At 40.2% G+C, this 72,089-nt stretch overlaps 1 protein-coding gene across 1 annotated transcript; it reads right to left on the bottom strand.

The window, feature by feature from the left end:
• Positions 1 to 17,625: 17,625 nt before the first annotated feature.
• GHITM (growth hormone inducible transmembrane protein) lies at positions 17,626 to 28,394 on the bottom strand. The gene is made up of 9 exons (XM_009901722.2): positions 28,314 to 28,394; positions 26,769 to 26,918; positions 25,116 to 25,215; positions 23,770 to 23,881; positions 22,386 to 22,527; positions 21,700 to 21,808; positions 20,792 to 20,980; positions 19,472 to 19,643; positions 17,626 to 18,795 (listed from the first exon to the last, which is right to left on the bottom strand). The coding sequence occupies exons 2-9, from the start codon at positions 26,895 to 26,897 to the stop codon at positions 18,708 to 18,710; spliced, it is 1,041 nt and encodes a 346-aa protein (XP_009900024.2). The 5' UTR covers positions 26,898 to 26,918; positions 28,314 to 28,394; the 3' UTR covers positions 17,626 to 18,707.
• Positions 28,395 to 72,089: the final 43,695 nt, after the last annotated feature.

Raw genomic sequence — 72,089 nt, 5'->3', positions numbered from 1 at the left:
GAGACAGGAGATAATTACAGTTAGCAGACTGGAACGCTCAGAGAAACTGGAAAAAGTCTAACAAGGGACAACAACATCAACTATTATTGGGTCTGCAACAGAGGATGGCATTTCAGATTGCCTTTGCAGGTCATTGTGGTGAATTTACAGGTTTTAATGGACTGCTTCCTTTGTACTTTTTTCTTCTCTCTTCATACAGTGCTTTCCATTACTCTGCAAGACCCGTATCATTGTATCTTACCCATGGGGAAACAGCAGCATGCTTTCAAAGGAACATACTCTTTGGAAGCACTTGTTATCAGAGACATGTCACACCTGTTGCATGAAAAAAAATCCTGAAATAGTTGCTGTTTTGTGAGGTAACTGCAAATACCTCAGACTGAAAAATAATAGCCATGCTCATTTCATGAAATGTCAGCTCTTTGGAAAGGTTATAGGTTCAGCGAGGTAAGACCCTGATATGTCTCAGGCCAAGACAGATAAAAGGCACCTCTGTGCATTCAGCATTGTATTGTCCAATCCTTCAGGATAGGCTGGAATCCACCATTACTGCTGTAGATCATTTACAGCTGAAGTCCTCAGTTGCTGTTACATCTGCCAATTGAACAAGGAGCCCCAAACAGCTATAAACCCCAGGCATAAATCTGAATGTGTTCACTGCACCTGAAACCAATGGGATTTTGCCTATAAAACAAAGTCCATGATACAGCACTGGAGACTGGAAAGGAAGGAAGGGGACCAGCTAGAGAAAAACTACAGAGAAACACCCAAGTTACATAAAACCAAAAGGGAATAATGCACTTAAGCTACTTTTATCAGCTGGAATGAATTTGCTGCGAACTTCTTATCATAAAATTACTAATTTGAAGATTACAAGAGGCTAAATTAGTATGAAATAGATAAATATAGATCAATTTTTCTACATTTAAAGTTTACTGAAATTTATCAGCTAGCCATTTAAAACAATTCAGAAACTTTAGATTTAAAATATTATTGTGAAGAGCATACCTAATTCTATTCTAGACTTTTTTCATGGTTCAGCTTTTTTTACTGGGGTGTCACTGAAACCAGGGGTACTACAGACACAGAGGAAGATGGACTAGTGGTGCCAAATCACCACAGTAAAGATGTATGAAAGTGGACAAGATTGGAAAAACTATCATATTTATACAGTGAAAGCAGTGATAAGATGTCAGAAGTTGCCATAACTTCTTAAACCTCCCTGATTCTTCCTGCAGGGTATCTTCATTTTGCTATAAAAGGTAGCTCTAACTAGAATTTTAAAACCAGATTTAATTCTTCCATTGTGCAAGAAAAAAAACTGGTGAAAATGCTGTCTTGAAAGGACAATTATACCATTTGAAACACTCCTTCAGTATGTGGCTACTTTAAAAAGCAGCAAAGTTTGTTGTTGCCACTTTGAAGGCTAGAGGTCTTTTGTATTGACCCTTAAAACAAATGGTCTGAAAAGGCTACAGGGTGGCCTTTCCCTTCCATTTGCTCTAGGCAGGGAATGCATTTGGCTGGAAAAAGCTTCCAGGTACTTCAACATAAGTCCACTTGTGTGGTCAGTAGACACCCATATTTAGAATAAATTCCATCTCAGGTAATTCTTGTTTCTATTGTGCTGAGAGTTTAAAATTTTAATATTTTTGAATTTACAGAATCACACTTTGGTTGGTTTCCCAAAGCATGGACACTAATGCAGACACAGGTAAATGGTGATAGAATATGGTGGGCAAAGCTAACACAGAACTTCACTATTGCAGCCTGTGTTCTTATCAGTGAGGAACTATGCTATGATCCTATTCTTTCTCCTCTTAAGACAGGAGGAAGACCTTCCACAAAGCTGGAACTGATACAAACACTTTATGCTTTCATTAGACTAGCTTATATTTATTGTCATCATTTTACACTGGGAGCATTAAATGGATTATTTTTTACTCTTATTTATTCCCAAGCCAAACACAATAATGTGACTGAGAAAAAAAGAACAGTGGTACAGTGCAGATAATACTCACCTGCATGAAAGATTCTGTAGCTTGCAGATGGAAAAAATGGGACTTATCTATAACAATTACCTAATTAATGTAGTGAAACTGTAAATCTTATTACCTTTGCGAGTGTTTTTGTTGAGTTTTGGTGGCTTGGAGCAGCAGACTCTTTTACTTTTCCGACCTAGGAGTAAAAAAATCCCAATACATTACCAGTGGAATCACGTAAAGCAAGCAGTCGTACATATACTCCAACTGGGTTAGAGTTCACAGACATATTAATTACTGTATTTACTGTTGAAATCCTTGACAGAGAGATCTGTGAAATAAAGGATTATCAGGACTGATTTTTACATTTCTGCATAGTTTTGTCCCTAGCATAAACCAAGAATTGTTCTTTTCCATACTTCTCCACATACATTGTGAAGATTTCAACCCTTTAAAACGTCGCATGTTGGCAGGCATTACAAATAAGCAAATTCCAGCTGCCTCAACCTATGAGAGAGGCTCTGCACTCTTTCTACAAGTACATCACTTAATGAAAAATATAAAAGATTAGCAAGAGGGAAAAAAAGAGTATCTCTGTGTCTGTATGCAAAGGAGTGTAGAATAAGTTGCTTTGGACATGTAAAGCCATTTTATTATTCCCTCCCTACTAGACCTAAATAAGTGAGCTGTTGGTTGAACTTGGCATGTGTGATGGATGTGTTAAAGGGAGAAGAAAGGTTTGCACTGGAGCAGAAATGAAACAGAACAGAGATAAGATAGGTAAGATCTTATCTAACTCTTACATAGGCTAAATTTTCTGGAAATCCTGGTGGCACAGTTCTACAATCAAGACTAGTGATGGTGGCTGCTCTAGCAGCCAAGAGGTATAAGATGCCAATACCCACATTCCATTCATATGTAACAGGTTCTACATAAAAAATTACATTCGCCTTGCACACCCAGACACTTCCTACTTTCCCACCAGTATGTTTATGAATGAGAGACAGTATATTTTGCACACTTCCTTCCCACCTTCTCAAGCAGTGAAGCACCAAACCACTAAGAAGCACATTAACATTATTACAGGATTTCATTTGTATTTGTTTGGGTTCTACTTGGTGCTGCTGGCTCCTGCACTTCCTGGACAGGCTTCTGCTATGCTCCTGAAGACACATCCAGGTATTCTCCAACTTTCCCTGCACTGTTCCTCAAGTTCCCCTGAAAGGGTCTGGGAATCCTGAATAAATAAAAATAGAAAATGCAAAAGGACCAGAAGGACTTCAGGTACATTGCATGATGACATTCCCACTGACCAGAACTTTGGCAAAGAGCTCTCCCACTCAGACAAGACTCTGGTACAATAGGAATAGAGTATAGGTAGAATTAATGAGGTTGGAAAAGACCTTCAAGATCATCAAGTCCAACCTATCACCCAACACCATCTAATCAACTAAATCATGGCACTAAGTACCCCATGAGTCTCTTCCTAAACACTTTTAGTGATGGTGACTCCACCACCTCCTTGGACAGCCCATTCTAGGAAATAAGAAGCATGGCAAACCTACTGCTTCTGACCTTTGGACATTCAGCTTGTTTTTCCTTATTGCATATTCATTCTCTACATCTTGTATAAAATATGCACCACGGAACAATCATGGTGGGTCCCTGAGATTTACAATACAAAACATTAATTTCAAACAAGTAACTCTAAAAGTGACATCTTTCAAATTTAAAATCCTACTAAAGCACAACCCTCCAAACTCAGAATGCTATCTTCAGAGATGTGTCTACAGACAGATGGAAAAATCTGTATTTTAAGATTTAAACTCTTCTGTGCAATTCTGCACTTTGGAACACTGCAAAACAGTAACTGGGTACTATGAGATAACACAGTAATGATAGCTATGAGTGGTTAAAAAACCCTCACAAAACCAAACAAAAAAGTCAAGACCAATTGAAAGTCAAAAGAACTGCTTTGACCTGTTTACTATTCTATAAAGAGTTTGCCATTTACTCTATTTCTCTTAATCTCCTCCATATTCCCTTGTTCCATAAGGGTAGAAACTCTCTCCATTAATGTGTTTCTCACTACTCAGAAAATATAGTGGTTTTATATTGGTAGATTTTTATCTACTGGAAAAATCTAACAGGACTTTTTTCAGAGGAACAGGTTTCCAAGCACAGATTAAGAAAAAAAAATTTGATCATTCTATACTATGTGCAACAGGTAGTAACAGAGAGGAAACAACTGTATAAAACAAAGTACTGGTATGCAATCACATTCTGAAGTTTAGTTCCATTCCCAAATTCTCTCTTTTCCAGTTGTCAAGCTATGTTTGTTTTCTTTAATTAAAATCAACATAGCCAAAGAAGAGAAAAAGAAAGGATTTGCATTAGAAAGATATACTGTACCTTCTGCAGTAAAGGCATTAAGACACAAAAGAAAGATGAACAAAAAGCCACACAGCACCAGGAGCTTCATCCTTCCAACTAGATACAAGATGTCTTCAAGGAGGCTGAAAGAGTATTCTGGTTTGCTTCCAGTGCAATCTTACCTTTTTATAAGGAATGTTGTGCTCAGAATGGGTGGAGATTTGGCCTTTGTGTTGCACTTCAATGGGTGAAAAGAAACAGCCTTTCCTATTCAGAGAAGCAGTTTACTCTAAATCAGGCAGCAGCTAATTGCAGAAGAGTGTATTACCAGCTAAAACAGAGCACCTGTCTTGGAGTTTTAGAGTGCACAGAGATCCTCCAATGCAGAGTACATGTCCTGCGGGTCACAGCAACCTCCTTAGGTGAACTTGTGTGCTCTTCTGGGTGCTTGGAAAGGCAGAGAGCACAGCTGAAATGAAGCTGTGTGAATAGTGAACTGAAACTGACAGGGCAAATCAAGCCCAGAGAGTTTAAATCAAGGTAAATGCCAATGTGTTGTTAACATAATTTATAAGACAGGTGGTTAAGCAGACTTCTGAGTTTATTATTAACTTCTCAGTATCTGTTTTAGCTTGATAATTGAGTTTGTTGCAGAGATTCCAGGTAACAATCAAGATTAAGAAGTCCATCAAATTCAACACAGTATCAAGGTTCAGAAAGCATGTATTAAAATAAATTTTTTAAAAAGTCCTTTAAGCAGGGTCAGAGTTGAATCTGTTCAAGTAAAAATTTAGGTTTGCAGCATCTAATTCTCACAGCTTATTCTGGTAAGATTTACTTCTGGAATACTAAAATTTGCTGGGAATTTCGTAGCCATGAGAGATGGGAGCAGCACCTGGAAACCACTCAGACTTGGAATTAGCAGCAGGACACAAGGCTTCACTCTGGTGCATGTACATTGTCCTCTCACCCTAGCCCCAAATTTCAAACTTTCATATTATAGGTTTTGGATTTGGCTTCTTTCTTACTGGATCAGCGGTCTTCAAAACTGGTTCACCCCTTTATCTACCAATTTTAGCGTCAAAAATGTAGTTGTACATTCCAATCAAGCAATATCTAAATATAGCATAGACTGCTACCACCCAGACATCTTTTCATGCCAAGGCTGACATTAGTAAGAATCCAAGAACAAATCACTAGCCACACTTGCTACAGAAAGCATTATGTTCAAAGTGCTGTATGAGGCCTCCATTCTTGAGAAGCGGTGGCTTCTGCTTCTGTTTAAGTGCACAGTAACTGGTGAGTCCACATCTGGAGAAGAGAGAAGATGTTCTGTAGATATTTGTGAGGAGTAATCCTTCAACATCCTGGAGATCATCTGGTTTTCTGCATCTAGAACATAACCCAGAGTCCTAGATTGCAGCATCACAGAACATTGTGACATGGTGGTGTTCGGTTGATGGCTGAATTTGATCTTAGAGGTCTTCTCCAATTAAAACTATTCTATGGTTCTGGAATTCCATGAACAGGCCTCCATCACCAGTAGCACGCCTCCATTCTTCAGCCTGCAGTATGGTTTTGAATTCACATCACTGTTAAGCTTCTCAGAAAGTACTGAACTACAGTTCAGTCAGTTACACACAGGGAAAAAACCAATAATTAATGGGACACCAGGGTGTAAAGTTTAATTTTATAAACTCAGACTTCTTTTGAATAGTTTAAACATACAGATGTAAACCCTCATCTTGTTGTTTTAAAAATAATAAAGCACATGAAGAAACAGGTAGAAGTCATTTTTCTGCAACATTCAGTCAGGCTGTCTGAATAGTGATAACACTGAATCAAGCACGTATCTCACTTAGTGACTACAGTGGTTTATCTCCATTGCACTTTTTAAGAAGGTTTCTAGCCAAACTCATGTATACATGACATTGCAAATGATAGGATAATAATTATCATTGCAATGGGATAATAATTATCATTGCAAAGGAGGTCTAGATAGAAGCAGTTAATTGATTGCCAGTATGGCCCCCAAAAGTAAATAAAAAAACAATATATTCCTAATTCCACAGAATTCAATCCACTGCACTTCTAAATTAAGATTTATGTGATATTTGATTCAAGTCTTTACTTGTTCTACTTATTTTAATTTCATTGATTTTTCACAGGCTTAAATATCTTAAATTTTGGTCTTGTTACAGTCAGTGAGGCTTTTTGTATCAAATTTACTCCAAGTCAACTTCTCCACTGTGCTTTTTGGATTTTTTGGTGTTTTTTTTTTGCATTTGGTTTGTTGGGCTTTTTGCTTGCTTGGTTTTGTTTTGCTCATTGTGTGCGTGATTGGTTTTATTTAGTTGTTTGATTTGTTGTTTGTTTGGAGGGTTTGGGTTTTTTTAGGTTCTATTGAAGTGTCTGGGCAAAACGGGGCAACAAGAAATGCATGCATGTGTGGAGTTTGAAAGCAGGAAAGGAGACAACACATTTTTTTCATAATGTGTCATAAGACATACCACTACATATGCTTCTAGATGAATTAATGCTGGTTTGGGGGCTTTGTGTTGGTTTTTTGGTTGGTTGGTTTGTTTGTGGGTTTTGTTGTTGTCCTGTTTTTTTGGTTGGTTGGTTTGTGGTTGTTTTTTTTTTTGTGAACTAGATGTGAGAATAATTCCCATAAAAAGCACATATGAACTCAAATTATTAGTAATAATTTTTCATGTCTTTTTTAGCATTGGCTTTTTCTATATGCATGGTAAGAAATAAAAAAATGAATACAGAAGAGAAAGGTAACCAGGTAGGATGAGAAATGGGTTGCGTAAGAGTAGCCATCATGTGATGGTTATTTCCATGTATATTTACTTAATTAAACTGGAAAATTGTTGGAATGTTACATGCAGTACAGCTGCTGCCAATGCCAACCTCAACAATGGCAACATTCTGATTCTTGAATATTCACAACAGAACATTGGCAACAGAAGTGTTTACAAAGATTTACTTTCCTAAGTAGAGATAACTGCATTGTAACTTTACATCCACCCCAAGCAGGAAAGCAGCATGTACTACTTGGATGCCCCATTTGTTTTCTGCTTGGAACAGGCAGGCTGCTACTTGGTGTTCTCTGTTGCAACAATCCAAGCATTCCAGCTACTGTGATGGGAAATTAGGCAAACCTGTGTGCTTATCACTGCATGCCAAAGTACTCCACAGAGTGGGAATGGAGCAGGTGATGGGAAGCTCTGCTATCTGCCCTGGGGAGCAATGTTAAATGGTTCACACTTCTGCCTTTCAGCCTGCTCTTGTATTTCTCATTCTGAGCTTGTAGAAGCCAAACCAACCACTTGCTTAAAACCTATTGTGTGAAAAACTGTGCAGAGGACTTCGCCAGATGAGTGTGAAGTGTTGCCTGCAAACCTCAAGATCTACCAAGGAGGCCACCATTATCTCCACAGCCTTGGCTGAGCAAACAGATACTACCTGCAAAGTGGTTTTGGCCCTCAGACCAGAGAAGATCAGTGATTACTACTCTGGAGCATGGGAAAACACCCAGTTTCTCTATTTTCTCTTTTCCAATGTGTACAGTGCCTGCAGCCTAGACACGCTCATCCCTTATGGTAAAGACACATCATCTTCTATATGATAAGCAATCCTTATGTTCTTTGATTCTTAATCTTTATGTCGCATAATTGACCTATAACCTTTGCCATTGCTGGCTCCCCATGTCCCCTGCTCAGCATGTCATGGCAGTAATTATACTCACTTATGTTAGCTTTTAAAATATCTTCTCACCCGGCATTTTATAGTCATCTCCAGTTTCTGCTCTTGAGTCTGTTCTCTTTTCATAGTACTTTCTTCTTTTCTGCCACTCCCGTGCCTTTTACTCTGACATCCAGCTCTGTCCCAGTTTCTTTTTCCTTTATTATGACCTGGTAATAGGTGGACAAAGTTTTTCAACTGTTTAAACCACGTACACTGCCTTTTTTTTTTTTTGTTTTTTTTTTTTTTTTTTTTTTTTATTTTTTTTTTTTTTTTTTTTTTTTTTTTTACTTCCCCAAGACTGTCTGCTTTTTGGCAAAAATATTTTGACTTTTCAATAAAATACAATTGTATGAAAACTTAAATGACCTTTTCTTGTGAAGTAATCTCAAATAACATGCTTCGACTCGACTATTGTTCCTCATGGGCAAGAAAGTTCAAACATAGTATTTCTCATTGTTGTGTGGGCTAAATTATTCAGGATAATTTCATATATGTTGTGTCTCAAAACCTGCTGATGCACCAATCTGAAACAAGTTTGCTTTGGTAATCTCATGAGAAGTTGAAGCTCTCCACTGAGATACAGATTTGTCTCTTCATTATCAGCCTCCCTACCAAGTCAGTCACTCTTGCCCGCTGACAAAAGCCCACCCCTGCCCCAGCCACAGCAGCAGCAGCAGCTCTGTTGTGGTTTCACAGGGCACCCTTGCTCTCTGGACTATTCATCACAACACTCACCTTGACGTAGCCATGACAACACTCAAACTGCCTACCTGAAACCCACGTATCCCAATACTACTTTCTTGCCCCTTCCCATGACTGTGGTTTTCCTTTCCCTTCTTTTTTTTTGGTATAAGTAAGCCTTGTGACCTGTACATACCAAGTTATATCCATGTACTTCTGAGTATCTAAATATGGCTGAAAGGACAAGAATGGCTTGAGTTAATGTGGGGTTTGGTTGGTTTTATTTTATTTTTTTTATTTGGTTGTTTTGTTGTTGTTACTGCTATCTACTCAAGTGTTTGTCAAAGCTTTTCAAGGGGACTTTTGGTATGACAAATACATGAAGGAAGGCTACAGCTATGGCATAATTTGAGCCTGTAATAAAGTTAGCATTTCATATACTGGGGCTACACTGTAGTACACCCCCATGCACTAGGGAAGACATTGATTTAAAGTGCTTCAAACAATCAGATTTAAATTATGATTAAAAAGGAAGATCCACTCAATCATTTCACATTTGTACACGTTCATTATTTCCTTAAGTAAGGGTTCAAAGTCAGTTCATATAACCATAACCATCATACTCATTCTTACAAAATATGCCCTTTGCATACAAGGCACCACTACTTTTTGAATACCTGAATGAGGTACACCAAAACACTTCTTTTTGCATTCACAGAGCTCAGTACATGCTTATTCTACTTTCAGTATTTGTAGTTTTAATTCATTAGATTCACCTATAAGAGAATTAGGCATGTTTTTAGTGTTTTTTTTTTGCCTGGGTCTGTTCACTTAATTCCTGCTTACACAGCTGACAATCTCCCCATTTCTCCAGCCTTTATGAATTCCTCTCTTTTGTGCTAGGATGAGTTATTCTTTGATATCACCAGATCTGCCCTTCCTCCCTCCACTGCTAAGATCCTGTGCAGGTGTTCATTATCCGTTACTTAGGCTAGGACAAATGGCTGTCTTTACCACAAGGGCTGATTTTATTTCCTTCCAATATTTATCCCAGCTCCTCGGTAAGTCACAGAAAGGTGGTAGAACAGGGGTTCCTAACTCAGTCCTTGTCAGAGCTCTTCCTCATGCCCTTGAATATGTTCTTTTTTTCCCCAAAGGGCACACATTTAGCTGGCTACCAAACATGCTCAACCTATTCCTGTAAATGCTCCACCTGTTCCAGCACACTTACAGGAATAGGTAGAATGAAAGCACATTTAGCCCATTTCTCATGTCTACTGATTTTCCATTTCCTTCCTCTTCAGCACTACAGCCAGTGCCGCTGTGTTGTTACTTATATATATCTATCTATATAAAAGACACACCTAAAGTATGACCATAAAACTCTGGGGGTTTTTGCAGTTTCAAGCCTGACTCATTGATACGCAAACAGAGTATGGCTAAAATCTCCCCACCTTTTACCAGAATTCTTTAATGATTTGTTGGGACACAAAACAAAGACAAGACCTATGTTTACCCTGCAATTAAATTATGATCTTAAATATTCACTACAGCTCATATTTCTAAGGATTGCCATGATGTTTCACTTAATTCTACTTTAAATCATAACCTGGGATGGATGCCTCCTCCCTGGGGGTGTTCAAGGTCAGGTTGGATGAGAGTTGTCCTTCCCCATGATAGGGAGGTTGGAGTAGGTGATCTCTAAGGTCCCTTCCAACCTAAGGCTTTCTAGGATTCTGTGAATAGGCAGCCACATAATTTAGTATTTGCCTGAACTTTTTAAAACTGTGCTCTTCACAGTCAGCTGGTATAAGCAAAAAGACCAGACTCATGTATATACTTTTTGTCTGCAGAACAGAAGAGAAGATTAAATTTGTATCTTACCTTATGAAAATATTTAGTTTTCAGCCATTTTGCCCCACCTCTAACACTGCTGGAAGTGGTAAGGTAATATGCACTGACCTTGACAAAATCTATATGACAATAACGCTGGGAATGCCTGGTCTCTTTATACAACTTGAATTGCTCTTCAAAAGACGTAGACAAATCATCCAGATCTATGCTGACATTAAAGAGCAGGACTTTTTTTTTTTTTCCCCTTTACTCTTCGACGTTTGAAAACAATTCGGTAAGGCAGCTTATTGTCTTTGATAAATGATCTTTGGTTTATGGCAGTGTTCAAATTAAAAAACCAAAACAACAAGTTGCCATAAGTTCACTTCAAATTTTTAAATGGAAAAAAATAAAATTAAAAAAAAAAAATCCCAAAGCATTTAAATACCCTTCCTACAAAGTATTTAAATAAGAACTGGATTTTTATTTCAACATTCAACTGTCTCAGTGGCCTTTAGTCTTTGTAATGAAAGAGAAATGGGCTCTTGCAACACAGGAAATGGAGGCCATCAATCTGTGGCAACCCTCAGTTAGAATGGGTGTTCAGACTTGTTACCTGGCACAGGAAGGCTAGATGCTACAAAGGCACATCCTGTTTTCCCAAGGAAGAACAGCCTGTGAACACAACACAGAACTGTCACACTCCAGAATACATAAATGTCTCATTCACACACATCCAAGACACCCAAGTGACGATTTTTATACCAACCTCTTTTTGCCAAGCATGAATGTGAGTAGGTTCAGGAAGACATGCTATCTTTGTCAATTCCTTCGCTCACTTTGGATACCATTTGTTTTGCTCTTGCAGACATGATCATCAAGCTCTGATCAAATCTTTAGCACTACTACAAGGCATTTCTTTTTACTAACTTGTGCACAGGAGATAAGCCTTTTTAGTATGAATGAGCAATCTTGGAATGTATAATGTATTCCCATTTTCTCCTAGTGGTCCTAACCCCCAAAAAGAATTACTGGAAATCTGTTTTTTTAATTACCACAGGTTGCACAGTGGTTAGATACCCACTGAAGTACTGGACTTCCAAACACTAACCCACAATCACTGTAATGGTAAGACAGCAGAGACATTGTAATTTACTTGTTTCGAGGTAATGTCTTTTGACATACAGGTCTTCATTTACTGAGTGCAAGCCTAAAATCACTGTGCCTTATTCCTGACTGAAGTGATCATCCACTTACAGATGAAGATGACTTTTCCCACATAATTACAAGAAATACAAGCTGTGCTGAAATGCAAAACCTCACTCTCTTATCATTTATTTCTCTCATGAAAATGGATTCCTACAAATATTGGGTTCTCAATAAAAGCTTCATCAGAGTTCACCTAGCCCATCAAATTTCCAGCAAAAAGTAAAACCATTGTTGATGAAATACATGTTTTTTCTTTCACTTCTTCCTAGTCACATAAACACAACTGAACTGGCTAGAAGTGCTTTGGGGGACAGACTGTTCACTGCATTGGAATGGTGCCCAGTGAACTGGATCATGGGATTTTAGCACATACAAGCTGACACAAGGAGTTGACACTGAATCAAATGATGGAATATTCTCCTCAGACAAATGTCTCTCTGTAGGAGCTGTCAGGAAGAATTTGAAACTCATACCATTATAGAAATACAGACAGCCTTAGCCTCTAACATCTTATTCAAATTTTGGACTCCAAGTTACCAGCTTCTTTTGGTTGTGTTAAATGATCAGCCTATCCACAAAGTACGGAATAATGAGGCAGAGGCCACAGTGGCTGAATGACAGCATTTACACCCACTCAGGACAAACTCCCTTTGCTGCCCCTGAAAATACCTCCTGTCAGATCAGGACAGGCAAGGTTTATTTATGCTTTTAAGAAGGAGATCAATATTCAGATCCATGACAAAAATCTTTCCAGAAGCCCTAGAGGCTGACAGCTGCACTGTATTTTCTGCTTTGGGAGCTTGCCAGTTGAATTAAATACCGTATCTGTTCAGGAAAAAGAAGTGAGATGCCTGCCCAGACATTTGTCATTATACCACTTCATTTCCTCATACCAAGTTTTCTGGAATGAAGTGTTGGGCAACCAGACCAGTTGTTTTGTGTGAAAGAACTGATAGTCCTGCTATTCTTCTACCCTTTTTCTAAATGAAGAGGAGAAAAAAATAATCCAAAAAACAAAGAAAAAGTGCTTTCTCAAGAAGCAGTTGAGAATGAAGGAAGGATGAATCTCTTAGAGTCACTGTAAATAGCAAGGGGGATTAACCCACCCTCTTTAGGTGCCTGTGTTTTTCCCCACTCCGGGAGAGGTGACACACAGCAGGAACAGATCTGCTTCCATAAGGAGAAGTTACACAGGTCTTCTCATCACCCTGTTGCAGAAGTGTGAACTCTAGCAGATTAGCTGTCAAAACCAGTTTCCTAAATCACATCTTGCTTGACCTAGAGGAACGACTACCACAAGAAAACATTTCCCTCATGCACAGAACTTGTAGCACTGCATCCAATGTAAATGTGTTTCTTTGAAGCCTTGCCTTGTTTCAGTACATGCTGTTTAGAAGCCTGCAGCTACCAGATAAACTGGCCTTCATCAAATATAAAGCCTTGAGAGATGATGTAAGAAAGCAGAGGGGAAAGGGACACATTTGTTATTCTACCTTCACCACATTGCCCCCAGGAAGAAAGTGAAAACCAAGCAAAATAAATGCACCATCTGAAAGGAACAAAGCTATCCAGAAGAGTGACCTGCGAAGACAGAAGAGCGAGCACGGAGCTTGAAGACCAAGAATACAATGCAAGAGATTCACAGGCACGTCAGCTGCCAGCTCTGCAGGGGCTTTACTTGCAGAGCACAAACTGAGGAGTGGGGGACACTTGCTGAAAAAGCTCTGTGAAAGATGTTTTAAACTCTGCCCCAGGACAGTTTCCTGAGCAGTTATGAACGTACCATGCACTGCTAGAAGAAATTATAATCTGCTTTGCTCTTCCCCCTGGTCTTTCCTAGTTACTGTATCTCAGAGGCTGTCATTACTGCCTCTGACAGAGTGAATACAAGTACAGCCTGCAGTTTCTATACTATATATCCTTCCCCTTTGAAAGCAGACACCAGTAAATACTCCCAGAGAACTACAGTGGTTCACAAGTAGCCTAGGTTGAATTAAATTAACTTTTTATCCTGAGAGCCTTCTCATAGTTCAAATGTAGTTTCATTTATCTCTAAATTTAACAAGACCCATTTGGCTCCAACTGTTTTACTCTATACCACAAACAGCTGCCTCAATCTGGTTAGAAATCATCATATACAAAATGCAGATTCTTCTTAGAACAGCATGAGCTTCTTGCAAACTATTAATGAATCTTAAAATACATTAGCATACCATCTCCAGTAACAATGACTGTGAAGACTGAAATTTATGTAGTTTCTAAATAAACTGCAAGTCCAAAAAGACACTCCAGAGCATGCCTTAATCTAATGGCAACGACTCAGAGTACTAGTCTCAAGATCAAGAGACATCCTAGATGGCTTTTGAACATGAAGTATTACTAATGTGAATCTAAGGATGCATCCCTTATGCCCCATGGGGGATGCCCCAATTCACCTTGCCAAAGAAGCAACAGCCTTTTTCAACTGCAATGATATAATGCAACATTTGCTGCTCCTTTCATAAAATTAGTGCCTTAAAGCCTATTTTACAAATGCCTCAAACCTCCAGCTGACAGCCTCTAACGCCACAGGTTAGCAGCCATGTAGTACTCTCTTTTCATTCCATCTTCCCCCTCGCCCAGTCACTCCCCAGACACACTTCCATATTACATCTTTATATGTTCTTCAGTCTTACTTATTAAATACTTTTCCTTACCGTGGCTGTTTCTGATGACCCCAGTTCACTGCTTGTCTTCCATTTCCAATCTGCTTAAGAACATGTTCTGTCTTCCCACTTCACCCACTGTATCTTAGGTGGCATTTACAATGAAGAGTAGCGAATTCCATGAACTATATGTAGAACCTGAGTAGGAAGGAACTCTTTGCCTTTTAATCCCCATTTCCTGAAAATATTACTTTCAGCTGTTTTTTTGTGTTTGGGTTTTTCTTTTTTTTTTTTGGTCAAGCTTTGTCTCTGTTGTACTTTATTCCCCATGAGCCCCAGTTAGGTGCCACCAACACACTGTAATGTCAAAGGGCATCCTAGTAAGTTCTGTTCATCAGTCTAGATGATCTTTTTAGTTAAAAAATGTTCTCAAATTGTCTGTTTGCATTCCAAGAGTAGCCTGACAGTAAGCCAGCACAAGCTCTCAGATGCTCTCTCTGAGGAAATAAGCACCTGTTCTCCACATTCTAGATTTTCATCCCTCCCCAAATTTGAGCTGTCTTAATTAAAGTGAAGAATTAAGATTTCTCTAAGAGTCACTCTTAAACTGATCTTTCCCTTTTTAGAGATCCATAGTAGATACCCCCAGTAGTATTTTCAAGCCACATCCTCTCAGCTCATGCTTCCTCAGGTGTCGTCCAGTGTGTTTTTCTCAGAAGGTTGTTAGATCTTGTTGGTCTCCTTCCAGGCAGAGGACTCTTTAAAAAAAAAGGGTGTTGTGTTCTATACCTTACTGTTCAAAACAATCCAGGATCCCTCTCTGTTGCTTCATAGACAACTTCTAAAACTTTGTCCTCAAATGTTAAGATGAAAGTTTTGTCAGTTTTCCTTTGTTACACACACAAATAACAGAATCTTTTACAGCTCCTTGTAGATTTCGGAATTGGAAGACAAGCTGTGGTAGGTGCACTTGACATCTTTAACCAAACTTGCAGCAGTTTGGTACACACTCGCTTTATTTTACTGCGGAGAGCATGGGTTGGCCCCTAAACGGGGAATCTTGAAGCTATTCTCACAGAAGGTGTTTAATGTAGATTAAATTGACAGACCAAACTCTATCCCTAGATATCACTCAAGGAGAATCTTAGTGGTCTACATGGCCATTCTAAATCTCCTGCAGAGCATCAATATATCCTCACAGGAGTGGAAGTAGTCTTTGGATAACACGGCAACTAAATGACAAAAGGGCCTAAGGATTAAAGACAGTACAAGGACTGTCTTGGTTCTCAAGCCTACATACTCCTGATACCATCCAAAGTGATAAGGGCTCATATTTCTCATGCAATAAAATACAATAAAATCAAACCAAGAAATTCAATGACCCTTCTACTCCTCATGTTATCCTCAGTTAAATGGGATGGTATAAAGAGCCAACAGCTTACTGAAGTAGTCTTAAGCCACAGGAAGCCCAGTGAGATACCTGACTTTCGAAAGTCCTCTGTCAAATGAATAATCTCTATGCGCCAATTGGGAGCTGAGTATACTTTGCAAAAGCTGGGTCTAAAGCTCCACCTTCTGATGAAAGAACATAACCAGGACATCTTGTGACAGCTTCATTTTACCACAAACTGGAACTGTACCTCTGACCAAACCTTGTAGCCCACTTACCTAGGAAGCTACAGATGGTGATGCAAAACACAATAGTGCACAGCAGACTTTTCCTTCCAAGAGGGTAGCTAACCTCTCCTGAAAACCCAAGTGAGCCCAGTCAATGTTACAATTTGGTCTTGCAGCCTCCGCCAAACTGAGAGTAAGACACATCATCCTGCTGCATTTTATTTCAGTACCACACGCTTCCACACCAATACACATTTGCCTCCATTTCTTAACTGCGGATACCACCTACTGTGGCAGACAGGGCAATGGAAAGTGCAAGGGGCACCTTACCCACTGAAATGTGAAAAGTAATCTAGGGTAATGATTTTCCAAATAATTTGAAAGAGAATTCCAATCTTGGTGGCATCTAATTGATTTCACTTATGACCCCCTAGACAGTAAAGCCATCACTTTTGTTTTGACAACACACAATACTCTGGGGCACAATCGTTGTGCTGGGATTGATCACTATGGAACTGTACTGTGTTAGAACACAAGAGTATGGGCCCAACAAAACAGGAACATGTAGCAACCTGTTGATGCCAACACACGTCATATGGGAACAAGAATGATTTGTTACAGTAGAAACAGCAGGGCCCAAAATGTGCAGCCCATAAGGCAAATCATATCCTAGGCTGCACCAAGAGGAGTGTGGCCACTAGGGCAAGAGAGGTAATTCCCCTTCACTCTGCTCTTGTGAGACCCCACCTTGAATACTGCATCCAGTTCTAGTCTCCCCATCATACAGACACAAGAGCTGTTTGAGTGAGTCCAGAGAAGGACCACAAAGATGATCCACGGGCTGCAAAACCTCAACAGGCGCATGTCCTCTATGTGTTTGTCTCTCTGGCGCCTGGGCAAGTAATTCTAAATTAATTCTATTTTCCTTTGTATGTTTTTTTCCTGTAGCAAGAGTGAACCTTGCCACTGAAGTAACACTCCACATTAAAGTAACTTTGATCGTGACTAAGTGATCTAAATCATTCATCCAAAACAATACTGATGCAGTCAGCAGGAAACTGAATCAGGATCCATGCAAACACTGCTGTGCTCAGCTACAGCAACAGCAGAGATAGATTAAGCATGAAATTGCTTGCAAGATATAACCCTCTAAACAGGCTACTTACAGTTGACAAGATTAAGATTTCTTCATCTGTAATAGTGCCAAAAAACAGATTGTGCTGAATAATCTTTGGCAACAAAGCAGTTGCAAAAAGGTTCTTCATAATTTACCGCTTCTTCCCTATGACTAGAGACACTAAAAATACTACATAAAGACTACATATATAAAAAAGCAGCACTGACTTTAATCAGTAACCAACTGGTTACACTATCAGAAGAGGGCAGCCAATGACATTTTCCCTTTTTTTTTTTTTTTGGTTAACAAAGGTATGCAGTCTCAAAGGAAACTGCAGCCAAAAACATTTATAGTACCCTCCACCAAGTTATTAGTGCACAAGTACTAGAATATTTCTATTAACACAGGGAAAGTGAGAACAGTCAACTTGTGAGACTAGAATTTTATTGTTCCATAAGCCAATACATAAACATAGACTTGACTTCTGGTAAATATGCTGAATTGTTGATATTAGCTCAAAACTTTCTTGTGCCCAAGAACTCACCTCTTATTTGAGCTTACAGCAATAAAGCTTGTTGAATATTAATTTCTTAATCTTAAATTACTTCCACTGACAGGGAATATTTCTTTTAGACTGAGCTAAACACACTAATTTGGAGAAAAGCTAGAAAGATTAAAGCATAAAACAGCATGGTAAATTTATATTTGGATTTACAGCAAGTCATCCTCAGTTCCTTCTTTCTGTGCCATATGTACAGGCTTGCTACAGATAAGCACTAGCAGCTCTTCTGAAGGATGCAGTTTCATCCACAATACTGGAATTTATTCATGGGGAAAAAAAGACATGCCTCTTGCTATTCAACAGCTTGATAAATCTATTATCAGAACACAGCTATTATATCCAGTCAGCATTTAAGTAAGGAGTTCTCACATGTACTCCTGAATGCTGCAGTTTCCTCACCTTGTCTCCTTCACCTGTCAAACCCAATGCATTTCTGACAACTGCTTAAACCTTTCTGAAACTTCTGCCCAGACAGGAGTCATTACTGCATTTAGTGCTGTACCCCAATTTCTTCAGTTCTTCTTTGTCTCACTAAAATACAATTTTTGCAATCTTAATTGAATCTGATGCATCTCAACAGCATTCAATGAAGTAGCTTGTGTCTCCATCTGCATATGGGATAACGGTTTACAACTTACTTCCTTTGCTATGCAGGAACAGTAAAAAAATAGAGTTGAACTGCTGTCAAACCCATTGAAAAGCAGATACATTATTTTACTCATATATTAAAAAATATTTCCTTTCCCAAAATAATGTACAATTAGAAGCATTTTAAACACAGGGCTGGAAAATATTGACTCTGGATCACATTGCACTGAAACAATACTCTGAAATGCTTTAATCTTCTGACTTGCAGCAAAACTGCTTGAAGCCATGAATTTTTATTTATTATGTGCACTAGGTGGGCTGCCATAGTGGCAAAGACAAGTCTCAGTTTACTTTCTCTTGACACCTCCACCGCCTGCAAGCATGGTGGCCACTCGAATGAAGATGTTCAGTGTATCTGTGTAGATGCCCATGCACCTAGGAAAACAGAAACTGAAGTCAGTGTTGTCGACCAGTACTATTTGGCACTACACACCACACCTTATTTTCAAAAGCCTTCATTATGCACTTGTAACAAAACCCAACTCTGTTTGTCCCCACTGTTCAGTGTCAAAAAGAATGTCTTTTACTCTACCATCTCTGCCAGCAGGTCATAGTTATAGAAACCTTAGGACAGTATACTGTTCACGTGATGTTAAGACATGATCTTCACTGAGTGAATTAACCCCAATCTCCCCATCTTACACTGTTGAAGCTTTTTTATTTGGTGAGAAAGTAGTGAATATTACGTGATCATGAAAGAGTTCATGGTTTTTACCTTCACTCATATTGACAGGTATTTTCAGAAAGCAGCTATAAATTCTCCCAGAAACACTTCAGAAAACAAAAGTACTGTTAAGAAAATAGTGCTGGAAGCATGTGACATCACACATTCAATCCTGATTTTTTCCTCACTTCAGGCAGACTATTTCAGTTTTGAACTCCACTAGCTGTTTTTGCAATTTTAAACACTGTGATTCTTCACATTTAACACCAATGAACTTTTTGAACAGTAAACTGAAGGTCTAGCTGGTTTTAAAACATATTCTGTTACAGATGGAAGCAAATTCTTACAGAGACTTTGAAATCAGCTGTATTAAGACAGAATACTCACGCATTGATTGGATCATATTTTGTTACTCCGTAATATGGAATAGTTTCTGCACGCTTGATAACATGCTGGGTATCGTAGAGCAGGAACATGCCAAAAAGGACCAATCCACCATAAACAGCTACTGAATACAAGCCAGCACCAAAGGCAGAAGTAGGAGGCAAGAACATGGATCCTGGAGAAGAATGAAGAGTAGTTTCAAAGAAAGCTATTGTGTGTATCTGCTACTCTGAGTTGGGTCAAACTTTAGTTACTGCGGCACATGTTCTGAGTATTCGGAATTTTATTCATGGGGATTTTTTGACACCAAGAGGTTAAATACACAAGCTGAAGATGTTACTTGAGGTAACTTGATCCAGTAACTTTGAATGCCCTAGGGAACCATAGAACGTTAGGGGCTGGAAGGGACCTTGAAAGATCAGCTAGTCCAACCCAGTGCCAGAGCAGGTCTCACAGGAATGCATCCAGGTGGGTTTTGAATGTCTCAGAGATTCTGCAACCTCTCCAAGCAGCCTGTTCCAGGGCTCTGTCACCCTCACAGTTAAAAGGTTTTTCCCTATGTTCACATGGAACCTCCTCTGCTCCAGCTTGCACCCATTCCCCCTTGTCCTATCACTGGACATCACTAAGAACCTGGCTCTGTCCTCCTGACACTCACCCTTCACATATTTACAAACATTAATGAGGTCACACCCCAGCCTCCTCTTCTCCAATCTAAAAAGACCCATCTCCCTCAGCCTTTCCTCAAAAGGGAGATGTTCCACTTCATCATTGTTGTGTCTCTGCCTGGACTCTTCCAAGCAGTTCCCTGAGGTCATTCTTGAACTGGACAGTGTTCCAGATGCAGTTTTATCAAGGCAGAGTAGAGGGGCAGGAGAACCTCTCTTGACCTACTAGCCACACTCCTTCTAATACACCCCAGGATGTCATTGGCCACTTCTTGGCCACTGGCTGGCTCATGGTCATCCTGTGTACCTTTTTCTTCATGTGACAGTACTTCTGTCCCTAGGACTAAACAACGCCTAGAAACATATAAGAGAACAAGCAGATCAAGGTCTAAGACCGTATTTACTGTCTTCCCTAGTCACTGGCAGTAACTAAAAATATGAGCCACCACTACCAGCTGTCTGTCAGAACTGTAACTTCATGTTTGTTTTCAAGAACTAATTTAATGGAGTATTTTCTACAGAGCTAGAGTTGCAAGGGAGGGCTACTTAAGGTGAATCTTAATTGGACAGACCAGTTTGCAATTAAACATGAGCTGCATCTTAGCAGCCAAAGTATATAACCCACTTTATCTGACAGTATTAGAAGAGTATTTACCAATTGAAGAAGCAAAAACAAAGCCTAAGCCTATTCCAAGCGGTCCTCCCATGTTCAGAAATTTTTCACTTGGAGCACACATGGCAACAGTTGAGAGCCCTCCAACGATTCCAGCAGTATACCAAGCAGCTCTGACCAGCAAAGGACCACCCAAGAAGGTTAGAGGAGCCACCACTGCACCCATGACACCTAGCCAAAGGCAAACAAAACAGCATGTGTAAGATTTGGAAAAAAGTTCTGGCAAAAATACCACCTGCTAAAACAATTTTATTTTTTTCCAGTCAGGTAACATGGCTCAAACTCACCTATTCACATGATAAAATACCAACACACTTGATTGTGGACCTATCTAGAAAGGAGCACAACAAATTGGCAACCTTAAATTCCACAACCTTCTTTTATCTAGTTCTGTAGAATACTTCAGGGAGCTGGTCTTTGGAAGAAAGCTGAGTAAAAGTAAACATATTGATCTGCTCAAAACAGAGCTGGTAAGAGACACTTAGCATGGACTTATAAACTACCTAATAGCCACAGGAGTGCTTGACACTGAAAAGTAAACCAGATTTCTGCTACAGTAATTAGTTAGGCAAGTAAGCCAGATTTTTTGCTGAGTCTTGTATGAAACCTCTGCCCAGAGTCCAGCATCATCACATTAGGTTAACTTAACAACAATCAGTTTATGTAGCTGATGGGAATGTGCCTATGAAGCTTCAGTTTAATATTAAAATTCCACTTTTCTCAAGTAAAGTTGCCAAATACTTATCTATCCTGTATAGCTCAAGTACAGACAATAGAGCTTACAGAAGCTGTCCTTTACCTTAAAGGTGCCTTTACCGTAAAGTTGAAGTCAGAATCTAGTCATACAGACGCACCGACAGGTCTATATTCTAAACATTAAAATCACATACCTGAATGCATCATCCAAGCCAGATGTTTAGCTGCTGGACTATTTTCATAGGATATGGACCTGACCAACATGCCAGCACCAATCATAGCTGCAAAAGTTGCACCTATTGCCTGTAAAAACAGCATTGCAGAGCTCAGGCTCACATTAGGACATACAGCCTAATCTAAGTCAATGCACAATTCTGGAAAAAGAAAGCAACCTAATTCATAACTAGAGTGTTTTGACAAATTTCCTCCTGTAAAGTTACACATCTTACCTTGCAGTAATTCCCACTTTACTTTTACTCCATCTTCCAAGAATTACAGTTGGTGTTAAGATTGCAACAATCTCTTAGTTATGTAAACTGTGTAAGGCTTCTGCCCCTTACTCTAATCCTCATTAAAAGTACCTGAAAGGTTAGCCTTACTTTTTTCAATACTCCGCTCACTTGCATAAGACTTTTTTTGCTCATGTAGTCATCTTTGACAAACTGTCCAAGTACAGAAGATGCATGTCAGCATGTAATTAGAATCACCCAATCTTAAATCACTATTTATGTAGTCTTTCTGGATAGGGACACTGGTGTAAGTAAAGGTTTGCCTTACTTCCTACCGAGCAATTTACACATCACATTTGGGGGCTTCTCTCAGGATTTTGTTTTATTTTCTTTTCTTTTGGTTTTAATTTTTGTTTTTGTAATGGACTTACCAGCCAGGAGCCTTTGGTCATAAGACTCATGAGTGCTGGAGATCTGCTTACTGCCACAGCAGAGAGTGCTGTCAAGCCAATGCTTCCAGCGAAGTACATGTAAGTAGTGTGGATCCTGTCCTTCACATACTGTGGCCAAATACTGAAAAATAAGCAGTCATACACAGCCGTGCAGTCACCAGTATCAGAGTGAAGACCAACTGAAAACACAGTCAAGCTGTCAAATATTTTAATAGCTACAGGTATTAGGGAGGTTTCATAACAAAGGTGTGGGCTAGTAACTTCTGCCATGAGTCTATCCTACAACAGCAGGCTGAACTTTTACATCTTGCTGGTCTGATGCAACATAGCTGCAAATTACAAAAAATGCTAGTCATAGTTCAACTCTAAGGATAAAGCATAAGGAAAATGGAATAAAAAATGCTTTTTAACTATTGAAGAATAGAGAATGGTTTATATCTAACAAGGTGGTTTAAGGAAAAACATCTAGGAAGTGTGTACTGGACACCAAGTAGCCTGCTGAGCAGCCCACAAATTGCTGAGTCATACTGCAAATTATTACCTGGCATCACAAGACACAAATGTCATTTTAAGAGTTCTAACAATAGCAACAGACCTAGACACAAGTGTGAGCTTCTGCAGTATGATTTGTCCATACTATAGACAGGAAGCTTTCCCTGCTAACATTAAATAAACACAGCGCACATGTTTTCTCGGTTTACTCTTTTGACCCATTACTTCAAGGCTTGTGGATTAAGAAAAATTAGATAGCTCTATCAACCAGCAAGTATTCACTATGAATGCAGACAGTCACTCCCACATATAAATGCCAAGTAAAGCAAAATGTCTCCAGCAATCATTTCTCCCAAGCCCATGTTAATCACTAAGCACCTTTTAAGTCTAATTAACTACATAATTTTGCCACCACATTCTGGATTTTATTGGCCAAAAAGCAACACACCAAAGGTTTAAGCAAATTATATTCCTTAGAGCTAGGCTTATGCCAAGGTAAGTAGCATGCTCGAAGGAGACTGTCTTTCCAACATGCTGCATAAAAGTTTAATACACAGTCTCATAGGAACAGCAGGCAAGGTGGTCTTAACAAATAGGTCTTACAGAAGATTACCCTTCATAAATTATCTGTGGTGCACCTAAGTTTTTATATCCCCTTCACAAATATATTTCAAATTTAGCAAACCCAAGGAACTAACTTAAGTCAACAATCAGTTAAACCTGGACAACTGAAATTTTGCTTTTAGCTAAATGCTTTAAAATCCTGCACAGAGCTGAGGATTTTTCTGCTCAGTGCTTGGAAAAATGTATCTGTACATACAGTTTACAAAGAAAGAGATTCAATTAACACAGAGTAAGTCATCTCACTTACACAGCTCTTTCAATAGCTCCAATCTCACTGGACATGCCCAATCCATAGTAACAGAGAGCACCCAGGCCAACAGCAGCACCTCCAGCAACAATAAATTTTCCCAGGCGATCAGCTGTATAAAGAAAAAGAAAATAAAAATCCACTATCTACTCTCATGAATGCCTTTTCTTGGATATTTAGTAACATCCTCATGAGTTTCACTATATGTGCAATAACTGATCAATGGTAGCCTTTATAAAGCCTCATCTCAAGTCACCGTGTCACCAATTCTTTATAGCTAAGTGTGAAAAACTCTAGATTTGGCTTAGCAACACAACATAGCTTCATGAAAGAAAGCAAGTTAAGAGACCAGATAGTAACATGCCCACGTCAGGCTTACTGGCCTTCCTTGTAGTGACAGGAATTCCAGCACAAAACTTGTTAACAGGTACACCAATAAAAAGGGTTCACCTATCACTTGATTTAATGTAACATTTCACTATACAATTTGCTACAAAACAGAAGGAACACTAGACTTCGTGTCCTTCCCTCTCCGTGATCTGCCCCCAATGCCTGCTCCTTCAAAAAGTCTTTGGTAGCAACAAAATCGGACACCCCTAACAGTTTAAAAAGGATTTACAAAGCTCATGAGCAAAACCACAGGATTTACTACCGGTTTCTAGAGTCTGATTTTAAGACATACTTCCTGTGTGCCACATATAAGATTACTGCTACAAACAAAAATCACAAAATATTGTGATAAATTAAATACAAGCAGCCAAAATCAAATAGCTTCAATGGTGTAACTCTGTTGAAACATGTTATAGCCAAGACACTATCTAGCCAACCCAGGTGCAACCAATTTGTTGATTCAACGCTACTACAGGACATCTTGGTTTCTTTGACTGAACATTGCTGCCTAAAAAAACCCTTTATAACCCACTGAAATACAATCCAGACACAGTGTACTAGCATAAATAGTAAACCAATGTCTTAAATACTGTAACACCTGTACACACAGAAAAATCCTTCCTTTAATCAGTACAGAAGTATATGTAGCAAAGCATTAGCCTACTTTTTAATATCTTCCACCAAGTCTCCATTAAGAGATAAACATTTTGACTTAGCTCTCAACAGCAGGTTAAAGTAGCGACAACAGAAAAATTCTTTGTACAGTGACAAATTAGCAGCTTTAAACTTTACCAGGAAAGACAAGCAGAAAAACTGCCTCCACTCATGTGAGGGACATCACTAAGCAGACTTGTATACTAAACAATATTCTCAGTTTCTTTAATGGCTCTAAGGAAACCAAATCTTGTAAAGTTAATTTTCAAAGATTTTCAATATTTAGAGTAGAACTACTTTACCTTTAAGTGCTGTCTCTGCAGATGGCTCAAATGCTGCTTCTTTGATTTCCTGGCCAAGCTTTCCATGACGTACACCTGTTCTTACTCTGGTGGCATAACACTGTTAAGATTCAGAAACAACACCAGAAAGATCCAATGAAGTAAAACAGAAGGTATTTCTTACCAATTTACTTGCTTCACTTAAAATTATTACACAGTCTCTTATTTATCTGTCTCGCATCTATCTCTCTAAAGACATGAAACAACTCTGCTCAAGGTAAACAACCGAACATAAAGGTTTGGGAAGCTTTGTGAGTAGCATTCACACATTCTAAAAACAGAGAATCAATGCACTGAGTTTCAGATGCTGAAGTTTTCATTATGCATTCTCACTGTACTAAATGAAGCCCTAAAGTGTTAATTTAGAAACAGTCTTATTTTGTAAAACCAAAAAATATTTTGTTTTCTAGGTAAAAAATTCTACCTCTACAAAACTATTCTTGCACAATACTTTCAGACACTAAATTCTGAAAAGCAGCACAAATTCTTTGCTTTCAACTCTAGCCTAGATTTAGATTACAAACCTTGAATGAAGGCCTATAAACGTAAGATTTTTAAAGCTGACAAACTCCAAAATAAATATAGCACACTGCTCTAAGTCTTAGTAAGCTGAAAGAGCAACAAAGTTCTATTTAAGGTCAGAAACAGCTTTTGAAGTTTCCTTATTACTTTTTTTCCCAGAAAGTTCTAAAAAGTCATTTGATCAACCAAGGGCTCACTCTGGACTGCCCCAGGAGGTGGTGGAGTCACTGTCCCTGGAGGTGTTCAAGAGGGGATTGGACGTGGCACTTGGTGCCAAGGTTTAGTCATGAGGTCTGTGGTGACAGGTTGGACTTGATGATCTTTGAGGTCTCTTCCAACCTTGGTGATTCTGAACTGCTAAGATCTAGTTCGACACTTCTTATATAGCACTCACCACAGAGATTAAACCACAGCAAAAGGGAATAAAACACACACATGCACAAAAAACAACCCCCCCAACACATCTGCAAGCATAGGATGCTTGAGACAGTTTTCTATGGTTAAAAAGAAAACACGAAGAATGTGAAAGATTTGCCACTGACACTTTTACCAAGATGATGACAAGGCAGTGATGCTTCCTAAGTCACCTGGGCAGAAAGCAGAAGGGAAACCTCTTCTCTCAATGAAGAGTCTTTATATAACAACAGTCCAGTTTTTTAAAATGCTGGTAAGACTCATGACAGTCCTGCCACAGTTCAGAGATTTTTCTGATCTGGGATAGAGCTCTAAAAATGTATCTGGACTGAAGTCTTTGAAAATAAAGTTTTCAATTTACTGTATTTAAGACTTAGAAATGGGGAGCTAGATGGACAAGAACTTCTGCTCCTCTTAGTGAGGTTCATCCATAATTATTTACCTTTCAATGGGGAAAAAGTCATTGGAATTGAACATATTCTTTCAACTGCTCTTCAACCTTGCTTTCTTTTTTATGGAGTAATACTTCCTTCAGTGAATTAGAGCAGGTACATTAAACAAGTAGAAGGCTCCTAATATTTCAAAACAGGTACTCTGTGCAAAGTGATGCTTTTGGCAAAACACTTAACTCTACAGTATCAGCAGTCAGAATAATTAGAAAGAGACTAATTACCTTACCTGGTTTGGCTGCCACAGCCTGTACGCTTTTATATTGGAGTTCCTCAAAGCAGGAGAAGCCTGACTAATGGTGGGACGGATAGTCTGGCACGATAATGCCCTGAGGCATACTAGCCTAGCAGCCAGCATGGTTGCTTAGATAATGTGTTCCTGAAAAGTGCACATGAAAATATGCTTTATTATTTCTGTTTTTCAAACAAGGCACGCTTACCACTTAACTACACTACATGCAACTTGTTACAGAAACAGTATTAGCATTAGAGCACTGTAGTAAGTGCCAGAGGCCTCTAAAATACGTAGTTCAACTCTTACGTATATTTGTCTGCCGCTTCCCACACAAGACTTCTCTCACAGCTTACTCTAAGTCAGATGGACGTACCACTTTTGTACAGATTACATCAAGACCCTTTATGGGCCTTATGCTTGAATTACAGCAGCAGCTAACTTCCATTTTGAGACCTCTCACTTCACAAGTACTCCGTCCTCCCAACTGGTGTCCAAAAAGATGCTCCAAATTTACATAAACTTCTGCCAAATGAGTGAACATAGTAACACACACAGCAGAAAAAGGTTTAGAGAAATTTTAAGTAGTCTTTTGAATAATTTATTAGCTTTATGGGCATGGCATTGAGTCAAGGTCACAGCCTGGAACATCAGGTCATCTCTTGCAGTTTTGACCAAAGAACTGACAGCAAGAGCAGACACCACTCTGTGTATTAAGTAGGTGGTATTAAAAATGCTAGAAAAACCACTGCTCAAATTACAACGCCCCACCAAGTCCTTGTAGTTACACACATGCTTTAACTATATCCAGCCTCTGATCTCACAAGACACCCCAACTATCAATATATGTTTTTCAAACAACTGTTCTTAGCTTACATGTGCAGCAGCTAATAGGAGTATTCTAAACGAAGGTAGCGTTAAACATTCGTGAGAAACTAGCACTCACAGCATTTGACAACTAGCATTAACCGTAAACAAGTGAAATAAAATAATCCTGCCAGAAAGTCACTTTGCTTTGAAGCATAGCTCTGAAATCTTGGTGGATTTTTTTAAGTGCTAGTATTCTCAGAGACATGTCCTGTTTCTGCCACTAAACCCCTCTTCCACTAGCATAACACAGGTGGCAGGAACTTAGACACAACTCTTTTTATTTATTTTTAACTGATACCTGAAGCACGACTGCTTCAAGCGCTAGAGCAAGAACAAGGACGAACGACGGCAAAGCATTAGTCGCCCCCTCCCCATCTACACTTCAGCACGCTAACTGGCGGATACAGAAGTATGCAAACACCCTGAAGTCACCACTAAAACAAAGCATAAATAAATCCATCACAGCCTACGCAAGCGATGTAGAGCCCCAAGAGGGCAGGGAGGCGGACAGCTTCCCGCCTCAGGCTTAGGCCGAGCCGCGGGCCTTCACTCGCCTTTCGGCACAGGCCAAGCCCGTTTCCGCTCCCCCCGCCCCGCCTCTGCACCCCACCGTGCACCCCAGCGTACCCACCGCAGCCTCCGCCGTCCCCCCACCAAGCCTTTCCCCCGCACCTGCTTGTCCTCCGGCTGCTCAGCCCAACCGCTCCTGCTCCGCCACCGCACGCGTAAGCCCCAAAACTCCCTCGAGACCAGAAGTGACGTCAGATTGCTAGGCCCTGTCACTGGTTTGCTAACCCCACGTGACTCTGGAGCACACAAGTGCCATTGGCTCGAGAACGCCGGGCGAACTGTCCCTCTGTAGCCTGCATGACGGGCCCGCAGCCATCTTTAAAAAGGGCAGGGAAGGTTCTGGAAGTCACCGCAAGCCGGGTCCTGCCTTACGCAATGCTGCATGTCGCAGGCAGTAAATCAGGCGCTGCCCGCGTTGCGGATGCCGCTCCCACCGGGAGGCGGCGGAGCGCCGCCGCCCTTATCACCGTTTACCGGCGGCCGCGGAGAGACCGTGGCGCCGTGTGCAGACGGGGCGCTGCCCGGCGCTGTGCCTCCCTCGCCTCTTTTGTAGGGCAGGGGAGGCGAGGCCAGACTATCCCCCGCGGGGCGAGCTGCGTCTGGCAAAGTTCCGGCCTGGGCTACGCAGATCGCCGCCTCGAAGTCCTAGCTCCCGTGCAGATTTTTAGTGCAGCGCCCTCGGTGCACGCACGTTAGGTCTTGCTTCCCCTCCCCTCCCCTCCCCTCCCCTCCCCTCCCCTCCCCTCCCCTCCCCTCCCCTCCCCTCCCCTCCCCTCCCCTCCCCTGTCGGGGCCTGCGCGGCAGCTGCTCCTGCTTGCCAGCAGGTGGCATGAGCTCTGTGAGAATACCCGAGCGAGGCCTCGAAAGTGGACTGTGCGTCCCAGCTATGTAACAATCCGTCGTGTTCTCAGCGTTTTACTCCTCTTTTGGCAGCCAGTCTGTTGAAAGAATTTTAAACGACAGGGAGGAGAGGTTCGGTAGCCAGTGCGTGCAGGCAGGCTGCTGTGGCTGCAGCGATAGCAGCTCCATCATAGAGTTCCACTAGCAGCAAAACGCATGCCAAGCTGTTGCTTGGTGTCTGTGACCTATGTCACCGTGCCTTGGCCCTGCTTATGGCCCTTTCGTTACCTTTGCCACTTGCTGCATGTGAATTAAGTCCTGCCCTTCTCAGGATATCTGAAAAGAGCTTTCCATCTCCTTCCTTTTATGACAGAACAGTCTGGACTGGGAGGTAAATCTCCCCTTTGTCAACGTTCTCCTTGGATTTAAACTTCTGTGTGGATTTATTGCCTGCCTTAGGGAAGGTGTCCACGTGTCAGATGAGCACAAAATACAGTATTGTGTACATAAATAACACAAATGAGTGTTTCAAGGCCCGATGCTTGCCTTGGACTGTGCAGAGCCTTGCAAGGGCACTCCAGCCCTTCCAGGGGCTAAACATTTGCCTTTGGCTAAACTGATTCTCCTTTAGCAGCTTCTTTCCAGCCTCACTCCCAGCTAGAGCCCTGAGCTTTTTTCCAAGCTTAACCATTAAACTGAGCCCTAAGAAAGAGACCACAGCACTTCCCTGGGCTATCAGTTCCTTGGGGGGTATTATTTTTGCAGCTCTTCGTTTCCTTTGGCCGCTCAACTCCAACTGGAGCTCCAGCTTTCCCTTTCCACCAGCCCTAACCCTAACCCTAGGCTGAGCCAAAGGCTTGTGACATGGCTCAGTCCAGAGCTTTAATATTACTAGGAGAAAAATTATTTTGGCAGCCCTTTGCCAGCCCCATCTCTGCTGCATATGAGGATTGCTTGTTCCCTCAATGTAGAAAAATAGATAGAATGAGAATTGTGAGATTAGCCTTTCTGTAATTTGGAACTGCCGTGTTTATAAGAAAAGAAAAACGGTGAACTTCTAGTCCATGAAATAAAGGTCAGATAAGAGAGAGCAGATGTGAGAGAGGTCTAGAAGTGCACCAGCACATGGGATGTTGAATAGGCATTTGAATGAGAAGACTGAAGCAAAACACATGACAGAAGGGTGGAAATTCCATCAAAGGGGGCAAAATCTAATAGGTTTCGAGGTCTGAGTCTTACTTTGACACTTGTTTGCTTTCCTTTGGACTAAATTAAAATCCAGAGCTTTGAAATCTATTTCCCTAAGGTATCCTACAACAGGATACCGTAGGCAACAAAAATGTTGTTTATTTAGAGACTCCCAGTGTTTATTTCAGGGTTTGTAACAGTATAATTGTCAGGTACTAAAAGTATCATAATATTTAAATTTATAATTCAGTTATTAATAGTCATAATTTATGCAAGGAATAAAATTTATCTCTTTTATTACAGCATGTAATCATATAGAAAAATTTTCTGGGACTTTCAAATGAGATCTTCAATCCAGTGCTGTCACAAATAGTTTCTTAAATAGATAGTTTGGCCAGAAGCAGCCCAAATCCACACGGGGCTTACACTGCAGCAAATTCAAAAACTTGCCTGCTGGTAGGCTCTCCTGTTCTATGCCTGCTGGTAGGCTCTCCTGTTCTATTAGATGGTCCACACATGTAAATGCTCTGGCTAGCAAAATCAGTTAATGAGTGGGAAAAGAGTGGCCTCTTATACAAGCAAGTCCCAAACTAGCTGAGAGTTTCTGAATTAAACCCAGCAGGTTGGATCTTCTCTGTTGGCACTGCTGTGACTGTTTCTCTCAGACAGAAAGGCAGTAGCTTCAGTTGCTGTGCCACCTGGTATTATGGCGGAGCTTCAAAGCAGCTGGCTGCGCTTTTGCAGTCATTCAAGCACATGCTGACAAAAGCATGGATAACAGCATGACAGTGAGGCTTGTTGGTGAGATGGCAGCCAAATGCACATTTAACAATTTCCTTTAACTCTGATGCAGTGTTCATGGGATTATTCAAATGCACTCTGCATCCAACACCTGGATCTGAGTTCAGTGCTCTTTGCCCCTTCGTTTAATGACCTGGATGATAGGACAGAGTGCACCCTCAGGTTTGTAGATAACACAAAGCTGGGAGTGGTGGTTGACACACCAGATGGTTGTGCTGCCACCCAGTGGGATGTCAGTTGGCTAGAGAATTGGGCAAATTGAAATGTCAAAAGAATTCAACAAAAGGAAATGCAAAGGCCTGAACCTGGGGAGAAATGGCCCTATCCACCAGTGCAGGCTGGGGCCACCCCCTTGGAAAGTAGATTGGCAGAAAAGACCCTGGGAGTCCTGGTGGACACAGGTTGAACAAGAAGTTCTAACGTACTTTTGCAGCAGAAGCAGCCAGGAGTATCATGGGCTGTGCTAGACAGAGTTTTGCTACCAGGTCAAGGAAAGGTGGTCCTTTTTCCCTGTTTCACACTAGTGAGGGCTCACCTGGAGTACTGTGTCCAGTTTGGGCTCCCCAGTAAAAGGAAGATATGGGCATACTGGAGAGACTTCAACGAAGGCCCAGTGAGGTGATTAACTGACTGGAACATCATGCATATGAGGACAGGCCACAAGAGGTGTGACTTGTTAAATCTGGAAAAGAGAGGGCTTAGGGGATCTTAAAAGTGTATAAATACCTGATGGCAGGGAATAAAGGAGAAAGACTCTTTTCAGTGATTTCCAGTTACAGGACAGATGGATGGACACAAACTGACATACTAGACATTTTGTTTAAACATGATAAATGTAAAAATTTTATTTTATTGTTTTACTATAAACAATAGAGCATGTTGCTTAGAGCACTGTGGAGTTCTTCATCTGTGGAATTTTTCAAAAGCTTGTGCAGGGGGAATGGCCTAAATAATCTCCAGAGGTCTCTGCTATCTCAGGTATTCTATGTGTCTATTAAGTATTAACATAATGAGAGCTCCTGAAGGATCTGAAGAAATTCTGTTTTTTCAGGGCTGATACATAACAATAAGAGGTGTTTGGAAACCAGCAAACACTTTCTCTAGGTGTAAAACCCAACAACATTTCCAAAGAAAGAAAAATACCTCAAAAGAAAAATCACAAAGATGCTGGGTTTTGGAAACAGAAATTCTGCACAAATCAACAGTACAGGAAAACTTAAACTGACACAAAACTTTCCTATGTTTTTAATTTCAATTGGACGTGTTTTCACCTACAACATGGTTTACATTTTCTGGAAATCTTACAGTTGTCTAGGCAGGAGTAAGTATGGTTTGATGTTAAAGGGTTAGTATCTGATTAGAAATGTTGCAAGATCAGAAAACACCATTGTGAAGGACTTCAGTATCCCAAAGGGATGTGTGAAATTGTCATGGCAGGCATCAGGAGAGGCTCCAAGCCTTGCTCCTCTACTGGACAGGAGCCAGCTTAGGGAGCAGGCCTTTGCCTGCTTCCCAGCCTTGCCAGTTCCCAGGATTGAAAATCCCCCTAAATGGCTTCTGCCAGGCATAAGGGAGGGCATTCTCCAGCTACCATACCTAAGGGGGAAAACTGATCTGACTGCCTGACTCCCAAAGAGAGTAGTTCATTCTTTCTTCCTCAGCCTTGGTGATGAGAAACATCATGTATTTTCAAATAATAAAGTCAGTCTGTTCTTACAGATAATTGGCTTCTTAAGGGATTTTGTTGTCTTGATATGAAAGCAAGGATTGTGAGCAATGCAATCATCTGCCAGTAGATACCAAGTGACGTATTTTCAGCCACATGCTCTGCCTTGCCAGCCACCTGAAACGGGACAATAAAAAATTCTTGCATTTATCTCAGTGCAATCCTGGGAAGGTGCACCACAAGCCCATAAGTTAATAAACAGGGTCAGTGTCAGTTTGGAAGCTTAAGATTTTAACTCTGCATAGTTTCCATCCTTCTGCAGAAATAAACTTGTCTGTCAGTTGTTCACATAGAATCATACCTGTGTTCATTTTCAGAAAATAAATAATTCTATGGTTAGCACCATTTCTCCTGAGGGTAAACTTTGCCATTGAAGTTTTTCAAATTAGAGCTGGGGAAAAATATTTTGAAGGCTTTCTGGCTGTGCTGGCTCTGGCACTCCAGATATCTCTCCCAGCAGATTACAGGGGGCTTTTGGTTTTAGTCTGTTCCTGCTATTGATGTGACAAATGCATATTCATTAAGCATCATGTTCTTATTTTAGATTAGATATCATAAAACACTGCAGTGTGGAGGGAATTCAGGGAGACAGTACTGATACCTTTCTCAAATAATGGCAAGGAAAAAAATGCCATTGAACAGAAAATTACCATGTGTTTCGTTCTGGGTAAGGTCCTGACATCTGCCTGCCCGAGAGCCCCAAGACTCTTACTGGAACTGTTTGACAATTAACATTTGCCTCTTTTCCGGTGCCCAAATAAGGCCTTGCACTGATAAAGGTTCAGGAAGTTAAAATAATTAATAGGTTTAATTTATTGAAGTGTCAGAGCAGATTCAGGATTGCTGGTGATAAATGCACTAACTGCAAGTGATTGAGCTCAAGTTAATAAATCCCAGGTGACATCTGACAAAGTCAGGAGGTGCAGTTCTTTGCAGTAGCATCCATATAAACCAGAAATGCAGCAGCAGTTCAGCTGTGTAATGTATGCACCATTCTTACCAAGAAGGTGAAGAAAACGGAGCACAGCCTGTTGACAGTCCTCATCTCTGCTAAATCCAGTCTTTCCATCTGAGAAGTTTCCAGAGATTACAAACATCCCTTGGTTGTAAACATCTTGACCTTGCGCCTTCTGATACTCTCCCAGCTTCCTCTTGACCACAGTTCTAACGCTTTTCTCTCTGCTTCCAAGCCTGCGCTGTTTTATCCTTGCTTTCTCCCCGACCTTCATCTGTCACAGAATCACAGAATTAACCAGGTTGGAAAAGACCTTTGAGATCATTAAGTCCAGCCTATCACTCAAAACTATCTAATCAATTAAACCATAGCACTAAGTGCCTCATCCAGTCTTTTTAAAAACACTTTCAGGAGTGGTGACTCCACCACCTGCCCAGGCAGCCCATTCCAATGGCCAATTACTCTTTCTGTGAAGAATTTCTTCCTAATGTCCAGCCTAAACTTGCCTTGGTGCAGCTTGAGACTGTGTCCTCTTGTTCTGTCACTGGTTGCCTGAGGGAAGAGACTGATTCCCACCTGACCTTTACCCCTTTCTGTTCGCTCTCTCATACCTGCTGCAAAATGTAACCAACTCTTGGGTAAAGGCAGTTGCAGTCCCTCCTTTTATTTTCTCGGTAAGAATTCTGCTTACTTTTTTTCAGACATTAAATAGGGATTCTGAGACTAAAGAGCATTTTATTTCGATACATACTGTGGGATTTGTTCTGGCCTAGACAGTCTGTAGCCATTTAAACAAATAGGCCTGCCAAATGTTAACACGAAACTTTATCAACTACTAAAATAAACTTCAAAAATCAGAAGTATGGCATCAAGTCCTATGTTTTCCATTCTATGTATTTTACTTCTCATTTGGAAAATGAGAGCTTGAGGATTCATTTTTATTCTTGAATTTACCCAAGCTTAAAATACATAAACTTGAATGCCAGATCCCCAGTTCAGTAAATCACTTAAGCATGTGAGTAACTGTGATACTATTTAGAAGAGCGCTCTAATATATTTAACTTAAAGTACATGCTCAGAACTGTTGCTTTAGTTACTCAGGAGTAGTGCTTTGGTTACTCAAGTGCTCAGAGAAATACAAAGATGAGTGCTTTGGTGAGCAAGGGCCTGACACTGTACGGTTATAAATGAATACATAAGAGAGAATGTTTTGTTCACGGAAGATTCTATTTGAGTAAACTGTACCTAAAAGGACATTTCTTTTTCTTGCTCCATGTTTTAGAGGCTATAGCATTTATCTGTATCAGATGATTAAAAAAAATTACCTAGAACAGTTTAAAATATTTTTCAGTGAAAAGGGGGATCTACCATTTACAGCATGAGACCTCTCAACCTGCAAGAAATTACTATTCATTTTGTTTAAATATAACAAATACTCATTTTCCTAAATGCCTGTGAACTCTGCTGCAGCAAAAAATGACCCAGGGCTTTTCTAAAACATTGCTGTTTGTGCTTTATAATCACTTTTAACATGCAGGGCACTGTTCTTCAGCAACTTCTTGAAAAAACCAAACCAAACCAAACCACCAAACCTCTGAAATTCAGTAAGCTTTGATTTCAAGTGATTGGTTTCCACCTGGCTGGAGTGAAATTTTCTTCTTGGGAAGTTTATTAGTATATTAAAAGATGCAAATTAATTCATAATTCTTTCAGCTCATTCTCTTGGGAACAATTACACAAGGAAATTATTAATGTACAAGAAAACAACAGTTAAAAATCTCACAGGGCAACAGGGGCGTGGAATATCTGAAAACACTTAGACCTAGCTAATAGCTGAACTGAGTTATAATAACAGTTCATAAAGCAATTTTATGTTCTTATTTCTAATCTGATAGCAGCCACATGGTACAGACAAGGAATCAAAGACCCTGGCAAAATGCGTTTACAGTCGAAGGCCCTGTTCTCAATGAGGTGCTGCAGAAACACAGTGTGAAGACTTGAACATATGCCACGAGGGTTTCTAGGAACACAGCCAAATGTAAGGTTTCAATCATTTCACCAGTTTTGATGTCTCGGATGTATACCATTCCATGATGATTGCATACAAGACTATCATTTCAATGTAAGTGATACTCTGATAAATAAGCCAAATATTTTCATCTGGATAATGAAAACCCCTGAGGATCCAGTTAATATTTGATGAAAAAACAGCAAATATATTTGCTACCTAGGCTTTGATGCACTTATTTTTCCTCCTTTTAGTTAAGGTGTTAAACATCTCAGCCGCTTTCCTTTCTGGTTTTCTTTCCATAATTTATCTGGCATGCTTTCAATATTACATATCTGATGAAAATTTCAAATATTTTTACAATCAGAGTCATAACACAGGCGATCACTAGGATCCCTGTCATTACTCTTGGCTATCTGCCTCCAGCATTCCCTGACATCTGGCTATCAATGAAAAGACTGATGGGGAAACATATGTTCTCAAAATACTGTAAAGCAAGCATCACTACTATTGAAAGTTTGCCCATAATGTGGGTGTTATCCTGTCTTAAAGAACTTGCCTTTTTAAAGTACAGCCAAATAAACATAATACCTGTAGTCCTCTGTTGACCAGTTTCCTTGAGGTCTCCACACTGAGGGTCTAGTCACAACTTAATATACTGGGGCAAGATGATAATGAGGGATGGCACCTAAATTGAGAGCAAGATTATGTTATGGACATGCAGCGATAAAGTAACTTGCATTAGACACACTTGCATCTGTCTTTCTCAACAGACTCTAAGGGATACTACTTAGAAATTAATGTTTAGATTTGAAAAAAATAAGATGCTCTAGAAATCTTTCTGTTTTCAGAACAGCATAAGAAGTGAAATAACACAGATCAAAATAACATGGACTGTCATAAATAAATACGCAAGGAGAGTGGACACAGGTCAAATTCCTGTTCTGTCCTGCTCCTGCAGTTGCCTCACTGGATAAATGTATTTCCTTCTGCCAAGCTCAAGTAAGCAGTTTGCTTCCAGAGAAGCAATTCTGTCTCACAGTTCAGTTGAAATCAAGGATTGTTACCTAGTTAATGGCATCGTTCTGTATATTTAAAAGAACATACAGAAATTCTGGGGAAAAAAAAGGAGTAAACAGTTTATGCATAATTAATTTAACATCCCTATGCAATTCAGATTCCACTAGCCTTTTAGCTAGTTCTCTGCTGGTTTCTGGTGGATACCGAAACCACATGAACTGGGAGAGAAAGAGATGCAAAAGAATCAGAACATTTTTGAGTGAGAACACTGACAAGGGGCCATTATTTTTAAACAGTTTTCAAATGCAAATTTAAATATATGAATATGCAAGCATGAAATCTTTTTCTGAGGGCAGAAGAATAACAGTTATTATCATGTCATGGTTATTTTTGTCCGCAAAAACCCCAAACCAACAATATAGAAGACTTCAGAGGAAGGCTAGGCTGTAGGAAGAGGCCTGCAATATGCTGTGGGATATAAAAGGGTGAGGCCAGACTACACTTCCATTCTGTAGAACTTTGCTCCAGGCTGTTAAATGTGAAGCAAGCTGATGGCATTAATTTAATTCTGAAGTGTCACATGCCTGTATGAGAAAGCTCTGATTTAACTTAACCTGAGGTTGGATCTCTCTAATTTTAAGGATACAATTGTCAGAGAGATTCTGTTTCACCTTTAAAGCAATTTCTTGTAAGGCTAGAACCAAGGTGCAACGGCTGAGATTCCTCAGCTGTTGTGTCTGTGATATTCCTCTTTGGCAGCAAACCAACATCAGCCTAGCATAAATGTAAGTGCCAGATTTATTTTTTTTCCTTTGAGGTGCACAATCTTAAAGGATCAGGGTAAAGCCCTGGATAAAACAATATTCCAGTTAAATATCATCATTGTTCTCATGAAATTACTTTAGTAGCTATTTTAATTAATCATGGTCATTCCCTGTCTATATAGACAGCAGGGTGTTTCTCCCTTTTAAGCACAAGCATAGAGACCCTGGGTTAACATAAGAACACAGCAGGCTGCAGATAAAAAAGGTGAGAGCTCCTCTAAATACCAGGCTCTGGGTTTGATGACTGTGTTTCTGGGATTTGGCCCTGAGCATTGTAGTCCCACAGAGCACAGCTGCTGATTAGTACCAAAGCAAAATCAAGGATATAAATGCATGATACCAAGACACTGAGGGAAATATGCATCGATGCCCTGTTGATCCAGCAGATGCACTTAGGCTACTGAATTATTCCCAACCTTATTAGCCCAGGGAGGTGGTGGAGTCATCATCGCTGGTGGTGTTTAGGAAGAGACTGGATGTGGCGCTTGGTGCCATGGTTTAGTTGACTAGATAGTGTTTGGTGATAGGTTGGACTCGATGATCCTGAAGGTCTTTTCCAGCCTGGTTAATTCTATTCTATCCTATTCTGTTTTGTTCTATTCTATTCTATTCTATTCAAAGCATTGCTCAGCTACTGAAAGTGGCCAGGTGAAACATACTTCAGGTTTTGCAGTTTTCTTCCCAGTAACCAGTAAGTGAATGGAGTTTTGAGCTCAGCATGAAATGGCTATTGTTTACCTGTGATCATAAATGAGAAAGAGTGGTGACCAACTGCTATAAAAACACCTTGATTTAATTTTAAAGATATTTATGGAAAGTCTCATTCATCACTAAATGATGTAGAATGGTTATAAAATGTTATACTTAATTTGCTACTATATAAGTAGAAATGTGCTAAATCCAGCACACTTGTTAAATTAAAGCTCACTTAATGATTACACAGCTCTTGAGAACAGCATCCGAAGTAGAATCATTTGTTTTAGGAAAAGAAGATGGTTGAAGCTCTTTACATTTTTGCTGATTATAAAATGAAACAAAACATGAGAAAGTAGACTAGGAGAGATTTCTTCTTGTGGTGATTGTTGAAGTATTTAACACAGCTTATACAATTTCTATGAGATAGGAACTGGCTCTAATTCTCCACCTCATTACAGCATGTTGAGCTGAAATCAGTACTGTTATCTTGCTCTAGCACTCTTAGAACAGACTGAAAAAATACTGGTCTGGATATTACCTAGCATCTACTCTTTAGGCATGGCAGAATAGCCATAGTAGATGCTCTGTGGAGGACTGGGATGTATCCCGACTATGAATGACAAACCAGCTGTTATCCTCACTCTGAACTATGACCCAGTGCTTCCTTTGTGCCTTGGCTGTCAGAAAACCCTGCTCTGCACTTCCAATTTCCAAATAGCAAAATCAGAAGATGAAAAGTGGCTTGTGATTCACTTTGCACATACCTGTCTGCATTACTGATGGTGATGCTACAACCTCAGATTCTTTTTCTTATATGTGTGCTGCAATTGCATGCACCAATTGCATGGCCAAGGAGAGTTACAAATGTAGATGTATTCGCTCCTTTAATGATGTTTGCATAATTGGTGGCATATGGGATCTTAATTAAAAGATTACTGAGAAGGCTGGAATTAGTAAAATTACTATATGATCAAGAGAAAGGCATTCTGGCATTTTCTAGTTACTAATAAAGACTGCCTGTGCGTAGCACAGGATTGATTAAAAGTTTATGTTTCTTTTCTTGGAGATACCACAGGTAAGGACTGCAAAAAGTACTCAGCACTTACCAAAATGAGAGCTAATAAAAGTTAAGAAGTCATTGTCTTGCAGAGAGATAGCCCCTTCATCCATGATAAATCATAAATACTGAAAACTTGCACTGGTTGTGCAAAGAACAGTTCTTCATGGCGTCTGCTTACTCAGGATCCATGCAAATCTGTGTGTGCAAAAAAATGCTTTTAATTACATAATTTTCTCCTCAGACATTGAAAGTATATGCTGGTTATATTTCTTGTATTCTGAAGTTCTTTCAGCTCTCTGTAGACTTCTGCAAATAAGATAAGGTGCAGGGAAGACACAGATGCTTGTTCTCTGGTCCTGAGTCATACAACTTTTTACTCTTCTTCAAGTCTGCTGGAGGTAAAAGTTTTGCCTTGGTGTGAGGAGTGATGAGGAAGAAATGGCATCCTAGCCTGTCAGAAAAAGAAGTCTGGAAGATCTCTTTGGTGTATTTTCAAGTGTAGTCATTATTTACATCTTAGCATTCCCCAAAGGACAGGCAGGAACGCCAGCCTTTCTATGGCAATGAGAGTGCTGAGCACTCAGGATCATTTAGTGGCCTCATCTTCCTTCAGAGTTGTTCCAAAATAAACATCTTTAAGTCTTCTTTAAGAAGCTTTTAGAACTCAATTTTAGATCAAGATAGGAGGCAAACACATTGGAAGAGCATTTAAAAACTTAGATGATTTTTGCGTCCTATCTCTTGAATAGCACTTTGCCAGAAATCATGAAAATTTGGCCAAAAAACTTTTAGCTACTCAGAGACTACTTACACGTAACTTGAAGTGGAAAGAGCTTTTCTAATAATATGAAGAAGTCTATGTTTATTTGGTTTATGATAGAGAGGACGTCTCAGTCATAACTGAATAGAACCTTCACATAATAATGCTGCTTTGTAATTTGTTAATCTAAAATGTTCTGCTTTACTACAGATATCTGTATAATTATATTGGTGACTGCCCAGGCTCTGAAGAGCATATTGTATAGAAAATTAGTAGTAGCTGCTGCCCATGAAGACTTACAACTAAATGATTTTACAAGTGCCTAATAGTATCTATTCATAAAAGGCAAGCACTGCTCTGCAATTTGGATCTTACAAGTCATTTAGCATGTGTCTGCGAAAGTTGAGACACGTATTACTGAGAAAAAATAAGCAAAAGGTTGATATAGATAGTGCTCATATTTTAAAACATGAAGTAAATGCCAACATGAAACTTCTGCATAAGCTATCTATATCTTCTACATCTGTTTTATAAATAAATCTTGATCTACTCTTTCAGCAAAACACCACAGTAGACTAGGTAAAGGTCAAAAGTACGTTTGAGCAACTGTCTTACACAAACTTAGTGAAATTTAACCCAGAAAGACACAACACAACCCCAAAGATATCTGATGATTTCTGAATCAACTATGAAACTTCTGAGGTAAAATTTCAGGATTTTCCTTTAGAAAGTTATCCCTTCTCAAAAGACTACATCCATGTTGAATCTGCTTCTGTGGCGAAGATCATAACCATAAAAAAAAGTATGAGTCATACTCATAAACCATACTGGCTGCATCTAGTTTGTACAGGAGATGCGAAAGTCATGCTCTCCTGCCTTCACCTCACTTTCTCTCTTTACCTATTTATCATAGAATCATTGAATCAATAAGGTTGGAAAAGACTTCAGAGATCCTCAAGTCCAACCTGTCACTCAACACCTCATGACTACTAAATATGCCTAAGCAACCTTTTAAGTACTTGTTGCTGTATCTTCAAGATTTTATGGTGTACTATAGAGTAATTGTGCAGGAAAGCTACTGATTTTTCTTTGGACAGTTACAAGGGTCCTGCTTTCTGTTACAGAGTTCTAGAGTAACAAACACAGAGAAACTCATTTAAGGGTGGGAATTAGCAAACTAACCCAAAGGTGCTGAAAATCAAGGACAACTGGTTACATCTGCTCCTTTTGTCTGCTGCTTTCTCATTGTCTACCACAGGGGAAAAAAAAAAAGGATTTAGTGATACTTCCTTTTAGCATGAACAGAAATAGCTGATTGTAAAAACAAGCTCAATGAAATATTCATTAACAAAATGGTCAAGTCACTAAATAATGCATTTAGCTGGCTCTAGTGGTTGACCTTTGCAAATTTCCTTGGAGGTGAATTGCAAACTACTATTTTTTTAATTTTTTTTTTTTCCCCTGGGGAAACACTGCTATGAGAACTTTGTTTCACAATGAAAGCAGTGCAAGTTTTTAGCATTAATTATGAATATTCTTCAGTAGGTGGCATTCTTCTGTCTTTGTGGATACTGTGTCAATAAAATCATACTGATCATGGGCAGTGTGCTACTTGAGGTGCTGTCTTCCAGAAGAGAAGCTGAAAGAAGGTCTTGTATCTGTGCTTTGGATGGCTCTTGCAGCATTAAAACCAACCCCAAACCCATAAAATAAAAGTGTTAGCATCATTGCCTTGGCCTCAATCCAAGTTGGGTAATTGCATTGTCTCCCTAAAATTTGCTTTGTGCAGTTTTAATTTAATATGGTGCTGCTGTTCTCTTCCTGCCCTAAGTTGTTTTGTGTCATTGCTGGGTGCTATTAAATAACCTCCATATTTCCCCTGAGACAGCTGCATTTGAGCTGTGGGTAAGGCAAAGCCTGCAGATGAAATTTGTGAACTGTTCCCAGAGAAGGAAACAAAAGTTGTCTTGCATTTACTACATGCCGATATTTACCTGGACAACTCCATATTTTCTGCTCCACTCCAGCAGTTTACTTTCATTTGGAGTTTAACTATCCAAATGAAAACAGCAACTGTAGGGAACACTGTCCCTTCTCAAGAGATCACAAGGCTCATGCTTGGCAGGACTTTTTCAGCAGTATTTTTATCCTCTATTATCCTCTACAAGCAGCTTTGCTCCACATGTGGGATTTAGCCATGGACTACAGAGGGACATTGGGACACAGTTACCCTGTCCTAGTCAGGTGGTTGCCTTCGTCCATCTCATCCTTCCTGGGGGGTCATCCGTCATGAGCTTGCTCCTGCTTAGCATTCAGTGTTTACCAAATACAGGGCTGCACCTCCTACAGACAAGTTCATGCAGGCTGTACATGAAGCTAGAAATTAAGCTGGAGCCAGTGCATTTCTGGATTCAGTTTACAAAGTGACCTTATTGATGGTCTTTCCTGTACCTAAACTGAGCACATTGCAGTTTAGTTAACATTATGACTCTAAGAAGATACCAGAGCAGCACTGACATAACAGGTAGGTTGGGCTGGTACAATAGAAATCCTGAAAGAGGAATGAGCTGGAAGAGCTCCTCATAACAGGCAAGTGTAACACAACTTCTACTACAAATACAGAGAGCTTCAGCTCCATGAATGCTGACAAGGACACCTTGCCTATGGCACAGGAGCTGTAGTCCTTTGCCTGAGTGACTCCAAAGTGGCAGGAGCCAGAAAGTGCCACAAACTGCTGTGTAGCACTCCTGTGAAGAGCATTTATATATGACTTGTGTTGAAGAGTCCCTAAGAAAGCCTAGCAGTTGTCCAGGAAGGCTGGATTGGAGCCTCCTGGGACCAGGAGAGCTAGTCTGCTTTTGGTGTCACACATTTTGCATATAAACCCAACAGTCTGGACCCCAAATCACCACCATCTGCTTATTCATAGCAAGATTCAACATAAAGGGAGTTGTTATTAAACCCTCAGTAGGAATCATGTGACTGCAATGACCTCAGTTTTTACTTTCCTGATAAAAATGATCATGTCTCTTTACTGGTCCCTAATATGCTGTGATGTTTTGCAACAAGAACATTAAAAGAACTTCAATTTCTTGAGACCTGTCCTCTTCACCCTATTGTCACTGTTGCTTTACCAGGTATGCAGCATGTATCTGGTCCTGGCATGACATTAGGTGCCAGAGTTGAATGTCTTTGTAGATCTGGTTTTATTCAGCCAGTGTGGGAAATGGAAGGATGTGTTGTTTTTTCAAACTGCATGCTATTCTCAGGAAAACAAAACAACCCACAGAAACAACCCTGCAATACCAAGGTTTTGGTGAGGCATCAACACCAAACAGCTGAAGAAAAACTGAAGCCAGTCATTGCTGCTAGAAAGTGGAGGTTAAATAATTGAAGAAACCTGCCTTGTGTATCAGCAGCAAGAAAAGACTCAAATAGGTTTTAAACTTGCATGAAGTTTCTCTTAACTCTATGATCCTAAGGGACTTTGACAATATAATAAAACCCCTTCTCTGTTCAAAGGAGAGTATGTGGGAGAGAGGAAAGTTGCTAAGCTGACATCATACTTCGAGTGGATCACTTTTTCCTCTAATGAGGATGTGAACCAATTGCAATGCAACACAAAGGCAGACTGCTGCTCTTGGAGTTCCCTTTTGACCCTTGAATACAGTGTATGGGGGCAGGAAGTTGCCTTTTGCTTCAGAACATTTTTAAAAATCTCATTGTTGCAGTGAAAACTATCCCAACACAGTTTTACAAACAGAGCTTATGGCACTACAAAAATACATATGCCCACCCCCCCAGCTTAGATTCAAAAGATAGTTTATTGTCTCTCATTGAGATGTATGACAAGTTCATAGCATTCAAATCACACATCCCATACTAAAATCATGTAATGATCATGCTAGGTAAATGTCCTAGCATATAGTTTTCAGTTTTATATATGCAATTAGACTAGAGGGTAAATTAAGAAAAACTAGATCACTAACATGTATAGTAATAACTGTTTTTAATACAATTACACAGATGTTCTGTCCATAAAATTGTTCAACTTTGCAGTGTTAAGAGATATTTTACTGCTTATCCTGCTTGCACTATGGCCCAATACTGAGAGATCATGATACTCTAGCATGAATTCAAGGTGTGGGGGGTGTGGGTGTGTGGAATCAAGAACATTTTCAAATCTGACATTGATTGATGGAAGGGGCTTTATTCTTGCTTAGCACACAAGTTGGGATTTATCTATCCAAATTACAGGTCTACAAAACAAATATCTGTAAAAGAACTCTTTGGCTAAACTCCCTTGTCAGTTGAGGGAAGAAATACAAATTTCTGTATTTATCTCTTCCTAAGGTAGAAATTGAACAAGCACAGATGGGTTATGCTATATAAATAGCTACTTTTATCCCTGGACTATGGGAGAACATAGACCACTAGCTTAGAGAGATACTCAGGCTCTAGCTGAGTTCTTCATCACCTAGAAGTTGGTGGCACCCAGCCCTGCTCTTTCTACCTCATGCTAAATGACACTTCTCTTTAGCACTGTATAAAAATACCTAGTATGAAGTGAACTAGGAGGTATCTTAGTATGAATGAGGAAGAAATCAGACAAATCTGTGCAAAACGCAACATGTGCTCCAGAGGAAAGATATACCTTACATCATTTATGTAGTGAGGATTTCAGTTAGTGTGCAGGGAAAATGCATAGACTGACTTCAGTGAAATCTTGATTCAGGTGAAATCAAATGCAAAAGGTTCAATTCTTCAGCCCTTGTCTGAAGAAACAGCACATTTCTAATACAACTACCATGAAATGATGGAATGCTGTGAGGCTTTTCATAGAATGTTAAGAAGCTTAAGCTTATGATGTTCAGCACACAGAATATAATGGGGATCACAGGTTGAGGCAAATGAGTTATCCCAGGACTGGACTCAGCCTTGGGCTCTGAGAAGAATAAGGAGTTTGAATGTTCCCATGAGAACAGAGCTGCAAGCAGCTCTCCTTTCTACCTCTAAGCAGGGGGAGAAAAGAAATTGTTATTTTTGCACTACCTCCCAGGGAAAGCAGTAGATGTGTTTTTTATTTAGACAATGGTGTTCAAGCCTATCCACTTCACAGTGTTCCTACTCTGGCCACAAATCAATCACTGCTTACTAATATTCGGACAGTTCCATCAGAATGTCGTAAGAACTGGTGGTAGTGGGCAGCACAAAAGAAAAATCAAGTTGTGTGATTTTAGTTAGCCAGCTAATTCCAAGCTCTGCAGCAGTCAGAAAGGAGAACTTTCAAGTGGTATGTGTAAATGCAAACGTCAAAGACATCTGATCTATGTAGAAACGGTAGCCTGACACACGAAAGAATCTCTGAACTTTAACTCCGTGAAATACCTGTCAGCCAGCTGTCCTGGGGAAGAGTCTGCATGCAGTTCCTTTGAGGTTGATCCTCTTTTCAGGTCATCCAGGGTTTGTATCTTTTTCTCCCAAAATATTAGAAAAAGAATTGAGTACAACCATGGCATTCATGTAAAAGCAATGTATCTGATATGAGCGATACAGATAATAACACCTTTCATCAAAAGATCCCAGGGGTACTGTGCATCTTATTCAGAATAGTTCCACTCCTGTAGAAAGTTCTTGCTTACATTTATACACAAGCTGCTTCACTGAAATCTAACCGTATGTGTAAGCCTACTTAGAAGCAGGGACTAGTACTGCATAAGAATTATGTTTGTCTCTGCTGATAGCAAAACTCTCTGTAGGGTGAAATACAAAAAGAAACCCTGTTAACTGTTTGAATTCCTTGAGGAATTTTAGCTGTCAGATCTGTGTGGGTTTTTTTTTCTAGACTACAAGGACCATCATCCCACTCTGGCTGATAATACTTCAAGATATTTAGTCACAGAAGATAAGCAAAACTTTGTGCATCTGAGAAGATGAATATTCTGCTGAGCTCTTAAATGAACTTTATCAACTGAGTGAATAATTGTTTAGCAAAGCCAGGAAAATAGCCCAAAATACAAATGAGGCATGAGAGTGGGAGAAAGAGTGTCTGATGTTCTGCCAGAGCCCATTTTTAGACACTATCCCCAGCAACTTTGGAGACAGAAAATTATGTAATATGCCACTCAAATGAAATAACCTCAACTTCCCCTAGAATGTGTTACTAACCTGCTGGGTCTCAAATGTGAAAGCAGAAGCAGTATAGAGCCTTTTGTTTTATTAAAGTAACTGCTTCTGTGAGCATACAAATAATGAAAACACTTTGAATCCCATTTTCGTATAGATTGTTACAAATGGTTGCCAAGTTTTGATCCCATTGAAAATATATATTTAGAACATGCCACAAATATGAGAGTGGTCCAAACCTGTTTGTCTCATCACATGGTTGCGATGCACACCTGAATTTCACCAGTCTAGAATTTTGGGTTTGGTCAATATCTGCTATCAGCATGAGAGGACAAATTTCAGATTAGTTTCAAATGTCAGGGCTCTTCATGCTGAGAATTAGCATCTGCCACATGGACTCAGACCAGTGGTCCATTCTGCCTCACTACTAGCCATGGTCTCTTGGTAGTATATCTCCAATGCAAATAGTGAGGAGTGATGAAAAGCAAATTTCAAATCTAATTTTGTGGAAGTTCCAAACCTGTATTTGGACTCAGATGTGACCCTCTGCTGACATTGTGTCAAAGCAAAACTTAACCTGGGATTGTTACGCTGATTGCTTTGAGCAATTACAAAAAGGCAGTTCTGTTTGCAGTTTTTCTTGCAACATCTTTGCTGAGCTTTTAAACAAATCATAATGCTAAATATATAAAACAATAAACAAGTTATAAAAACATGGTAAAAGTGAATGTGCATTCTTTTACCCTTCCTGTGAATAGCCCTTAAAACAGTTTACAAGAAGCATGGAAATAGTCTGGTGATTATTGTAACACTACAGTAAAGATGAATCCTTTGCAGTATAAATCCCATACAGCAAACTTGAGATCCAGTGTGCCCTTCTGTTCAATTCAGGATGAGAGTTCTTACCCATCTTATAATTCATCTCAGGTAATGCCTTTTAAATAATACACTCTCTTCCCTGAAGGTAGTCATTTATCAGTATTATCAGATAACTGCTTATTTTGAGCTGTTAATGGAAATACCATTGTCTGCCAAACGTGGTAAATCTCCTACCTTCTGTACAAGAGGAATTCATCTGGGGGACAGGATCTAACTGCAAACGATCTTCAGGGGAGGCTTTTTACTGTTTTTCCAGGACAAGTGAAAGAGCCTGGGCTGTACTGTTTGGCACCTTCACCTCAGAGGACTTGAGAGATAAAAAAAAATATCTGAAAAGCAACAAAGTTCAAAGGCATACTGCCACCAAATCCTTTTCACTTGGAATAAGTCTTAGGTAACAAATCAAAACTCCACTTAAATCTGCATACACTACAAAAGAACCATCAAACCCCAACCCCCCCAACCTGTTGATGTCGGAATCTTGAAACAGAATGTACAGTTGTATCAGTATTTCATTAGGTGACAATTTTATGTCACTTAGAACTATGTTAAAGTACTGTGACTTATGTGTTGAGAGAATAAATGGAGCATAATTTGGTCTCTGCCTATATAGTTGCATTTCACAAAATTAAAATGTCCTGTTTTACACGGATGGCTTTATGATCTTGTATTTCCACAAACTCAAATGTCTCCCATGTCCTTGGAAGAGGTGAAGGCAACACTTGCTCTTCACACAGCCAGTGACGTGGACAGACTCAGTGAATACTAAAAGTAGTTAATTGTGCCACTGCAAGACTGTGGCCCTCTCCATGTAGGTACACATGCAGACATTCACAAAAGGCATGGGACAGAGCTATTACACAACTCAGGCCCAGCCTGGCCAACAGAGAAAGCCTGAGCTAACCCCACATCTCTGGCTTATTCGGGGGGTCCTCTCAGCAGTCAGAAATCAGGCATCTGAAGGTCACTCTGGCTCTCTAGCCCACGCTACACGGTCTGATATCCTCTCTACCAGGTGTAGTGTATGTGCCAATTGCTGACAAAACCCATTTGCTAGATTGGTCCCAAACACATAGCCAAAGAAGTCTCAAGTTGATGGCCAATACACTGGCTCCATCTTCAGTGTCTTTAGTCCCTGACAGCACAATGCAAGAGCAATGGAATGCCTACTCTCACAGCACCTACTTTCAGGATCATTGTGTTCCTTCCCCCTTCATCTTGCTAGAAAAGGTGGGAGAAACCAAGAGCTGGAAGCTCCCCATCAGAAAGAGTGCATGGAGGCAGTACTAAACAAATGTCAGAGGTCCATGGAAGAAGCAGATCCTTCTATCTCTACCCTGAGACTGAAGGACCCATGCCTTCCTCTGTTCCACCCCTATAAACACTTACCCCAGTCCTCTTTGCTCAGCAGAGCCTGTCCTCTTGGTACTCTGTTGAGACACTTCTGCTCAACCAAAAGTGCCTTCAATGCCGGAGGGCAACAGAGGATTGGGCCCGTCACATTTAGTTTCTCCATCCTGCTAAGTCTTTTATATTATTTTGTGTTTAATAATCCACATCCGCCTCTTATATCCCACTTTCAGACTCAAATTCTTCTGATTCCTTCCATCAAACTGACAAGATAAAGGGTTCTTTTTCTTAAATATTTTAACAAACTAAGGGAAAAAAAGAGGGTGTATCATCTTTGGAAGAAAGGTGAGGCAACCCACGGAATGTTTAAGGATGTTGCCAAATCATGCAGGAAGAAAATTAAGGGAGGCAAAAGCACATTTGGAGCTTAAACTGGCCTCTGCTGTGAAGGACAACAAAAAGTCCTTCTATAAATATATTAATAGCAAGAGGAAGGGTAGGGACAACCTCCACTCCTTGGTTGACAAGGAAGGAAAAGTTGTATCAAAGGATGAGGAAAAGGCAGAGGTACTTAACACCTTCTTTGCCTCAATTTTTACTAGCAGGACAGAACATCTTCCAGACAGCTGGCCTGCAGAGCTGGCAGAAGGAGCCAGGGAGCTGCATAGTTTCCCTGTGTTCCATGAGCAGGTGGTTGGAGCTGTCCTCAGCCGCTTGGATCCCCACAAGTCCATGGGACCAGATGGGATCCATCCTAGGGTGCTGAGAGAGCTGGCAGATGAGCTGGCCAAGCCGCTCTTCATCATTTTTCATCAGTCCTGGCTCACTGGAGAGGTCTCAGAAGACTGGAAGCTGGCCAGCGTGGTGCCCATCCACAAGAAGGGCCGGTTGGATGAGCCAGGGAATTACAGGCCTGTCAGCCTGACATCAGTGCCAGGCAAGATTATGGAACAGGTCATCTTGAGTGCAATCACACAGCACTTCCAGGATGTCCAAGGGATCAGGCCCAGCCAGCATGGGTTTAGGAAGGGCAGGTCCTGCCTGACCAACCCGATCTCCTTCTATGATCAGGTGACCCGCCTGGTGGATGTGGGGAGGCCTGTGGATGTAGTCTACCTGGACCTCAGCAAGGCCTTTGACACTGTTCCCCACAGCAAACTCCTGGCCAAGATGTCAGCCCATGGCTTGGGTGGGAACACACTGCGATGGGTTAGGAACTGGCTGGAGGGCCGAGCCCAGAGAGTGGTGGTGAATGGTGCCACATCCAGCTGGCAGCCAGTCACTAGTGGCATGCCCCAGGGATCAGTGCTGGGCCCCATGCTCTTTAACATCTTTATTGATGATCTGTATGAGGGCATTGAGTCCATCATCAGTAAATTTGCTGACGACACCAAGCTGGGGGCAGGAGTTGATCTACTGGAGGATAGAGAGGCTCTGCAGAGGGACCTCGACAGGCTGGGCAGATGGGCAGAGTCCAACGGCATGAGATTGAACACATCCAAGTGCCGGGTTCTGCACATTGGCCACAACAACCCCATGCAGAGCTACAGGCTGGGGTCAGAGTGGCTGGAGAGCAGCCAGGTGGAGAGGGACCTGGGGGTACTGGTTGGTGGTAGGCTGATCACAAGCCTGCAGTGTGCCCAGGCAGCCAAGAGGGCCAATGGCATCCTGGCCTGTATCAGGAACAGTGTGGCCAGGAGGAGCAGGGAGGTCATTCTGCCCCTGTACACTGCACTGGTTAGGCCGTACCTCGAGTCCTTTGTTCAGTTCTGGGCCCCTCAGTTTAGGAAGGATGTTGACTTGCTGGAACGAGTCCAGAGAAGAGCAACGAAGTTGGTGAGGGGTTTGGAACACAAGCCCTACAAGGAGAGGCTGAGGGAGCTGGGGTTGCTTAGCCTGGAGAAGAGGAGACTCAGGGGTGACCTTATTACTCTCTACAACTACCTGAGGGAGGTTGTAGACAGACGGATGTTGGTCTCTTCTCCCAGGCAGCCAGTACCAGAACAAGAGGACACAGTCTCAGGCTGCACCAGGGGAGGTTTAGGTTGGATGTTAGGAAGAAGTTCTATACAGAGAGAGTGATTGCACATTGGAATGGGCTGCCTGGGGAGGTGGTGGAGTCGCCGTCATTGGAGGTTTTCAGGAGGAGACTTGATGGGGTGCTTGGTGCCATGGGTTAGTTGTTTAGGTGGGTTGGATTGGTTGATGGGTTGGATGCGATGATCTTGAAGGTCTCTTCCAACCTGGTGTATTCTATGTAATTCTATGTAATTCTATGTAAACCCTATAATGAATATGCTCACTTCTGGCAGTGATCTACAAAGTTTGCTTTGTCAGGCCAGCTGATACTAATCAGATGAGAGAAGTGATTTAAGGGTGTATTTTGTCTAGGAGAGAGCAGAGGAGAAAATCAGCAATAAAATTCTGGTAATTTTTCATTCCATTGTAAAGACACATCATGGGTATTTGCATATTCTGTCTGTGAAGTAAACAGAGCTATAATCTGATGATATGGCAAGAAAGCCTATTCAAGACTTAAGGTGTAAGAGCTTATTAAACAACAAACCTTTCACATGATGACTGCCCAATGAAAGTATTATGTTAAACATCTTTCTCAGTAAATTAAAGCTAGTCTCAAAAATGCTGTGAAGAAAGTATGTTTTAGAACAGGCTCAAGTTACTGGAAGACTGAGATACAGAACATAGCGAGTTTACATATGTGAAGGTTGTGCCCACTGCAATGAATATGTGCATGACCTATTAGTTTCACTTGCAATCCCAGTAGATAAAAGGCTAGCTCCTCTATTGCTCATGGCATGCTGAGAGAGCTGCTTGCAGCATTTCACTTGGCCTCATCACTGCATCCATCAGCTGGCCTCAGAATGGAAGATGAGATAGGAATTATCAAGATACAGCTTGAAATGGCTGAGTCATACCACTAAATGCCTCTAACTCTAACAGGGTCATTTAGAAGGTATGATTTGCTGTGACACCTGCTGAAGAAGAGAGGAAACTCTGGGTACTTAACATTTGGGAATAAAACAGAGTTTCCCTTCAGCTGCGTTTAGTGTCTGAACAAACTCCAGGGCACAAAGTCCAGTGCCAATTTAATACAGACTTCTGTTTGCAGAGACTCATTAGTGTTGTGTACAACTGTTTAAAAAAGGTTAAAGTCTTGGCAGAAAGCAGCAATAACAACTATGGATTCAGCTCTAGAAATTCTCCAGCACTTATCCTGAGACTCACCAGCTGGGGAAACATTGAAGCCATGAGCAGAGTTTTAAGCAGACATCAAAGCACAGAGCAGCCAGTGGTGCTGAGGGGCTGCAGGCACAGGCAGGTCAGCAGCACCTGTGTCCCTTGCACTGCCAAGTGATGCAGTCTGCAGAAGCAAACAAAGGAGATGGCATCCCAGCTAGCTGCTGTCCAGTAAATCAAATCTACTTATATACTTCCATTACTGTATGCTTTAGCTCTTCATAAAGTGAGACTTTGAAAATCAGATACCACCATTTTGAAGGCCTTATTTTATACTAAAATACTACAATTTTCCTCTCTTGTAATTCCTTTGGATGTGAGATTTAATTTTGACTGCTGCCCCTCCCTTTGTAGGTACTTGGGATCATTAGAAGGGAAAAAAAAAAAGAAAAAAAGATGAAACAGAGAGAGAATATGTATCAAAAGCGTTTTCTACTCATTCTTATCAGCAGTGTCTTTACAAATAGTTTGGAAAAAAATCAGAAAAGTTATCCAATTCAATCAGAAATTATCCAGACACAAATAAAAACAACAATGTGAACCTGGAGAGGCACAGGCATTGTGCAAGATTTGATCAGGTGCTAGGCTTGATGGCCCAGGCTTACCTTTTATTGCCTGCATCTTCTCTTGCTGCATACCTGTAGAATATAACAGGGATCTCCAAGTACTTTCACTAAGCTTAAGAGCAGACATTCTTTTAGAAATTAATGAAACACTTTGAGGGTGTGATTTGGTATGAGATACTTTTCATCTCCCAAAGATCTCAAAGCACTTTACCACTGAAATGAAGTGCTACAGATGGCTTATGCTCTTCCTGCTCAGCTGTAGCCAGCTGAAGAAAGGACTGCAACAAACATTTAATAGTTCCCCTTTAACCCTACAGAAACCTTTAGAAAAGTTATTGAAAGATACCTCTCAGTTGAAATGGGAGGGGGAATGTATATGGAAAAAGTGTAATTGTCTGACTTGAAATTTGGTGTGGGGAGTGTATCACAGTTTCTTAATGTATGACAACATTCATGTGCTCTGAATGGCATTCTGCATACAGCATCTGCAGCAACCAGTCTAAACTTTTAAAGACTGGAATTGCTACCTGTCCTGAAGATCTCTGCAGCAGGAAGGCTGGTTTGTAATTAACACAATTTAGAACGCTTGAAATCCTTAATCATTTAAGGGCATAGGAGGATCACTAGGGTTCTCAATTGTCATAAAAATCTTAGACATGGAGGACCATCCTCAATGAAAGGCTTTCAGAGAAGCAGAGGTAAGTTCTCAAAGTAAGGTACAGCTGCTCCTCATCTGCTACCACAGTTGTCACTACAAAATTCACCAGCTATATTAGTTCCTTTTTTTGTATTTACATATCCCCTTACCACCCCCTACCGCCCACCCCCAAACAAACCAACAAAAAAGTCCTAACTGGAGATGGTGAAAGCAAGTTGAAGTTACAGTATTTATAGTGCTAGAAATAAATAATGAGGATGTGAAGGGTCTTTCAAGATCCTGCTCCAAAATAGTCTCAACTACATCTTCTATCATTTTTGGTGAAAAGTAATCTAAACTGTACTTAAAGCTCTTCAGTCCTGCTGAGACCACTTGCCCAGAGAAGTTTGTCTCAGCATCCTCACTGTTGGAATACATTTTGTCCTCTCTAAACTGAATCTTGTTCTCCTGTCTGCTGCAAAAATGAGAATGTACATACTAAGAGTGTACACTTTGCACTAATGCTTTTTTTAGAAGTATGGAAGGAATAGGTGCTGGATGGAACTGTGTTTATGGAAAGAGACAAGAAAAGGCTCTACTGGGAAAATAAAGGAAGGCAGCTACAGAATTAGGTTAACAAAAAAGCCTGAACCAATCCCCTCCCCCCTTGCCCTCCCTCAAAAAACCCAACCAAAAAAGCCAACCAACCCAAAACAACAAAAGTGATATTCTGTAAATTAATGCAGATTTAATAAGAAGAATAATGTCCTTCAGGTTCATCAGGGAAACACTATATTAAGCAGGATGCCCTTATTCAATATCAGTTGGAGTTATGTGCTCGATTAAAGACGTATAACACTTCTACATACGGCAGGAGGTCAACAGGAGGCCTGCAATGTATAACCAACCTGTTTCTCTCTCTCTCTCACATACACACAAACACATACCAAGCACTGCTGCACAGACTCCCTTATGCATATGTATGCTCATATAGAAACATGCATTTATAACCCATATGACCCCTCCATCTGCTTTCTCTCCTTTCACAACAGATACTACTTACTGGATGTCCTGATTCAGAAGAAAGCAGGGTTAGCATCCTTCTATAGATGAGAAAGAGACTGTATAACATGACATGGTCAGTTGACAAAAGAGGGAAAACAGAGTAATAGCTATATGCAGATTAATAGCTCACACTGTTTCATAACACACAGCACAGGTAATCATGCATCTGAGAGTAATGCTTCTGGAAGCAATCATAAAATATGGCTTTTATCTCCTTGCTTCCAGCTCATGTCTGATAATGTATAAATAATGTTAATAGCATCTATACAGACAAAGACTGGATGGGCACTGCATATGCATGCTTGGTGAAATACAGATTTTGCTGCAAACTTGAGGTGTGTTAGTAGAGAAAAGAAGACCTTTGCCTCTTAAGAAAAGTACTGATCCAAGATAGGTTGTGAATATGGGGTTGCAGCTGCTTGACATATGACTGGCTCCATACAGCACACTGATGGCTTCATATGCCAAGAAACTTTAGTAATGCAACAGCTGTGATAAGCAGGATTCTTGCTGTACAACAGTAAACAACAGAGGCCCTTCCTTATAAGTGGGGCCAAAGATAGATGTTGATGTGCTTAATATAAAAATTATTTTTTTGCTGCATTTGGTTTCCCATACACCCATCACATTCTGCAATGTGAGCTTTGTACATGTTCCAGCCATACTGAGTTGCTCCATAAGGCACCTTTCAAATGTACAGTGAGCTTATACCACTTAGCCCACAGATTAGGGACACACTCTTGCAGTGTAAAATGCATTACGTATATTTTGAGCATCATCCAAAATTTGAGAAACAGAGGAGTTTTGAGACAAGTATGCAACAAGAAAGAACATCTGTGGAAGAGCTAAAACACAACATTGAGAAAATAAACCATTGATATTTTCCAGGGACAGTCATATGTGCAGGGCCTGCTACAACTACTTTATTAGCTTTGCCTTTGTTCTGCAAACTTAGCAAAACAGGAACACTACCAGTGAGGAACAATTCTATGAAATAGACCTACATAGCTTTATAAGTAAATTCCATTTGTGAAGATGGCTTTAGGTGCATTGAAATAATCACATTGTTGTAGTTTGTTGGCAGGTGTATGCAATATGACAGGCTTAATGGTGGCTACAAAACTGAGACATGAATAGAGGAAGAAAATCAAAGGAGCAGAGCTAAATACTCAAATGGCACAATTTAAAGGCTAAGGATATCAAGAAAAAATTGGTCAAAAATTGACCCAAAGTCACTGTTGATACTGTCACCTGATATAACAGTAAAAGTGTATGGCCTCTATTTCTAATGATAAAAATGCTGAACTTGAAGCACTGCATTGCTTTCCACCACTTTTTCTAAATTTTCTATGGAAAGCTATTTTGTGATGCAGCTTATGTGTAAAAATACTGAAAGATGATTACAATTATATCTTAAGAAATATCAAGCTGCTTTGTCGCTGTGCAAAGAAAACAACTGATCTAGAACATGAGAAGTGCTTTACTAACATCTATCCATAATGCTTCATAAATAAAAATGTGTCACTTGGCATATTGTCAGTTTGTGTTGGTGCATGATCAGTGTCAGTGTCATGAACCTGAAAAAAAAATACCTTTGAATAAGAATGTAGATTTTAAAAGAAGTTCTCCTAAAAAGTCCCCCATCTTTTTGCAGTTTCACTTTCACTTGTATTTCCCCAAAGTAGAAGAAAAATACACATTTAAACTGACAGCATTTCATGTATCCTTTCTTACATTTGGGTTGCTTTCTGAAACAAACCCATGAGAAATGAAGGAAGTACAGACTTACTTTAAAAATAATGTATTCTGTTGTGTCCCTCAGTCCCAAGTTCTTTAAAAGTAATCAACCTGTCACATGGCTTTCTGTAAAATTATTTGCAGAATTACATGGGCACAAATAGCAATATACCAAGGGGCTTAACTTTGTGTGTGACATAAACAGTTTCGAAGATTACTTTCTTAAATATGTTCTTACAGCTTTATAACCTTGACCAATACTAAAAGTACTGCTTTGGCATGACTAACAAGGTTGCAGTGTATTGTTGTTAACATAATTAAATACCCTAAAGCATGTTGTATATGGCAAGCTTTTGAGGGTGGACTAGATCCAGGGGCCTTCTGCATTCATTCCAGTTAAAACTAGTACATGCATAAAAATTTCAGATTACTTGAACCCAAGAAAACTGTCATGTCCATCTGTTTTTCAGTAGATCAGGGTGAATGTTAAGAGCCTCTCCCACTAGGTCTTATATCTGTAAACATGCACCATGTAAAAGTGAAGTAAGGATGCTCTAGTTGCATAACCTGACTTTTTCTAAAAGAAAAGAAATTCCAGATGGACTGAAATATTCTCAGTTTAGCTCCTAACAGCCCTCAGTGTCAAAACCTGCCCTTAGCGGTAATTGGCATTCAGTAGAGAAGATAAGTACTCAGCTAGATTTGGGATGTAACAAGTTCAGGAATCCCCAGGAGAAGTCCCTGAGGAGCAACAGCACTGAACCCCACTGGGAGTACAGTAAAGAGAGGAGCTATGTTTTTTGCATGCAGGATTTGAATTTCCAAGGTTACTTTTTTGGCTTCTTCATAGACTCTAAATTCTTGCAGGAAGCAGTTGCCCATGTCACTCTCATCTCTGGTGCCCTGGGCAGCAGCTTCTCTCAGGCTGTGATGAAATTAAATAGTAATAAAAAAAGTAATCTCTGAAAGCAGATACTGGTTTGAGTTAGAAAAAGGCCCTTGCCAAAATATGCTTTCAGAGCAGGCACAGCACATATATTATTGAAAAACTTGGTTTCTGTATGGTGTGCCAAGTTGGCAGAAACACAAATTTAAAATTTAGAAGTGATTGCTAGGGAGCTGGGCAAGAAGAAGGAACCAGAAAGAAAGGAAGGAATGAATAGCATTTGTTTCTTTTAAAGAATGAACCTTTAGCTAGTTTTTTTATGGCAATCTTACGTAATTTAACTGTCTTTCTAGGTCAGAAAAGAGAGTGAATTTTACATGCAGCACTTTCTTGTAATCCAGTGGTATAAAATACACTCTGACAGAATGCTGCAGTATTTTACTCTGCTGTCCTGGCACGTAAGGGGATGCGTTTTTAGGTCCTTTGCAGTTCATGTGCTGATACTGTACCTAGCAAGATCTTTGTGTATTTTTAAGAAAGGAAAAATAAGAGAACATAATGAGAGAAAATAATATAGGAGTAAAAATAAGTAACACAGCCTTTATATCAAGGATATTAGAGACACTTCCCTAGGGAAAACTACAGTGATTTTTCATTTTTTTTGGAGTCTGTCATCTTTTTCAAAGTTTATCCATAGAACTTATTTAAAGGACACTAAAGCATTATTATATTAGGATGCATTACAGCAAATTCTGACCTACTACTGGGGGGCAGAGGAACAGAAATAGAGTTGACAGCTGTAATATGGAAAAACACAACACTTTTAAAATGAAATAAAAAAGGAAAAGGAACTGAATAACATCTGATTACCACAGTCGTCTGATTCACACAAAAAAAAGTTCCAAGAAACTTCACAAGCTACCCTCAATCCTTTGTTCTTGTTATTACACCTTTCTGTACAAAGAGAAATAAATTAGGCAGCATTTTCCATATCATACAGAAATAACATGTAGTTCAGACTTCAAGGCCACAGTCAGATACCATTCTTATGCTTTATCACCATGTATCACAGCAGCTTGTGCACACCTAAATCCAGGATGCTAGGCCTGAAGAGTTAGTGACAGTTTTCTACATGTTTGCACTGCAAGCAGAAAGTGGGAGAGCAGGGCTTGGATTAATGGCATGCAACTGGTAGGTTGCAAATATTAAGATAGTTCTGCAACATCACACAAAAAGAGCCTATAGCAGCACCATGACCTCAATTCAGGCATGCAAATCTGTGTCAAAAGGGAACAAAAAGTTCAAATAAAAATAAAATTCCATGCTTAGAATAGAAAAATAATAATTTTCCATACTTCTTTCACCATTGCCCAATGAATGTTCATTTTTACCCCGATAAAGAGTTTCACTGCAGAGAAGCAAATATTTTGAGGCAATTAAGGAGGAAGTTCTTGCACAGTGTTCAGATGTACAAACAGCTAGGTATATGATTTCAATATCATTCTAAGTACATACCAGAAAGACATGCTGTCAGACCCTGCACTACAGCTTCCCTGTCTTTTCACTCTATGGATCCACAGAAGTGAGATAAATCAGTTCCTGGCTCAGGCATGAAGTATCTCTTGGATCCACTAGTGGCTATGCCTGAAGAGTTTGCCAAGAGGCAAGTATAAGGCTAAAAGTAAGAACAGATATTAGAGTCCAAAACAGGATTCAGCTTGGGAACCAAGTACTGTAGTAGCACTGTAGCAATTTAACTTTAGATGAGATTCTTAAACAGAAACATAACACAAAAAGCAATTTATTCATGAAAGAAACAATTACTATTTGCAAAATTGTTTAAAGACAGCTCTGTCACTGAGGTCATCTGTGTTTGACCTCAGCACAGCAGGATTTTTTTTTTTGCTTTAACGAAAGGTAAATCCATGTAGCTTTTATGTAGTAAGTATACAGCCTCCAGAAACATAGAGCAAACTCCTTCAGTATCAGTTTGCTTTAAATATTTGTAAAATTCTGATCCTGTAAGAAAAGTACCAGGTCAGTACAACACTTAATAAAGAAATAAAATAGTATTAATAAAAAGAGCTGCTTCATTCTATATTTCCAAGACTGCATAAAACTGCATTATTCCCACATCAAATGGAAGAAAGAATTAAAACTGAACCCACAAAGTCCCCAGTGAAGAGCTGGCTGAAATCCAAACAGTTATGAATTCTATGGCATGAGCTGTATTCACCCAGTTAGACTTCCAATTTTGACACACAAACAGCAGAGCTCAAGAACATGAGCCAGAAATTTTGGCATTGTTGTGGCAGTTCATCCTGTCTCCCCAGTTGCTCAAGTTCTGCTTGTCTTGATTCAGACCGGAGAGAGCAGCTCTATCTCCCCTGTGCACCTGCAGAGACAGACAAGCGAAATATTAAACAGCTACAGATGCCGAAAGAAAAGCAAGTGTTCAGTCAGCTCTTCAGGGTTTTTTCCAAAGCTTTGCTTGCAGGACAAAACTGATGAGAATGCCTGATGATTATGTAAAAAATTTAAAAAAGAAAAAAAGCAAAGAAAATCTGTCTGATAGAAGAACAGCTAAAGCTTAATCTATTTATGTAACAAAACAGGCAAACTGTTGTTAATGTGCTAGAGAGGCATAGACAATTCTGCTAATCTATTCTCAGGGGACAAGCTGCTGTTCTGGAACAGTGAAGGCTCACTTCAAACTACCATCCTGGCAATCTTTTTTGCTCAAATCCCTCACATCCCCTGTTCCTTCTAAGACACGCAATCTTCACTGTTATCACTCCCAAATGGTTGACACACCAGATAGAAAAAGGGAAATAGGACATGCTGTGCTCTCTCTCAAATATGGAGCTACAGCACAAGACTTTTCCTGACAAGCAGTCAGTCAATACACAGGTCATGATTTTATCATACCAGAAGCAGCTTCTCCCTGCTGGGCTGGTTGAGAGTGGGTGTGGAAGAGCTATGCAGTTGATAGCAGTTGGTTCCTATTGCTAGATTTACCTTGATGTGGCTCTCTTATCTGGCCTTCCTATACCTATGACCAACTCAGTAGTTGCCTTATTTTGTCCTATTCAGTCAGGCAAGCCCCAGACTCAACATTTGACAGGGTAAAGGGCAAAGAGTTACACAAATGCTATCTCCTCACCAGGTTTACCAGACAGTGGAATCCACCTAGGTGGATTCACAACACATTCCCTGCATTGCAGCTTTTCCAGAATGCAAGATAAGAGCTGGTAGGACCGCTAGATGTTTTCAATGCCATTTTTCATGCCTAAGAGATGCAAAGGAGCTGGGTGGGAATCCACCTAGATATCTTTGACAGACATAGGCAAGAAAACCTTCCAAAGGAGTGTTATGTCAGTAGGATTAAACACACTGCAGGTCATGATAAGTGAAGGAGAGTGAGTGAAACCAGAGAACCACCAACTGTCACACAGACTACAATAACCTTAACTGCGGGAATAAAATTTAGCCCCTTATCCAACCAAAGGTTTTCCCCTTGCATTTTTCATTAGCTTCACAGCTGTACTTTACAGGTATGTTCTCTGGACTTGTAGTAACTGTGTGACTTAATTAGCAGCTGTGCAAAGTAACTATTAAGGGATCTGACTGTCAGGTCTTTGGTGTAACTCCGTGGCTTTTACATGCAGTATAGCCTGTGCACATAGTCAAATCCATGTTCTCCTACAGAAGTTAAAGCACAACAGCAGCTTTTTTTCCAGCATCATTTGCAGCTGGGTGGTACTGTCTGTTAACTATGTCACATCCATGATCTCTTGAAAGAGGCTGGAAGCTATAAAGCATTTCAAAAGAAAATTGGTACCGAGAGGAGAGCACTGCAGTACACTGACATCCTATATCCAAATGACTTCACTTTCAGAATGATGGCAATGAGCAGTGCGGTTGCCATGCAACTGTTCAGCTTGGCAACCCCCCAAAAATTTCCAGTCTCATGCTCTGCATTGTTTCAGTAAGACATATACCTGTGTTGCCCCTGTTCAGCTACATTCTTACACTTGATAGGCTGCTCCTCTTCTACAACATGGTGCCATGGGAGTACTTGAAAAGAGTAGATGACCACCAAATTCTAAGCAAGTTCTGATTTGCACTTCTCCTGGGGAAGAAGTGAATAATTATCTCTCCTTCCTTTCTTTTTTCCCTCCCACCAAGCTTTCTACTAAACACAATTACATGCAGTATTTGACAACAAAGCTGATAAATTATGTGCTGCTTGAATTGGAAATATGAAGGATAATAGAGATAAATATCAGGGCATTCACAAATGACACAAACCCATTTCTTCAGTTTCCAGGTTTTTTGGCTCACCAGGGATGACTTGCACGAACTAATTCCTCAGTGCATTGTCTTAAAAAAAATCTCTAGGGAAAAAAAAAAAGGACTATGTCTAAGAAGTGGCTGACAGGAAAGGGGAAAATGAAAAACAATAAAAACCTTACAAATTGCCAAGGGAAACATTTTAGGGGCATGAAAATCTCTCAGCTGAGAAGTTTAGTTGAAAGTTTTCCTGTTTTACTGAAACTGGAAATTGAGTCTGGCTTTCAGGTAACTATAGCTTACTCCCATCTGCTGAGATTTATGTGCTGCTGGAAATACTTCCTTAGGACTTATCTGTAATGATTAAAGGTGAACATTTCGGCAGCAAGGGGAGTCTTATTGTTGCCTTCTATTAAACACAGAAGTCAGTAATCTAAAAGCTGTGGCAGACTGCTGTCTCCTGTAGACACTATCATTTCTGAGGGAAACAGCAATTTGGGCAATCCATAACCCTTAGTTAAAAACTCTAATGTAGGTCTATTATCATTCTCTGGTATTAAACCAGTAATTTTCCCAGAAATCCCTCCAGTGTAAAAAAAAAAAAGACAGAAATCTCAATTTAGATACAGATGTTGCTAATGGAAAACTTCAGAGAACACATGCTAGCACAAAGAATGCTCTGAGACCAAACGTCTACATTCAAGCTGAGGGGTTCAGAGGGTTTCATCACTCCTTTGAGCTTGGTTTAGAGTCCTGCATATTTCTTCTGTTCAGGCTCTCATAGATGTCCTGTGCAATTCTCAGCCATTTTGTTAACCTTTGAAATTTAAAGGCATCAAAGAGCAGTTTTCAGTTGCTAGCACTAGACACTTGCTGCATCTCTAAGAAATGGAACAACAACCTGCCTAAGCACAGTGTTGTATTGATAGACCAGCAAGCTGTAATTTTTTAGGATACTGTCTGCATACAATCTACCAGGACCTATGTTTGGGACCGCTTTTAGAAAGTTAGCCCAGGGAGACATCAGAAGCCCTAGCTGAGTCTCCTCAGCAAGTAGATACCAACTTATAGTTTGCTAGAAATCTGCAACTGCAATGGAGAATGTGAGGCTGACCTATTCTGACATGGGCACAAGTAAAATATGAAGACCAGCTGTGGTAAACTTTTCCTGTGAACACTGTCTGCAGTTTATTCTGCAAGGTCCCACTTTCAAGATGAGCAAAGCCAAAGCCACACAATTGGGCCACTGCTCTGTGTGGCAATGATTTATGCCATGAAGTTTCTACCAGCTCTGAACATACTGCAGTTTAATCGCGGGACAGCAAGGAGCTCTGCATGCCTCGCTGAACAGCTCAGAGAAATGGGAGATGAAGGAAGACCCAAGCCAAATGGTTCTCTTCCCTGCAACTCATATGAAAAACCAACCTTTTGAGGTCAGGAAAAGCTGATCTTTAGCTGCCCAGAGGAAACCAGTTATTTTGTATTAATGTGCCAATTTGCATTGAGTCCTGTGCAAATTAGAATGAGACCAGATGATTCTTGAGGTCCCTTCCAGCCTGCTATTCTATGATTTTATGAATTCCAGGGATTTTGAAGGAAAAAAAAAAATTACATACCTGTAATTGCTATGTACTTATCCACACTATACCATATTTACATTTTTGAGACTGAAAAATTTATTATTTGTATCATTTATCATGTCTAAAGAAATACCATGAGGTATATTTATGGCATGAATTCTTTAGTTTTGAATAAATTACTATTCTTGGTATTAGAGATGGAGCTGAGCTGCATAATAAAGCATTAAAGTGCACTCTTTGCCTGTTGACATCTCTTTTTAAGGATAGAAATTAAAATGTTGGAAATAGAAAGCATCAATAGTCTTGAAGGTTATATCCAAAGGGCTCAGTAGCAGTATGTAAATGGAGAATTAATGTCATAATGTTGATAAGACCCCCTCACATTTCCAGAGGAAAAACCTTGGAAATCAAACATGGTATGTGTGTATGCATGTGTTTGTTCATTACAGCTTAATTAGCACAGCGCAATATTAAGGACCAGCACTAATGCTGGATATAAAATAAAGACCATGTGTGCAGGACGTGTGTACTTTATATATATACTTATGTATGTACTTATATATATCTCAGAAGTAATTGCCAATACGATAAGTGTTGAAATAAAGGCTCTGTTGAAATACTTCTGGGATTTAAATGAAGCAGTGATATCACCATTTTAAACCTCTCTTCAAAATCGCTTTCAGTATTTCTGAGAAAATAATCTGAACCTTAAAGTTTATTTTCAGTCTTTCCTAAAATTCCCAGTTTTTCTGTACTGAGCTGAGGGAAGAGAAGACAAGGAAGAAGGGACATTTTTTTGGAAATGTCTGCATTTCTTACTTGTAATTATTAAGAAGTGGAAGGCACCTAGATGTTCATAGGCACCATTTACAATAAAGCCTTGTTTAATTCAGGAGATAAATTATGGACTATACAAAGTAACCAACACAAACTATGTCACCTAAAAGCTTGTCCCCAGGAGATCTGCAGCTCAGCTGTGCAGACCAAGATCTCCTGTCTATGCCTCAGCAGTTATATCTTAGGACTGCTGAAACTCCCAGCACTTTTGTCACTGCACTGCACAGCTATTTTGATTTTCATTTGTAAGCAAGAGACACTTTCCCCTCACCATGCAAAATCTTTGTATTATGCAGCCACACACAATGTGTTAAGGATCATTTGACCCTTATCCAGTAAATACACTACACAGTATATTTTTGACAGCTGCTTGATAAATTGTCAAATAGAAATGATGAGAAACTGTATGACACAAGATTCCCCCCACTCTTGTTTTGCACTAGCGTTACCCCATTGCATCAGGCAATACAGAAATAACCACAAGAGGTTAAAGAGAAACAAGCAACATGCCTCTCAAACATCTGAACAGACACTTCTTTTCCAGACCCTCCATGCAGCAAATTATCTGATTCACCCTTCCGGACTGCTGTAGGATGTTTAGATGCCATTTTAACACTTTACTGTATCTGGCAGTAGCATGCTTATAATGTAAGTGACCCCAGAGATAGCTGTGGACAAGAGAGAGAAGTAAAGAATATTTTTGGTTCTTATGAGTTAAGTAATACAGTCTGGCAGGGAGGTGGTGATAATACTTCAACAAGGAAGATCAGAACACAATTATGCGTGGCCAGAAATGCATTCGGTAATGATCCATCATGCTGTCTCTGGCTGCTTTACATGCAGAAAGATCATCTGCTTTAATCTTCTTGTCTCCAGATCCACACAGAGCACCATGTATTATGCAAAGAGGCACTCTGGGTGGCAGCATTGGGTTCACCATTGCAGCACACTTTATTGCTACAAAGGAGGGGTTGTGGCTAATCCCCCCCCTCCCCCAGTCTATACTGGGCATCTCTTTTCAGCAAAATGTTTTAAAGACTATCTCAAAGGAGATGTTCACGTTACTCACTGTTTCTCTTCATATTGTGCAGCTTGCACCCCCACACAGAGATCCTAGTTCCCCCATGCTCACACACACCTGTGTCGATCACTGCCTTTCTGCTGTGCTGCAGACCCAGTGAGCTCCTTCAGTGCCGAAAAGCAACCAGCGTGATGCAGACTTTTTCATTCCCTCCTTGTTGAATGATTTAATAGATTCACTCTGGATGGCACCTGAATTATTTTTTTCTGATTTTATGTCTTTTAAATCATGTCCACTGGACACAGTAGGGGGAAAAAAAAAGTGTCCTTCGGCAGAATTCAGGGGGGTTTTGCAACTGAACAAAATGCATTTTCTGCAAGCAAGTATTCTTGACAGCACTCTATGCTAAATGGCTGGGGGGAGGGAGAAGACATCTTGGGCTCAGTACTGGCATCTCTCTCATCCAAAGTCCTGCAGTCGCTGCTGTAGAAGTTCAGGGAACAGATGCTTGCCTGCCTTCAACAGGCTTGGGAATGGGTCCTCATGTAGAATAAACGGGCACAGTTCCTTAGGAGAGTAAAGCATTGCACCATGCTACATGGTAAGAAGCTGGCCTAAGCTCTTGCTTCTTTTTCTTCTGATCCACATAAATTTATCTGACATATCCCTAAAACTGTTTGCGAGAGTGAAGTGCAGCTTCATTTACTTCTATAGAGTTGCCCCAGATTTTCAAGGAGAGAGGAGAATCATTGCCTGACTCCACGCTGGCTTGAATAATTTTTGTCTGTGCAGAATGGCTATAACTACCCCCTGTGTGTAAAAGAAACAATCTGCCTTCACTACCTTCGCGCCCACACAGGATAAATGGGAGTGACTTGCCATGGGCCAAAGCGGTGTGGAGCCAGGCTCAGAGCTACAGATGCTGAAATGCAGCCTCTGCCAGGCTTCCTACCTGCCTCTTTCAACAAGGACAGCTTGACTCAGGACCTGATTTTTTGTTGTTGTTGTAGTATTAGAAGGGATCTAAAGGCTCCTGAGAGACTGTTTATAGAAAGTGTGCTTTGGCATAGATAGCTCCCATTCAAGACTGAAGATGGACCTTTTATCACACGATGTGACAGGCTATCTTAAGGGTAACTGTCACAGGTGAAAGTATAAAAAGAAGCAAAAACCCTTTCCTCTATTGTTTGGGGTTTTTTTTTTGTAATTTTGCCGAGCATTTAGAGGGTGAGATAATGTCAGATACATCTGTCTTTGGCATTTTTAGGTATGTATCACCTTGGAATCTAAGTGCTCAGGCAATACATGATAACACCCTGAAATGCTTCCATTTCCTCAAGTTTCTCTCCCATCTTTCATTTGATCTGAAATGCATTCAAGTAATTTCTGACTTTGTGTTTATCTAGATCTGGGGTACAGAAGAAAAACTAGGCTTCTGTAATGTAACAATTGGTAATAACTTTACAAGTAGAGTTCAAATCTCTTAAGTCAGGGTGAGCGCTGAATTAGAAATCAAGGAATAAATGCTCATAATTTTCTGAGCATAAGAAAGTATTTAAAATTATTACATCACTGTTACTTTTCCTGTGTATCCCTTATTACTCAAAGGGAGTATCTGGAAGCCTTGCTGTCAAAATTATACAGAACAAGTCCAACTGCATGTAATGATTATATGTCAGTATAGGATCACTACTAGAAGGATTATTGTGCCCTTACATGAGAACCCATCTGACTTCCATACAAAAGTAAAAATGAGCAGACCTCCCAGAATAAATTCACCCCCACCATGCCATAACACACCAAAATCCCAGCAATACTGCTGTGAGGGAGAAGAACATCTAGTAGAAGATTAAGGCCCGTAGACCTGAAAACTCTGCCATGAGGTTGGAGCACAACAGGGCTGGCAGTAGATTGTGTGTTAATAGAGACAGAGATCTCTCTGATACTGCAAAGATGACTGCAAATCAAATGAAGAACAGAGTATGTTCACCTAGTTCTTTCAGGTGAAAGCATGCAAACTCTTTCAAGTCATTATAAGCCATGTAGCGACTCAGCTGGATATATAATTTTAAATTCGATATTCTGCTATTACAACATCATGACTGCCAACTAGCTCAGACCATAGGTCAAGCCTGCTCATATCAAATAGAAATCAAGTAGTTTAAAGCAGATGAGAAACAAATGGCTCAGATATGAATATGCCTTTGAAATCTGCAGTATTTGAGTTTTAGACCTTGCACCATCAAAACACTAACACTTTGCACCTTTGGTTTAGATCCAAACCACCCTGAAGTACACAGATTTTGAGCAGGACTTCAGGAAGAAGTTCTATACAGAGAGAATGGTTGCCCATTGGAATGGGCTGCCCGTGGAGGTGGTGGAGTCACAATCATTGGAGGTGTTCAGGAGGAGACTTGATGGGGTGCTTGGCACCATGGTTTAGTTGATTAGATGGTGTTGGATGAGTCTTCAGTTGAAGTGCTCTGATCTTTCTCTCTTCCCAGGCACCACATCTGCTGACTTGGTCCCTACCTTCTGGACAGAGAACTCAGCAGCACTTGCATAGTGGTAAGGTATAAGTGAAACCTAAGACTGTAGTTAAAGACCTAATCTTTTTTAAAACATTCTGTTATTTAACTACATCTTCTGCACAGAGAAGGCACTAATGTTTCAGTTTTGAATTCATACCTCAGAGAGCAGCCAACTTATGTGGCACCCAGTGTCACAGGAGAGCCACAAAGCCCTGGCTGAACCAAGGAACTGGGAAGCAGAGTCGGAGAGTTTTAACCCCAAACAATCAATGCAGATGACACTTTATGTTATTATGCTCAGTAACAATGTGCAACAGCAAAAGCTCCAGTTCATTTTGGGTCAGTTATGAATATAGAATGAAACAGAAGTACATTTGGATGTACGGTACAAATGGGAAAATAGAGATACTTAAGTGGGTATGGCTGGTCTCTCCCTATATAAATGATGCATCATAAGATCCAAGTTTCAGTGTTAAAAGAGAAAGAGGTACTTCTTGTAAAAGATGTTAGACAACGCTAAACCAGAAACCTAGTCCATCTCAAAATTTCAAGTGTTTCTCCCCAAGGAGACAGTCAAATAAAAAAACTTCAAGGAGAGTGCAATAAACACCCCTGATAATGTGCAGAAAACCACACTGTAACTGAAGAAAGTGATATGCCATACTGTTGTACAAACTAATAAAGCACTGGGCACATGCATGAGGTTTTCCCCTCCATAGGGGATCTCCCCATTTTTGTTCTCTCGAATGCAGTAAAGAACTGGGTTTTCCCATTGATGTTTGCCTGTGGTGCACACTGCACTCGGCTGGCCTGACAGCTCATGTGGCAAAAACTCTAAGTAACATGGACTAAGGGTTACTTCAGTAACAATCATGTTTGTCTATACTTGGCTTAATACGGCCATTTTCTTTGGCTTGAGAAAAAAGAAGTAATGGATTTAAAACTGGAAGTGTAGTCCTGCGGAACTTCATTTACCCAAAGCCTCACTGTATTCCCTCAAGGCTCAGACTTGCATGTTGCCACCTTTCAAACAGGCCTCATTGCAGAGATGTATTAATTATACACTGCCTTAGATATTTCATCAGTATTTAACTGGGAAAACACTTCCATCATGATATGGAGGAATCACAAGGTGAGTTCTACTAAAAAGTCTGGTCAACGTGGACCATGTGATAGTATGTCCACTATCTCAGGAAGTTAAAAGTATGTTACATGCCTGAATCCTGATATTTGCCTTAATTTTACTATTCCATATATTTATGATTTAATTGAGATTCTTCTCCTTAAGAGAGTAGGGCAACTGAGGTCATAACAAACCTAGGCAATAACAGGGTATTTGTAACCTTTGCCTCTGCCCTGGCAGCACTACAGGTCATATGTACAGTGAAAAAAACCCAACAAAACAAGAGCAAGACGTGTTGTGTTCAACTAAACAAAGGACTGGATCCTTTACCCTTCTGTTTTTTACCCAGCTAGATTCAATGTGTATGATGTTCTCTCTGGTACATCAGTTAGAAGCTGCTCTTCTCTAGGAAAAGAAGTCAGGTATCTTCTCTGTCGTACACTGTTTGTACTGATGGGGTCAGATGTCAAAATGCTCATGCTGGAGCACTGACATTCACTACGGATATCATCTTGCCAACACCCAGGGCTCAATAAAGGTCAGTTGACCTTGCTGAAAATACTTCAAGCAGCAGAGGTAGCAAAGAGAAACAAGCCCCTGCAAACTCACAATTCTTTTACTAGTCATCTGCCAGGCGATACAACACTGGAAGGAAACACTTCCCCTGCAAAAACTCCGAGTTCTAGGAAATCACTGTTCTGACAAGAAAGTTTTTTACAAAGCATTACTACCAGCCAAAGATTGCATAGGATGTAAGGATGTACATATGAAATTTACTATCTAGAGTAGAACAACAACCTGAGAAGAATGACTGCATGGGTTAAGCTCTTAGTAATGGAAAAAAGGTGCATCTTACTCAGTGTTCTGGACACAAAGCCAGTTTTCTTTGCCTATACCTGTCCAGAGCCTGCCAAGATCAGTGTGGTGGCTCCTGCTGACTGTGGAAGGCTGTAATTCATGGATCCAAATGAGCACTGCACTTCAAAAGATGCATCATTTAATGTTTTAATGCAATATAAACAGTAAAATAAGCAGCATCATGTGACATAATTGTATATTTAGAAACAATTGCTTTCATGCAACGGCAATTGCCCACACAAAAGCTGCAAGTGCTGCTTGGGTGCTTTCCTAGTGTCTGCATGCTAATGTTGATTTAATTGTGTCAATGCTGCATTTGGACATCTTATTGAAGAACCCAGTTCTAAGGAGGGCTCACTCTCTGCTGAGGACAGTGTGCCTCATATAAGCAGAAAGTTTTATAAAAGAAGTCTTGCTTTTTCTGCAAACAGAGATTCGCATGCCTGTGTGCACAAAGGTCCACCACCTTATGGATAAGCAAAGCAATGGAATGTACAGCTGTGGCACTACATCTGGATATACATGCTGCAACAGACACACACAGCAGGGTGGAAAGGTCTCAAACTTTCTGGAAATCTGCTCTGATCTAGCAAAAGCATTCTCTCCAGAGTTAGAATTTGCTAGGCAATGCCACAAAGAAGTATCCAGGATACAGAAGTATGTAGGAAAATAAATCAGAAACACTTACTAATTGCCAGTAAGACATTCAGAAGGCATGGCAGGGTCTCTTTTATTTGAGATGTCTCTCAATCATCTCCACCATCCTTCTAGTTTTCTTGGTGGAAAAGCTAAACTAGATAAACTGCAGTGGTAGTCACTGAAGTATGACAGACATTCAAATTTACAATAGGCAAGCACACATTACAATGACAATAGCAAAAGACCATGATAATTGTTATTGCTGTCATTATCACACAAAGTTGAGCACTCTGCTAGCACTGCAACAAAATATTATGTTCTTTACAGGGAACTCTCCACAAAATCCTCACTGTGTTTTATTTTTTTCCATGTTTGCCAATAGAAAGTCATCAATGGTTTCAATTAATGACCACTTTATTTTGGAGGGCAAAGCTTTAAAAGCTTACTTCCCATTTTGCCTGGTCCCATTTGGGACCAGGTTTCACTCTGTTCCGAACAACAGAACACCATGGAGCATTTGTAAATGTACTCTATCTTTTGTAAATAAAGCTGACAGCATTAGAGATAAATCCACAGTCCCTTAAGGGCAAGATCAGTGCACAGTTGCATGCTTGTATGAGTGTCGACCTACCATTAGTCTGAAAAATCAGAACCTACTGACATAATGGGTATTTGTGATCAAGGAAGAATAAAGCTTTTTACCCAGTTCCTAAATTTTTCTGTCACTGTTAATCATCTGTGTTTGGAACAATGTTTCTTGTTTACTAGCAAACAACTGCCTGTAGACAGGATAAATACTTCTCTATCAATGCTACCACACATCCATACCAGGACTGAAACCTGAACTGCCAGAGAGATACTCTTTCTCCCTTCTCTCTTCTGCAAACTCACTGTGCCTTCTATGAAAGCTCTTTCCCTGATACAGACCAGCAGGTCTTGCCTAAGGACCCTGTCCTAGGGGTCTCCCATTTACTTTACACAAGATTTAATTAATGAACAGCTCCCCCTGCACTGAGTGAGCATAATTAATCAGCATCACTAGAGGTTGCCAACACTTGCCAAGGTGCACTGCCAAGGTCACAGCACTGTTGTGCGTCCCAATGGGGAGAGAGGAAAAGCACAGGGTGTTAACTCTGTTGAAGGCTGGAGATTTGAAACCCTGCTAATTTCAGGTGTTTGTTCTGAAGGTATTTATCTTCCTGCTTTCACTGAATAGTGCTGATAAACAACACACCTCAGAGAGCTGGAGGAGGACAGTGAAAGGCTAAAACTGAAACAGAGTGCAGCTGATGTTATGGTGGCAGCTCTCTGGCAGCTGCCTTTGGAGGTTAATTACCTTTCTAAAGAGTAACGATTCATCTTTTCACCGATACCATAATATCCTGCAATGCTAATTCTCATTTTGAAGACAGGAAAACTAATGACAGCAGAAAGGTTTAATACATATAACTCAAAAGAAAGAATTAATTTGCCATTACGGGATACTAGACTCCATCAAGAAAAACTCATACCAAAAGATCACAACTCAGAGTATTCCCAGAGCATAAATATTTTTTAAGATACACCATCATTAGCAAAACCCATCAAGCTTTTGTTTCAATAAACAGCATCTGCCAGAAGCATCTTCTCTAAGACAGGCAATATTAAACAAAATTTGGTATCTCATTTATTCAAGGGACAGAATTCTTGGCTGGAGTCTCAGGAGTCTTCTGAAAGCATTAAAAGAACAAAACAAAACCTTATCTCATTTGACGCAAGACTCCATCTTAAATGCTCTAACAGGTGTTATGGAAGCACTAATATTCTGGACCTGCTGAAAATCATTTTACAAAAAGCACTCTTACTCCTGAGAATCCTTTATTTATACTAATCAATGACCTAGCTATCTTTCTGTCTTAGTAACTCATTCTATTAAAGTAGAGGAGGAAATTAACTGATGAAAACCTACTGTGAAGGGAATCAGGTATGCAGGCTTTGGTGTAGAAGCAACATATCCTACCCACATCCTACTTTAATAGTGAGAGCAATAGCCAGCCCAATGAAACCCTTGAGCTCATGGCTGAGTGTTTCCAGGAGGGAGGAAAAAGGCATATATAAAGAAAACCCAACAAACCAGCACACCAAATCAAATTCTTCCTCCTGCCCTGTGAGATGCACAGAAATAAGCAAAGAGCAAGAAGCTAACCCAGAGCAACTGCTGCTCTTAGCAGGGGTTGAATGAGTGATCCCAAAATGCAGGGTTCCTTCTCTCATGACCAATTCCACAAGTTGGTTTTGTACTCAATTACCTGCTTAAAACACCCATTAGCTTCTCTTCTACTCACTCTGAGTCTATTTATCTGTTTGGTTGTGTTCAAACAAACAAACAAAAAAATGTATGTACAAAATATAATGACACCAGGTTTACTTACAGTCAGATAAACATAGGCAAAAAGATATCAGGCTTTCCCCCAAACTTCTTCTTTTTTTTTTTTTTTTTTTTTTTTTTGGATGGGTTTGTTCTGTCCTCATTGCACTGCTTTTGTGCCGTACAGTTCCATGGCTAACAGGTACTGATGTGTTTATCATAGAATTGCAGAATGCCTTGCGTTGGAGAGGACCTTAAAGATCACCT

Source organism: Dryobates pubescens, chromosome 8, assembly GCF_014839835.1.
Source record: "Dryobates pubescens isolate bDryPub1 chromosome 8, bDryPub1.pri, whole genome shotgun sequence".
NCBI classification, from domain to species: Eukaryota; Metazoa; Chordata; class Aves; order Piciformes; family Picidae; genus Dryobates; species Dryobates pubescens.
The sequence above is the reverse complement of the archived record's forward strand: the minus strand, read 5'-3'. Positions and strand labels throughout refer to the sequence as shown.

Bases quoted from the DNA above. Each gene is read 5' to 3' on its own strand.
- GHITM (XM_009901722.2), bottom strand. From the start codon at position 26,897: ATGCTGGCTGCTAGGCTAGTATGCCTCAGGGCATTATCGTGCCAGACT. The intron at 20,981-21,699 runs GTATGTGATTTT...GCCTTTGGCTAG, and splicing joins GGCTTGGATGATGCATTCAG to GTGTCATGGGTGCAGTGGTG. The intron at 18,796-19,471 runs GTGAGTATTCTG...CTGTTTTCCTAG, and splicing joins AAATATGATCCAATCAATGC to GTGCATGGGCATCTACACAG.